Raw genomic sequence first — 72,089 nt, forward strand, 5'->3', positions numbered from 1 at the left:
GGAGGGAGGAGGAAGGGAGACCAAGAGCCAAAGATATGAGGGTAAGAGATGCCTAGTATGATGGAGCTAAAGATAAGGCAGGGAGGGCTAGGAAGACAAAAACAGGAAATATGGCAAGGAGTAACAGAACAGTGAGATAGAGAGGACAGAGAAATATAGATAAAAACAGCAGGGAGACAATAGTAAAATGGAAGACAGCAGGGAGACAATGGCAGAATAGAGGACAATAGCAGCATGGAAGACAATAGCAGCATGGAAGACAATAGCAGCATGGAAAACAATAGCAAAATGGAATACAATAGCAAAATGGAAGACAATAGCAAAGTTAGGGCGTGGAAGGCATGGAACAACAGGACAGAGAGATACTAAGGGCAATGAGACAGGTCAGAATAAAACAGGTACAAATAGTAAAAAATATATAGTAACAAAAATAAAATCGTACCAGGTAAGTGTAAAATCAGGAAAAAAAAATAGAAACAAAACAGAGTAAAGGAAAGTAAAATAATATAAAACAAAACAAAATAATGGCAGGTAAAATAAAATCAGGTAAAATAAAACAGATAAAGATTAAAATCCGGTAAAGTAATAACAGGTACCAATCAAGTCTGAGGTGCAGGCAAGGGTGCAGATCCAGGGGGAAAAGGTAAAGTCACGGTGAGGAGGTCAGTTAAGGACGAAGACAAGATTAGGCAGCAAGTGAACAGTCAGTTCTTGAAGTTCATGTATTGGAAGCAGGAAAATGGGCAAGCGTAAGGATTTGACAATGGCCAAATTGTGATGGCTAGCTGATTGGCTAAGAGCATCTCAAAAACGCCAGGGGGTATATTTATTAAACTGCGGGTTTGAAAAAGTGGAGATATTGCCTATAGCAACCAATCAGATTCTAGCTGTCATTTTGTAGAGTACACTAAATGACAGCTAGAATCTGATTGGTTGCTATAGGCAACATCTCTTTTTCAAACCCGCAGTTTAATAAATCTAGCCCCAGGTCTTCTGGGGTGTTCCTGGTATGCAGTGATTAGTACCTACCAAAAGTGTTCCAAGGATTGAGAACCGGTGAACCGGCCACAGGGTCATGGGCGCCCATGGCTCATTGATGTGTGTGAGGAGCGAAGCTAGCCCATCTGGTCCAATCCCACAGAAGAGCTACAGTAGTACAAATTGCTGAAAAAGTTAATGTTGACTATGATAGAAAGGTATCATTGCTGTTATGATTGCTGCGTATGGGGCTGTGTAGCTGTGGACCTTTCAGAGTACCCATGCTGACTCGTGTTCACCGCTGAAAGTGGCTACAAATGGGCATGTGAGTGCCAGAACTGGACCATGGACCAATGGATAAAGTTGGCCTGGTCTGATGAATCACGTTTTCTTTTACATAATGTGGATGGATGGATGCGCATGCATCGATTACTTCTGGAAGAGATGAATGCACTATGGGAAAAAGGCAAGCCGGGGAAGGAGGTGTGATGCTCTGGGCAATGTTCTGCTAGGAAACCTTGGGTCCTGGCATTCATGTGAATGCCTACCTAAACATTGTTGCAGATTAACTACATCCCTTCATTGCAACGGTATTCCTTGATGGCAATGTCTTCTTTCAGTAGGATAATACGCCCTGCCACACTGCAAAAATTGTTCATGAATGGTTTGAGGAACATTACAAAGAGATCAAGGTATTGACTTGGCCTCCAAATTCCTCAGATCTCCGTCCCATCGAGCATCTGTGGGATGTGCTGGAAAAACAACTCCGAGTCATGGAGGCCCCACCTTGCAACTTACAGGACGGTGGTTTTTATATTGTGGCTGCTTGGTGTATTTATCTTTCAATTAAAAGTAAATATAGAGGCCCTATGTCACACATCAAAGTATGACTGTTACTTTTCATACCTGCTGTCTGACACGCTTTCTCTACTTTTCTCTCTGCTCTACATGCAGATCCCTGTTCCACAATCCTACTCTGTACAACAGAAGGCGCATGGCCCTTTAAGAGCTCTGAACCTGTAGCCATGTGTGCTATATACATCAGCTAAGCTATTTAAACCTGCCATTCATCAGCTAAGCTAGTTAAACCTGCTCATCAGCTAAGCTATTTAAACCTGCTCATCAGCTAAGCTATTTAAACCTGCTCTAAACACAGGCATGTGCCAGAGTATTAGACTCCAAACCTTAATCAGCATTCCTATACATTTCGTGGCTGATTTCTATGAATTCTAACCTGGACCGTTCCTGACTTCTCTTATGCCTGTTGTTTGGTACTGTATATGCTCCTGGTTGTTGTTGTTGACCTGGCTTGTACTGACACTCTGAAGTGACATTTATGTTTTGACATTAACTGGATGCAATTGCGTTCACTGACATAAGGTCTTTTTCTGAGCCTACACAGAGAAATTTTACGCAAGATACGGCACGTAGTGGGACTTTCGTCTGAAGATGAATCAGGCCCACTATGTTGTACTTTATCAAGTGGTAGAGAGTATATATAAAAAAAAGCCTGTTTCAGAATTTAACCTACTTTGCCCAAAGCAGTTTAACCAAATGAAGCAGGGTCAGGGTGAGATACCATCAGAAGCTCTGAAAACTGTTGCCAATCTGGCCGAGGTAAATAATGCTCAGATTAACATAGAGCTTCTAGGTTTTGTGCATATTTATTCAGTGCTTAAAAATCCATATTCTTCTCATGAAGAAACAATGTCCAATGATATGAAAAATTAAAAAGCCTGTGAAAATTGCCTGACCTGTTTCCACTAGTTCCTATATGATCACAATCTACACTCAGTTGCATATACAAATCTGTTTGATATGTACAAAACTCTTCTTACATTAGCTTCTACCCAGGTATCTTGTGAAATAGATTAAAAGCTTAAACTAGTAAAAATTGATTGAGATCAATGATTGGCCAAGAACTGTTGCAATTGTTTTTGCTTCTTAATATTGAAATGGACATGGCTGGAAATTTCATATTTGATGAGGTAATTGATAAATTTGCATATTTTTCTTCTTTTCGCCCAAAAAAATGCTTCTCTAACGGCTTAGCTGCTGTCACCTATAATATTTCTGCAATACCTCGCAAGGAAATGGAGAAGGTACAATCATGGCCAAAAGTTTTGAGAATGACACAAGTATTGGTTTTCACAAAGTTTGCTGCTTCAGTGTTTTTAGACTTTTTTGTCAAATGTTGCTATAGTATACTGACGTAAGATTACAAGCATTTCATAAGTGTCAAAGGCTTTTATTGACAATTACATTAGGTTTATGCAAAGAATCAATATTTGCAGTGTTGACCCTTCTTTTTGAAGACGTCTGCAATTTGCCCTGGCATGCTGTCAATCAACTTCTGGGCCACATACTGACTGATGGCCCCCATTCTTACCTAATCATTGCTTGGAGTTTGTCAGAATTTGTGGGTTTTTGTTTGTCCAACCGCCTCTCGAGGATTGACCACAAGTTCTCAATGGGATTAAGGTCTGGGGAGTTTCTTGGCCATGGACCCAAAATTTCGATAAATTCTGACAAACTCCAAGCATTGATTAGGCAAGATTGGGCGGCCATCAGTCAGTTTGTGGCCCAGAAGTTGATAACATGCCAGGACAAATTGCAGAGGTCTTCAAAAAGAAGGGTCAACACTGCAAATATTGACTCTTTGCATTGTCAATATAAGCCTTTGACACTTATGAATTGCTTGTAATTTTTCTTCAGTATAACATAGTAACATCTGACAAAAAGGTGTAAAAACACTGAAGCAGTAAACTTTGTGAAAACCAATATTCGTGTCATTCTCAAAACTTTTGGCCATGACTGTAGTATATGTGTGTATTTTGCGAAGACTTTAATTAGCAGTTTATAAACACAATTTTAAGTTATTTTAAATTTATAGTTGTGTATGATGATGTTTGAATATTATGGAACTTAAATTTATATATTGTGTGTTTTCCATCCAACCTTCCTTTTAGTGTCTGTGTTGTCTTCCAGCTGGTGAGAAAGCAGAGATGTAGAAAGACTTCCTGTGGGACAGATTGTGGGCATTGTTATGCCTGTTCCATACTCTTGTTTGTGTTAAATCAAAATTGTGTTTGCTGTCCTAGAAGATCTCCTTGTTATTGTTTTCTTTCCTTGTGTGTTGTCTTTTCCCCAGTGTAACTGGCAGTTGCTGTGGGGTGAGGAGTGTGCTGCACCTCTATGTTTGCTGTCAGGTATGGTGCTTCTGATCTATATCATACTTACCTACTTTCTTCAGCTCCCTTCCGGGAGCCAGCCAGTGGAGGGGGGCGTGAAGGGGCGGGGTGGCCGAAATCGCGTCATTTCGGCCCCGCCCCCTGTGACGTCATGACGCAAATTGCGTCATTTGACAGCGGGGGCGGGGCCAAACGCCGCGATTCACGGGGAATCGCGGCGTTTGGGATCTAATTCTGCCCACTTCACTAGGAAGTGGGGCACTTCCTAGTGAAGTGGGCAGAATTCGGGAGATTGCCACACTCGCCCGGGAGTCCGGGAGACTCTCACAAAATGCGGGAGTCTCCCGGACATTCCGGGAGAGTTGGCAAGTATGATCTATATGTAGCAATTCAGTGATTCACTATCTGGGTGAGTTCAAAGTGTGCTGCAAGTGGCTGCAGTCAGCACATGGAATTCCTCCTAACATTAATGTATCGATGATCTTTAAACGCTGCTGACTAATGATTTTTCATAGTTGCACTGACTGCTTCACATTTGCACAGTTGGGGTAAAAAATGTGGGACAGAGGTGCAGAGGCAGGATTTGCAAGTGTGTCGGTGGCCATTTTCCTCTTCAGGACAGTCTTGCCTCATGTTTAGACAGTTGATTGGTGGCTGTCTCGTGCTATCCATTAGTCTGTGCTACAGGCTATCTTGTTTTTTTATATATTTTAGTTTTATTTTTGATCATTGATTATAGTAGGAATGCATGAAATTCAGGACACTACCTTTTACACTTGTATTTTAGTGAAAATCAGTGAGCTACTACACTTAGGTTTACAATTGGAGGAAATGAGGAATAAAAACTGTCCTTTAGATATTAACATACTTTAACAAGAGAAATATTATCTGCCCTTCAGTGGTTATGCTTATAGTTTGAATGTCACTGACCCTGTTTAGAACATGAAATTTAATGTGAAGCTGCTAAGCAACTAGTATGGGAAAGCAATAGTGAATTAATTTGAGTTGCCGAATGTGTAGATATTAGTACTGCAGTCCTAGTTTTGTAGCTATGACATTTTGAGAGACCTCGTTGTTTGAGAACAAGAGGAAGAGATAATGTCAACTATGAGCATGGGTTGGAAGTATGGGATCCAGAGTGATCGTATAAGAGGAAGGTGTAATCCCTTAAAAAATCCTATGATATATAAGATTATGGGTACTTCAGTGGGAATGGGAATTGTCTACTTTTCTGTCGTGTTCAATTTGTATTTTAACAAATGTTTTCTTTTTACATGGTGTATGCTCTCCGGATCAGCTGTTTGCTAATGAATTAAGGAGGAGAATGAGTGTCCCCTCTTCCTATAGGGTATATATGCAGAGCATGAGAGAAGAGTTCTATGGCTTTTATAAAATTTAAACTGTTATACAAAACGCGCCACTAAGAGGCTATCTGGAAAACCAATATGCAGCAGGAGCAGTAGGCAGACCATAACCTCTATAAGTACAGGGATCTTCTCTGCTTGAGGTTCAAGCTAGTAAAAACTACTTTTTACAAGTAGGAAAAATGATTACTTTTTACAAGTTTAATTCATGTTTCTGGATTTTGAAATTGGTGGGCACCAAGGATAATGTTATGGTTAGCGGCATGAGCTTCCAGAACAGTTGACAGAGGTCTTCGTCTAAAGCAGCTGCCTTTCCCATAAGGCTTGTTGCACTCACAGGAACTTGGATGCCCCTAGGTCTTAACTCTAGCCTAGTAGAAGCTTATATACAATACCACAGCAGGTGATAAGAGGCGGTAGGCAAAACGGGAGTGGAAGGTCAAGAGCAGTCCGCGGTCCGAATCAAGTAAAGTAATCAGGGACAGGCCAAAGGGTCAGGGCAGCAGCGATATCTAAATTATAAAGCCAAATATCAGGGAAATCAGAGTACAAGCAGGGTCCAGAAACCAGCCAGGGGTCACAACAGAGGTGAATCAGAAGTTCAGCAGAGTATCCAAAGAGAAGGGGAGCAATGCACAGTATGGAGGCTAGATAACTGGCAGGGAGGCTAAGCCCTCCCTGCCTTAAATACTGCAGATGGCCAATCAGCAAAGCAGACTAGTGTCTCCTCCTATTGCCCCAGGAGGCTGATAATTAATTTGTACAGTACACCTATTGCCCAGGAGTCAGGTAGCATACTTGTGCGGCACGCCTCATTGCTCAGGAGGCGGATAATTAATTAAGTGGCCTGTGCACACACCCAGCTGTCTCTATTTGCCGTGATGCGGCACTGATTAAGATGTGTCCCACGCTGTCATGGGAAAACCCCTTAGACTATAAACAGACCTTGTGCGTGTGCTAAACTCATTGTGTATCGGAGCTTGTATTAGATATAAGCTAAGTTTGCGGCGTCTGTAATCAGGGTTAATTTTTTTGACCAAGTATGTTCCGGAATTGGAATACAATAATGGGGGCCCTTCTGGTCTGAAGAAAAGAAGATATTTACAAGCATGGAATTTGGAATTACAAATTATTTGGGAGGCTCAAGCATGGACATGAATGAGGGTATTTAGTGTATTTTTGTGGGGGTTATTATTTTTAATAAAAGTTGTGGTTCTAAACAGGGAGTTGTGGTTTATTTTGTTTTGTGGAACTACAGGTCTCAGACAGCCATGGGTGTCAGGTCATGTTGGCACTTGTGGTTCTCCAAGTGCCAGCATGACCTGGCTGCCATGGATATGCTGGTGCTTGTAGTTATACAAGAATCAGCATGCGCACACTGTTTATGGCACCCTGGCATAGCTAGGACTTGTAGTTCCACAAAAGAAAATTGCGTCTTCCTACACCCGCCCAGGGGTGTAGGAAGAGCCCTAGTGTTTTCAGCACTGGGCTGATTATTCCTAGAGTGGGGGCCTTCTTGTTTTAGTCGGTGGACCCGATGACCTAGGGAATCCAACTCAGCGCTGACCAACCTGGGGTTGGTTTGTCATTATGGCAGGTGGACCCCTGTCTCCTGTCCCCCTGCTATAGTGCCACCCACCCCGGCTGGTTTGGCTAGTGTTGGTTATGTGAAAATCGGGGGAATTCCATGCAAATTTTTCCACAATTTTCACAACCAGCAGTATGCTGGCAGCACTAGGGTTAATAGTGCTGCAGGGGGGGCAGGGGGACCCCACGGCTGTATAAGCAAGGGCAGTGCAACAGTGATGTGTTTACTGATCACGCAACTAGGAAGCTTCATAGATTTGAGACTTGTATAGCTAGAGTGGCAAACTGTTGGAACTTTAATCTCTATCGATTTTGGAAATGGCGATTTTGACAGAAACACATCTATGGTGATTTTACATAAAATCTCACTTTAATACATTTGCAAGATGAAACACCCGCAAGAAAATCGCGGGATATTCAAAATCGGACCTTGATACATTTTGGCCCCTGGACTCTTTCTTTCTCTGATTGTACCTAAATGGCAGAACGATTTAAGACAGTAGGACATTATAAAGATCCCCAGTCTGGGTAATTATCCTCCTTATAGCTCTAACCATATATAGCTATAACCAATTTTTTTGACACCTAGGGGTATACTTGCTAAACTGAGTTTGAAAAAGTGAAGATGTTGCCTATAGCAACCAATCAGATTCTAGCTTTTATTTAGTGCATTCTGTAAAATGACAGCTAGAATCTGATTGGTTGCTATAGGCAACATCTCCACCTTTTCAAATCCGCAGTTTAGTAAATATACCACCTAGGCTCTTATGCTGCCCTCCTTTATTTGGTTGCAGCAAACTGTTGATTGAGCCACTGGCTATTAAACCGAGAAGCTGTGCTGATATTACAGGCTTGACTCTTGAGCCAGTTAACAGAGTTATTGGAGCCTTATGCCAATTATATGGTTTTATTTCTTCAAGACACTCACCAATCACTTGAATCAGTAGCTGAACTCATTCTAAAATTTGGCCTGTATGTAGGGCTGTGTATAATCTGGCAGCAGTCTACAATATTCCTCCAAGATTTAATCCATATGCAGCATATATTACAAAATTACCCGCTGCAGATAGTATCCTCTTTTAAGTAGGTTGGTAATGTGATATCCAAACTTCCTCACACTTTATAGCAGAGAAAATAAACCTGTTAATGGCTACTGTCAGAATATTTGAATTATGAGTAAAATTTCTTTATCAGCAGTGGAAGAGTTAATTTAACAAAACTGATTTTCTGTGAAAAACTTCAGTATGCCTTATACAGCCCATTACAGAGTAAATAATTGGATGTAATTGTTAAACAAAAATGCAAATTGAGAAGATAGGGCAGGCCAAGCACTACCAGTATATGTGTGTATGTGAGTGTGTGTGTTTATATATATTAGTGAAAAGCATGCAAACAGATGGCTCCTCAAACAGGTTTCTACCGAACCACTTTGACGTTTATTTACTTGTCAGGATGGGTAAACTGTCTTGACAATGTCTTCAGCGATCAAATCAAACATATTCACAGAAATATACACAGTCCCATAGGCCTATACACTGGCTATCACATTTAGGTCCCTAACTGGTCACTGGCCACTTGTTAGCACCAGTCTCCCACACATAGCTCAAACCCTTTTTAAGCTTCTCTTCAGGCATTGCTCTGGCTAACTCATTAATTGATTAGACCAGGCGCTCCATCTAGTGTGTATGTGTGTGTGTGTGTGTGTGTGTGTGTGTGTGTGTGTGTAAACTGCCCTCTTTGTCATACACCTGTCCCTTTTGGCTTCATCAACCCCAGTAAAGTGGATACTACGGCCCTCTCAGCAGGGTCTCCTCATGCCAGGTTTTTAGTATAGCGACATGTTTCACTTGTCGTTTTTGACTTTTATCCAACTTGTGGACTCTATATCTCTTCTTTCTATACAAGAATGGGGCCCTGTAGTCAGGTTTTGTAGAGGTATTTTTACACTCTGGGCAGTATAAGGATAGGATTTTTACAGCCCTATGTATTCCTGGCCAGTAACAATGTAGTAAAACTCTTTCCCGAGTCTAATCCTCTCCTAAATGACCCCCACAAAGATGTGTATGTGCGGTTTCCAGTATTAAAGGCACGGTTACCGGCGGTATTAACAGCTGTTCAACTTTCCTTCCCTGAACAAGCCCCGCCCTATACAACAAATCCCCTTTAATAAAGAAATACGGTACTCATCCTGCCGGCCTGGCAGCTTTCACCACATCATTAATTTTTACCACAGATCTAAATGTAGTTTTCATGTTAGCATCATTATGTTGATCCCTAGCAAAGTCCTGCAAGGAAATTAATCTTGGAACTGGGAACCAGTTCTCAGCTTCCTCTGCTGACCCCAAAGTCTCCATGGCACTGGTAAATGATTAGCTCATTTTCCCCTGTTGTTTCCTTGGGTGAGACTTGGGACGAGTAGCGATCGTGGACCTGTATTCAGCATCCATAGGCAACAGTTCTGTTGTCTCTTTTCCCAGGCCCAGTGCGATTTGGACAGGTTCCTTTAAGATTGGACTTTCGTTTGGTGTGTCACTTACCGATATGTCCAGCCGGATCCGGTCACTAAGAACTTCCTGGAACATGGGAAAGTCTCGCCCCAGGATAAGTGGGTATGGTAGTTTAGGGGCTAGTAGCCACTACCTCAACCGTTTGGCCTTTTAGGGTAATTGGAAGTAGAATCTGCTTGTATTCCACAGTAATTCCATAAATGCACATCACCTTCACTTTAGGTAACCTTGCAGACACCGCTTTTGGTACTAAAGAACTAGAGACTAATGTCAACCTGCTTCCCGAATCCACCAGAGCCGAAACAGCACTCCTATTCACCAAAATGATGAAGGACTCCCCATAAAGGGAGACATAACACAGCAATTAGGAAAGGCTGACCTCCGCCGAGCCATAGTACAGTCCATTGGTTCTTGTTGCTTTGGACATTCAACACGGAAGTGCCCAGGTTCATTACATTCAAGACAGACAGGTGGAGAAACTTTTCTTACTGACTCCGATGGCCGTAGTGTCCACTTTGGCTTGAGCAATAGCTTTGGATGCTCCTCTGGAGCCTTAGACATGCGTTGCAGTGCTGAGTAATGGTCTATCGCCATAGCAAGTTCCTCATAAGACTTTGGATCCGCTTGAATCACCCATCTCTGTAAGCTCCTTTCCAGCCCACGGACACAATGGTCAATTGCCAGTATTTCCACCATATGGCCAGGTGTATTGGTATTTGGACAACTCTTTGTCACTTTAGAGAGATCAGCCAACTGTGAGTGACCCGATTTTCCTGGGAGATAATGCCAGTCATGGTAGCACTGAGCTCTTCCCTTTCCAGTAACACCTATCCGGGCCATGATTTCAGCCTTTGCTTCCTGGTATACAGTAGCCTGCTCATCAGATAAATCAATGTAGGCAAGCTGAGCTTCACCGCTCAAATATGGTGCCAACTTCTCCACCCAGGTTCCTGGCGGCCATTTTAGTCTCGTGGGCGACTTTCTCAAAGGCCAAGAAATATGCCTCCACATCATCTGAGGCAGTCATTTTTTGGAAGACAGGCACCTCAGACACATAATGCACCTGCCTCACTTGTGCTAGCTCTTTGCGCAAGAGCTTGGTATTTTCTATCTGGGCATCTGTAACCTGCAGCATTTGGGTCTGCTGTGCTTGTTGGGTATCGGCTACAGCTAGTAATGCCCCCTGCTGTTCCTGCTGCCTAGTGGTCACATTCACCAGAGCCCGCAAGAGTTCCTCCATATTGCTATTTTGGTGTGAAGGAAAATGATACTTTGGTTCCCTAAGCATAAATTAAACAGACTTGTTTGTGGAAAAGGCTGTATGTCACTTGTAGTTCACAACAAACAACCATCAATCAATTTCATATACCTGCTTTGTGTTAAGGTTTGAATCACCTATAAACTCCACACATTTGCAGCAAAGATTTTGTAGTAAATAGTTTTACACATTTGCAAACAAACATTTGAAATAAGCAGGTTTTTGCAGTACTTGCAAGCAACAAAAAAAACAACAAAAAAAACCTATGCATTTGCCCTCTGTTTTCAGAGTTTGCGACACCTTTTGCATGCAGCAAACAAATATTGTAGTCAGGAGGTTTTGCATAACTCACCACTGGATTTGTTGGCTTGGGGGACAGCAATGATCTAGCTGTCTTTTGCACATCCCAGGATGACACCACTTGTGAAAAGCGTGCAAACAGATGGCTCCTCACACACATTTCTTCTGAACCACCTTAAAATTTATTTACTTGTCAGGATGGATAAACAGTCTTGGCAATGTCTTCAGCAATCAAATCAAACATATTCACAGAAATAAACACAGTCCCATAGCCCTAAATGCTGGCTATCACAGTTAGGTCCCTAACTGGTCACTGGCCACTTGTTGGCACCAGTCTCCCACACACAGCTCAAACCCTTTTTAAGCTTCTTTTCAGGCATTGCTCTGGCTAACTCCTTAATTGATTAGACCAGGCGCTCCACCTGGTCTCCTTCTGTGCAAAAGTTTTAGGCGGGTGTGGAAAAAATGCTGCAAAGTAAGAACGCTTTGAAAAATAGAAGTGTTAATAGTTTATTTTTTATCAATTAACAAAATGTGGAGCGCCATATCATCACTTCCAGTACTCCTTGCTCTTCTTTGCGATGAATATAGTTCTTAATGAGATTAGCCTCATTTTGGGGTTGTTGTCCTGCTGCAGAATAAAGTTGGAGCCAATCGGACGCCTCCATGATGATATTGCATGATGGATAACTACCTGCCTGTATTTCTCAGCATTGAGGACACCATTAGTCCTGACCAAATCCCCAACACCATTTGCTGAAATGCAGCCCCAAACTTGCAAGAAACATTCACCATGCTTCACTGTTGCCTGCAGACACTATTATTGTGCTCTGATATGGCACCCACAGAGCCTTGATCTCAACATTGTGGAGTCTGTCTGTGATTACATGAAGTGACATATGGATTTGAGCAAGCCTACATCCACAGAAGATCTGTGGTCAGTTCTCCAAGATGTTTCGAACATCCTCCCTGCCGAGTTCCTTCAAAAACTGTGTGCAAGAGTACCTTGAAGAATTTGTGCTGTTTTGAAGGCAAAGGGTCGTTACACCAAATATTGATTTCATTTAGATTCCTCCTCTGTTCATTCACTTTGCACTTTGTTAATTGATAAAAATAAACTATTAACACTTCTATTTTTTTAAAGCATTCTTACTTTGCAGCAGTTTTTCCACACCTGCCTAAAACTTTTCACAGTATTGTATATAAATCAGGCTTAGTAAGACCTTGTTGACATTCCTACAATTGAGGTCATGCTGGCCCAATATGTCAGTACTTGTAACACAGTTTAATATCTAGAATTGCCTGGAAGGACTGCTACAAGACACCTTTATGAGACAATCATAAATTTAAACAATTAGGGCCTGATTCAAATCCGAATGTAACTTACATGTAAGTTGCATTTTACAAAAGAGCACGAAACTTGAGCATAGTTCTACCCGTATACAGACTACAGTATATGAACAATTATATGTGCAATAGAAGGTCTCATCAGAGAGCATTAAAGAAAATTGATATTCTAAAATGAACTATTAATTATTACAATATGGATTTAAAAACATTTTTTTTAACATTAAATGCATAAAGATGTACGTACTGTACATATAGGGGGGTATTCAATTGTTAGCGTTAACGGAAAAAAACGAGCGCTCAAAAAATCTTAGCGTTAATATGGTAATTACTCGCGGAATTTCAACTACCGAGTAAACTACCGTATTAACGCTTTTCGCGCGCAATATTACCGTATAAACGTAATATTTTTTGAGCGCTGTTTTTTTTTCGTTAACGCTAACAATTGTATACCTCCCATAATGTCTTTTTATAGTCTATCTTACTTGCATACACATGTTCTGTGATAGCTAGAGGCATGCTTCCGTGTAGTTTTTAAAACAAAGACCATGCCGTTGTCAGTCATCACTATCACTTGGCACTTACACCTGCCTTCTAGTTGCTGCAAATGGTATGGCTGAAACAAAGTGTACTTACGAGAAACCCAGGACTTGAATAGGTCACATCTGTGTCAGAACGTCCTTGGCAGATCCTTACTGTACATGGCCTATGTTAGTCCACCTCTTCCCTCCCTCCCGCCTTTGAAATCGAGGGCAGTTGTAAGTGTATTTTGTGTTCTATTAAAGGTAAAATATTGGTGTTCCGAACAGCTCAATGTGGTTCCAAAGCACAAAAATATTTTTTGTATATTAAAGCAAATTTTAGTACCGCTGAAATAAATTGCGCATACAACTTCAGTAAGAAGTCAGTGCAGGTCAATTTATACACAGACTGCAAAGGGAGTTACATCACATCAAATAAGTAGAATATAGTAGAATAAGGTAAACTGGTCACTATAAAATAGGTCACAGGTGAAGACATTGCAATAACTTGATGTTCTATTGGTAAAGCTTCTTCCTTTCTTCTCCTGAGTTACAGTTGAGATAAAGGTCTTCTTGCTAGTCATCCTTGCTGTCGATGTTTGTTGATGTCCTCGGGCGACCACCACTCATAGGGCCTGAGTCATTAAGGAGGGCAAAGCATAAAAAAAGAAAAACTTTGCACCTGGTCAAAACCATGTTGCAAATGGAGGGGGAGGTAAATTTAAATTATGGGGACAGATTTATAGTTGGGATAGGGCATGTCATAGATCAACTTTAAATTTGAGTGTACAAATACAGCTATCAAGTATTTGTGTGCTACATGAAAAAACAGCCAGTATTTAACTTATGTGAAAAATAATAAACTAATTTCCACCCCTTGCATTGTAACATGGTTTGTTCCGGAGCAAACTTACTCCTTTTTTTTTTACTTTGCTCACTTTATTGCCTTAGGCCCATACTATACAAACAGGTTCTTATTTAGACCGTATGCATTTAACAAACAAACAGTAACTGTGGCTGGGTCCCTGGTAGTCTGCGGTGGCCATCTTTAAATGGACTCCAGCGCCATGACGGTTAATAGACGGCGCCCATTTTTCCTGAATATATAGAATGTGTAGGTGCTGCAGGCTACGGGAGTGTAACTATATATATTTGTAATGTATTTTAAAACTAAGAGTTTATATATTTAATACAAATGTGCTTATCTTCCATGATGATCCAGCGAGGCCTGCCAGCTTGCAGGGGTTTGCAGAACAACCTCTTGGATTTCAAGGAATCCAGGAGATGCAGCACCTCCTGAGGGTGCCAGCAGGCTGAGCCGCGCACTGGAGCTCAGAAAGCTCCAGGAGTGGCAGAACCTGGTGCAGAGTCCCTGGAAGTATTTTTAGGCGGGAGATTTAAAGAGAAATCTCATGCCGTAGACTCACTGGCAACAGGGGAGGAGAGGAGACTGAGCCTCCCTCATCCCTGGCAGCTCGTGGACAGGGAAGAAGTACACTCTCCCTTGCTACTAGCAACAATGTAAAAAAGTATTAATCTCTTTAGGCTGATTCACATACAGACTGCATGAATAAGCCTGGATTGGTTAAAGGGACAGGAGCCTGGATTACCTCCTGCCAGGTTGTGTGTGTAAGACTGTGTAGATAGAACCCTGTTTGACCATGTTTTGTATTATTTTATCTGTAACTTCATCTGGGTTAGTTAGATAGTAATGGTCAATTTAAGTATTTTTGTAATGTTACAGAAAGATTTTTATATACCGTGCAACAGCTTTTTCAGATATCTACATGTTTGGCATTTTGAAGGCAGCTTCTCATTTTTGAAAACCCACTTATAGGTTTGCTTTAAACCCAGGGCCATCCAAGCTATACACTAGTTTACAGGGTTAGAGGATGTCTCCCCAAAAAATAACAAAGCAAACAGACTGTCTTGCATACATACAATAATAGAAAAATGGGAGGACATATGGCAGTCATAGCTTCTAGCTAACCGTCAGCTAATGAAAAATTAATACAACTTTATATATTTTATCAAGCTTCTTTAATAACTGCAAGGTTGCAACCAGCCCTAATGGTATCAACTTCTAAATAGAAGATGCCACAAGTGAGATACTGACTTTTGGCAACTTAATCTGTACATGTTCCATAATTCTAATTTCTTGTCACAATGATAGAGGATTTATTGGATTCTCTGAAGGTGGCAGAGATCGGACTTTGGCCTATAGCTTTGTTGGGATGCCTTTGGCATCTTCCAAGTGCACTTTATATGGGAAAGCAAATTCTAAGGCATTTTCAATAAATGTAATGAAAAACAATTAAAAGTATTATGTACCTATGGCAACCAATCAGATTCTAGCTTTCATTTATTTAGTGCATTCTACAAAATGACATCTAGGGGTAAATGTATCATACTCCGGTTTCTTCAACTCACGGGAGTTGGGCGACATGACAGCTAAAATTTAAAGCGGCGCTGCCTTGTAAAGGGAAACTTGCCTTTACAAGGCAGCGCCGCTTTAAATTTTAGCTGTCATCTTGCCGAACTCCTGCGAGTTCAAGAAACCGAAGTATGATATATTTACCCCCTAGATTCTGATTGGTTGCTATAGGCAACATCTCCACTTTTTCAAACACGTAGTTTAGTAAATATACCTCTAAATGTTTAAATCAATGAAGATGGTGACAGTAGACTGATACTATAGTCTGTGGTGTATAGCTAGACTTGGCATAGGATAATACACTTGATTCCTGAGTTTGGAAATAACTGGCAGTATATCATATTATAAACCGCAAGAAAATAAACCTGTTTGTAACAATACATGTGACAGTATAATTCAGTTTCTGTCATTTGAGTTTTATGTTTACTTTGACTTGATGTAAGTTTTCATAGGATTCTCCTCCCATGCTGGCAATGTGGATAATTTTTTGCTGGTTGTTTCCTCAATGGGCCAGCCCCAGGCCTGGAAGAATGGAACCAGGTTCTTATTCACTGCATGAGAAAACTTCTCTGCCCAAAGATTCATCTTATCCTTATTGTTATTGCTGACATTTGACATTGTCTGGTACTCAGAGAATAGATGTTTGTAGGGATCCCAGCCAAAGCCCTCTTGTAGCTGAAATACATACAGTATATCAAGCATGAATAAATTGATAAAGACAATATACCTTTCACTATTTATGCAGTAGGTAAATAATATGAAAGCATAAGATTTGTGTTCTATACAACATGAGCAGTTTAATTGTTTTTTGTTTTTTTAATTTGCTATCAGCAATATAACAGAAGAATGGGATAAGCGGTATTGCCTTTACAAGAATGTCAGTTAAGAGGAAGTGGAGAGCGCGCACACTGCTTAAATATTTATATATTTATTACGTTTTTTATATAACGCCTACTTATTCCACAGCACTTTACAGAGAATAATTAATCATTCACATCGATCCCTTCCCCACAAACTTACATCTATATTCCCTACCATACGGACACACACACTAGGGTTAAGTTCGTCAAAAGCCAACCAATATACCAATATGTCTTTGGACATACTGGCACAGTATATCTCTGGCAGCAGGATGTGACACGACCCCACCCCTCCCAGCCATTCACCATCACTACCTCTCAGCTATGCACACAGGACTTTACCAGGTCCTGGGGAATTTCCTGTGCAAATACCTAGAAGTCTCTTTGGTCCACCTCCCAGACCCGCAACACTTCTCAACCCTAACAGAGAGCAGCAGCTAGACTCATGACAAGGTTCCCTACTGTAGTCATGTCCTGATTGCAGATTACTCTACCTTCATGTCCCTGCTGAACTGCCTCTCCTCCTATGTTGTCTCATGCAGGGCTTACCATCATTTATAGACTGCCTTAAAATAAGAGTTGTAGTATTTTTTTTAAAAAAATTGTAAACTGAATGGAGCATAAACAAATTACGCATTACACCATTTTTGGCTGTATTGCAAGATGTTGGCTCAAGTGTAAGAAATCACTACTTCTATCTAACATAGATTATAGTGTTACTTTACATCATATCTATTATATCTTTTAAAAACATGAAGGTTTATCTGTATAATACCTGTAGATAGGTCTCAAGAGCGGTCCACACACTCCACTCTGCCAGTTTGGCTCCATTCTTCAAATACTGTTTTATTCGTGTGTCCCTGTCTTTTGGCTTTAGGGCAGGGTGAGCTGGATCCCGTGGGATTCCCAGCACCATCTCATGTACATACACAGACCAGAGGTTACATGTGGCTTCTGTGGTGTGAGGGGGGAATTCCCATACACCCCTCTGCTCATTGTGACCAAGTTCATGTATAGGTCCCCAGAGTCCATTTTTCTTCATATTCTGATGGTCTAGTAAAGCCTTTGCTGACTCTAGATGACACATTATTGGGTATCCAGAATGCATCCAACCTGTAGCAATAGATTGAAGCATTTCACTGACTGCTATATATAGACACCAATTTAAATATGCAATTAGCACATGGAGTGAACCCAGAAAACCTGGGCTGGTGTTGAGAAAGATAAGTCAGGCCTTGAGATATCTAAACAAACAAACAAACGTGCAACGAATACATTGTGAAGTGGACTGAGATGCAGCACAGACCTAAAAGAACTTGCTACGTTAATTGAAGGTGTTATACAGTTCTAGTCTATAACCTGTCCCTTCTCTCTTCATCAGAACTGATCCTGAAAATGGCATAATAATACAAACTATATCAATGGAGTGTTGCTAGTGTGTGTGTAATTTTTGTCCAGGCTAAACTGGTTGGCGGTGGTAAGGTTGGACTTGCCACTTCGCCAGGGTGTGGGAGCCTATGTGCATGCATGAACCAGCTGGCAGGTTCACACATGTGCAGTGGAGGTGGAAGCCCGCACTTGGACTTCCAGTTCCACTTTACATGAAAATGTGCAAACAAAATGTAAAAAGAAACCTTAAAAAATATAAAAATATTTTCAAATATCTAATTTATGAAAAAAAAAATGTATTTAAATAAATAAAGCATTTTTGTCAAGCTATCACCTCCTATTGCCATCTTTGGATGACGGTAGATATAGCAGGGCAGTGGTACTTGTACTGTTGGTACCCATGGTAAAGAGGCTTCCCCATGCTTTAAATGGCGAAGCTTCACTGGAGGCCAATAGCGAAGGCTATTGCCAGCAATAGCTATTACCGACCCCTGGTGCATTGTTAAATAGGAAGAAGCCCTAAATCCAGGACAATGCACCACAGCAAAGGATTAAGCAATAATATTTAGCGACAGATCTGTGATTGGCTTACCTGTGTTTAGCTTTGGATATTCAAATTAGTGGCAAAAGTGTTCTGGACCGTAATGCTCTGCACAGTGCAAAATTCTGTTCCTTAAGTAACTTTTTAATCTCAATAGGTTGGGGGTGACAGAAACTGGGAAGTTGTTTGAATGAACACGTGTAAGCTTTGTGTGTTTATTAATATTTGGGATATAAACAGTGGGCCTACATGAAACCTGCTATGGGGTGTAGAATGTGAGTAATGTTTCTGTGGACATAAAGAGAAGTGCTTCCATCCCTCATCATGACAGGTGACAATCTACCTACCGCAGGAGATCTGCACATCAGTCACGATTCTTTCTGGACGTGGAAATTTCTTTGGAATTGCAGCAAGATCAGCTATTGCCATCATGATCTCATCCCACTGAGAAAGTAAAGCTTCAGGATCATCAAGTGAACGGACAGCATCAGAGGGAACAGTAAGGATTATGTTATCTGTAATCAGCTCAGCCCAAGGAGCTGGATAATTGCGACTGGTCTCCAACCAGGATGAGCGGCTAGTCTGGCCTGGGGGAAAAGTCAAAAGAATCTACTGACCAAAGTAAAAGAAATAAACTGCCCAGTTCGCACATTGTTATACTGGACCAACACAATCCACAGTGTCAGTGAAAAAAAAATCATAGCATTTGCATAACCAGCTTTATGTGGCAACAAACAAATCATAGTTGTGTGTTTTTTTTAATATGAAATAAGCATGTGCATTTTTATAAAATCCCATATTGAGGCCCACGTGTTACAATTGTCTTATTATCAATCTGAGAGTATTTAATCAATATCTATTAAACTGCGATTTTGAGAGTCCAAAATCCAATCTCCAGCAATGTGTATCGATTTTAAAACATCTATACTGCCAGCGGTTTAGTCAGACAAGCCGCAAAATCGCCAGATATTCCCAGAGAAATCGTTGCATTTTTTAGACCTGCTTCTGATTGGCTAGATAGCTCCAACAGCATGCCGTTAGAGCTATGCGATCATTCTTAACATAACAGGAGACACAATACAAGTTATAATTATGAGAGTAATCATGATTTCTTGTTTAGAGGCGCAAAAATTATTATTAATTATCTTGCGGTGGCAAAATTATTTTATTAATAAATTAGTGGCCAAAATTTCATGTATGTTTATATGTAAGGGTAAAAATGTTTGCCTTATTATGCATGCTGCCACTTGTAGTGCCACAAGTATGTACTTTAAATGATGTCCCCATCAGGAAATATTAAGTGTTGCCAAGGAATAACACACTTGTGCGGCTTGTAATTTACATGTATGTTCTGGCCGCAAAAGTATGTGTTACAAATTATTGTCAGATATGGAGTACCCCTAATTACCCAGAAATAAAGTGCAACTGTAATATAATGGAAGATGAAGGTGTGCATGGGATTGTGGAAGATGCAAATGGAGACAGAGTCCTAATAAGATTTGACCTTGCAAGTTTTCTTTAATGTTCGTTAAGGTCCTGTTTTTAATATTGTACTACTTTACTAATTCTACATTTTTTTAAAATGTGTTTACTAGTATAAGTGTTTAATTAATGTGTAACATTTACAGGGCTAGTTTTAAAAAGCAGAATGCATGAAGCAAACAAATAGATGCATTTGTGCAAATTGAAATGTGCTGCACTTCCATATATTGGGTGACCCTTAATATGTAACATTTGGCCTTAGTGGAGGATAAAAGAAGATGTTGAAAGAATGCACAGTATGGAACACGTGTTACAAACTATTTTCAGATATGAAGTACCCTTAATAACCCAGAGATACCAGAGGGGAGGTCCAAGGGGCAAGCATAGGGAAGGGGGGGGGGGGGGGAATGACACATATTTGCATCATCAGGCCCTATCTGCTGCTGCGCAATGTCTTAAAATCACATATATGTGCAGCAGTATTGGGGCCTGGATCACATCATTAACGCACTGACAACTTCACAAGGAAGTGAAGCGGGATCCGGAAGGGTGGCCTACTCTTCTGGAAGTCTGTGAGGATTCCCCAAAATTCAGGAGCGTCCTGGATGATTCGCAAGAACAGGCAAGTATGGTAGTAAGACGTGCTATTTGTGTGCCTTTAACAGATAACTGTACGGAATCTTTTCTGCATATATGTTGTGTGAGTATATGACCATAGTGTTTAAAAGTAACATGTGCTTCTAATGCAATTTATTCTATGTGTATATATATATATATATATATTTCCGGATTCCTAAATGCAACATGGATAATAATATAGTTCTTTACTCTAATAAAACATCACTTATATATACTATATAAAACATGCACACCTTCCAACATAAAGCAAGTGTAACTGTTAGCATTAGTCTTAAAAGGGAGGAAACTAGTAATAAAGCAGTTCTAACTCCCATGCTTACCTTTTATAAAGGTTGGAGCCGGTTCTGCTCCATACACTGAAACCTGAACCATCCCCAACTGGCTCTTTGCCTTCACAATAATATATAGCAGGCCTCCCCAGACATAGGATATCAAAACCTTCTCATCAAGAACACCCTTTTTGTGCACAACCACTGGGGCACGACAGAACTCCTTTGCGCCACTCAGATCATCTGAATGACAGCCAACCTGAACCTGTTAAATACCAAATGGATACTGTAAATGGAAATTGCACTGAAGGGGTCATTTATGACTCTTAAAATTTGCCAATACAGTTATTAATTTTATACATGATTGCACTGACCCTAATATACTGAACATAAATTGATTCAGAATATCGCTTCATATGCTGCGCAGAATAGGTTATTCTGAATTTACACTCTTTAACAACAGCAAAACAGTCTTTCTGTAGGTGGAATTAAGTCTCAGCATTAGCCCCTGTTATGCTTGAAAACCCAGTTGGTAAAGCACTAACTCAAACGCCTGCTACATAAGTTGTATTTCCCTGAATAGACAGGGCTTATTTGGCCTGAAAAATTAAACGGACTACCTGCTATTATCAAATTATCCAGGCTATGCCAACAACAAGTGGCACTACATCCACGTCATCATGTTACTCCCTGCTAGCTTACTGTAACCACATGACAGACAGAAAATGGGTAACACAGTCTATGGTCTTGGGAATAAAAGATTATAACTATATAAATAACATTTTAATTATTACCATAAATAAGGAGATAAGGAATTCCCAAGGATTACCTGGAGACCTTTTCCCACAGCTGAGGGTGGAAATAGAAGGGCTGCAGTTTTTCCGGGAGGGAGGTAGAGTCCAGTACTTCTCCAGGCATCACCACCTGGGGCAGATCACTGATATCATTACATGTATTACACCATAATTACTCTGGACAAACATAATGATTGTGAACTGGTGGAGACACACTGTAGGAAACAAAAAAACTTGTTTCTCGATCGTGAGGATATCAATTTGTTAGAGTAGGTGTGAATCCTTGGTTTCATACTAATATATATATCTATTCCTTTATGGGTCCTTTGTAAGGCTAGTATCAATTAGCCATATAACACTTCTGATACTTTGTGGTACACTGTTTTTGGTCACTTATGTCTCATTTAATATATATAACATATCATGAGTGCGATATCGCAATATATATACATATCATCAAGGGTCATTTGACCCCAGGCCAAGTTGTCATAGGCCAATAGATATATATTTGTATTTATAGTTTAAGTAATTTAATCTGTCTATATCTCTCTATGTCATGCATTATGATGGTGATTATTGTATGTGTTAAATTGTCCATCATTTGTTATTCATGGCATGTATTATTGCTGCATTGACACTTTATGTGATATCACTTTTTTATTGGTCATGTAAGATTATCACTTTTATTGTTACCGTATGGTTATATTACCATTGTGCTAACGAGTGGCACAAATTTTTTTATTAACTCCCGTGTGTGCAGATGTATTGCGCATGTGCCGGTACTTGCTACGTTGACGCACACGTCATCACGCATCACGTCGTGATAGACGCATTACGTCATTCAGTGCCGTTTATTGCAATGGCGGCAGTGCATATAAATTAGAGCTTTGGTACTATTTTCTTTTATCTATCCATGCCCCTCCTGATGAAGTCCACGTATTGAAAGGACGAAACGCGTTAAGGATTGTTTCAACCCATCTGGTGTATCTGGATCTCTATTTTGTGGATATTGGCCGTTGTCTGTTTTCCAGCTAAGTGGCTGTGGAGTTTAAGAAAGAACTACATGTTGCCATTCCACTGGATTCCATGAAGCCCAGATAATTACCGGTGAAAGAAACCTTTATGTGTATACTTCACATTGTTTTTATGTAAGTGAGATAATCACTGTTTTAAATAAATCTGTTATATACAGTATCACACTATTTTAGCTTTTTTTATTATGCCTATGATCTGAGGTTCCAGCTGTAATCGGTGTTATTCTGCTGAGGAGAAGTCAGTATTGGCCGTCTAAACAGACATAGAAATATCATCAGCATTCCAGTTGTGCCTTTCAAGCTTGGTATCTGGTACGCAGAATCTTTTACTAGTGGTGATCTCACTTGGGATATGAGTCACTTTACTCACATATGTGTTATTGACTTCACGGGTTATTAACTTGAAAGTCACGTGCTTTCCCTGTCTGGGAATTCATCATAGCATAGTGTTTGTTTCTATTTCATTTGGTAATACACTATGTGGCGCCCTGTTTTTTTTACTTTTTTTACTTTTTTTTATATATAATCTATAGATCTGTGTGTGTGTGTGTGTGTGAGAGAGAGAGAGAGCGAGCGAGCTTTGTGTTGTAAAATTTGTCAAACCATGACATGTCACATTGTGATTTCAAGTAGTTGTGAATTATATATTGTTTTCAAATTATTATTGTCTGTTTGTTCTAATGAGTTGTTGTATGTATATATTATAAGTACAATTCAAGAAAGATACTGTACCAAGGTTTGTAGCATCAATCTGTACTGTGACCGGGGGATTACCCAGCAAATCAACAGAGTCCAATCTATGGTCGTGCAGGACATCCAGACAGCTGACTTCTTGGGCCAGGCACATCATGAAAGCCTCCTTGGAGCTGCTTTTCACAGGACACTGTTTATTAACATTGGGTAGATTACACCCCTGTACTAGGTGTACCAGCTCTTGCTGTAGTGATGAAATAAGAGGACCAGCTGGTAGCTTCATAAAAGCTGTGGCATCCTGTCTGAGCTTAGACAACCAAGAACTCAGAGGTGGGGTCAGCTCTGCTCCTCTCCTCAGGTTACACAGAAGTTGGCCGATTGCTTTGGGGAAGTGGTACGTGTTAGCAGCTGACTGGGGATCCAAAGCCTTATAAATTCCTTGTCTAACTGTCCTCTCCAGAATGCTAATTCCAAACCTGTTGAGGATTTTGTTCCCTGGATATTGAGAGAGCACATTAGGATGGGAATAAGACCAGTACCAAGCATGGCCTGCAATGAGCAGGCCTCCTCCTTCTGTCACAAACTGATGGATTTTTTCTACCTCTCCATCACTGTAAGATGTGCAGCAATATACACTGAGCTCAGGAACCAGGTCTGATGCTACACAAGGTAGTCCTTCATTCTGCAACATACGTGTGAGGTTTGATAATGTCTTGTTAACACCGATCTTTCCCTGTCTCCCCATACCCAGCCATGAAATTGCATTTAAAATGAAGGTCTTAAGCTCTGGTTTAGTGAGGTAGCCTTCATGTGTCCCCACAACAACGCGCCCTCTGCCATAGTATGCAGCACCAAAAAAACATTGATTGTTGTCGCTCAGGCCAATTGGGAATGTCAGCGGTCCATGTAGCAGAAGTTCAGAGGGAACACTGCCCCCACTGATGTCCAGGTTGCTAACACCTTGCATGAGACACTTTAAATCCAGTGAAAAGTTCACACTGTAAAAAACAAAATGAGATACACATTATATGATCAGCACTGTAAGAAATGTTCAAGTTCAACATCATGGCAGCAAGTAGAATTGAAGTAGAAAGGAGATACACCAAATAAAGCTTTTACTATACACAACAGAACAAAACCTGACAAGAGTGTATTATATACTCAGACAATACAACGCAATGTTTGAAACAAAGATAAAATCTAAACTAGGAACACTGAAAATATCATTGAAAAAAGTCATTCTAAGAAAATTTACACTGATATAGTGTGTGTAGCAATAACTTCATTAGTTACTGTAGTGTTGAGGTAATTTACCATATTTTGATTTTATGTGTGAAGCAGTGGGGTGATGGCCAATGTGTACAGATATGTACAGAAGTGTTGTTATTAGCAGGTGTGGAATAGAGTTGTAAGGATTGTCAGAGAAGTGGAATCCAGGTTAAACACACTACTGGGGACTGGAGTACCACATCCATGGGATTGATAAACAATGTAACTAGCCCTTTATGTAAACTTTGTGTAGCATTCGCTGTGATTCTTGCACTTTGATTAGAACATGACCCTATAACAATATATAGAACCTAAATGACTGGCACCATTTTTTACATTATTATTATTATGTATTATCATCTAGAGTAACACACTTACTCTTTGTAGATTGGGCAACATTACATGTTTTTGCTCACACAGAAACGTCCCTTTTCTCCATACATGCCAGTGAAATAGATCCCAGCAACAGATGTTATTTTGTTCCCAGGAAAATTGCACAAAACGTTGTCTTCTTTGTGGGTTTGAGACCAGTGCCAGGCTTGTGCTCCAATAAGCAAGCCCCCGCCTCCTCTCAAAAATGCTACAATCTCTTGTGCTTGACTGTCATCATATCCAGTTGTACAGAGGACTCCAAGATCTTTCTTCAAACCAGAGATATTCACAACATTGTGCCCAGAGGAAGAGAGAGTCTGTTCCAGGTGACAGAGGTTGCCATTGATACCAATTACAGCTTTTGAGGATGGTTTTAGCCAGGATATTGCATTCTTCATGAATTCATTGAATTCTGGCTGGATCAAATATGACTCATGGCTCATGACCACAACCCTACCCTTACCATAGAAGCCAGCAGCAATAAGGACATCTTGTGAAGGACTCACAAGCACCGGGAATGCACGGTCACCAGCCAGGAGAAGTCTGCAAGGTACATTATCCCCAGAGAAATTCAGACTAGAGAGACCCTGGACCAGTGAGTGGTAATCTTCACTAGCTGTCATCATTTCTGTGAAAGGCAAAACACAATAAGACTATGAACAGAGGAAAACTAAAAACGGAGTACAAACTTGCTTGTCAAAAGGTCTGTGTGAGTCAGAGGCATGTGATTTTAAATGTCATGCAGTAAGTAGGGACAAACCCACATGTTATAGGACTGGAAACAAAGCTGGGCAGATGTCAGACTTTCACTTACACCCAAAGAACTAAACTACCAGAATTGACTTGCAAGGGGAATGGAGAATGATTGATAATGAGTAATAGTTGATAATATGGGAGCACAATCAGTTGATGGAGCAGGAAACAAGGGATGTAGGATTAGGGGGCACTGTAGTTAAAGTTGTTTTTATTAGTAAATGACGTCAATCTAACATACGATATAACTTGTATCAAGGATTGTACATTGTGCACCACATTAAATAAACTCTTTTACTTCCTAGTGTTATTAAACCTAGTTTAGCGGTCATATCCCATGTTAGGTACTTGAAGATTATTCTAGACAATTAAATATTGGGCGAAACCACTCCTACATGAATATATATAAATTGGTGTGACATAAAAACTCTCTCTCCACATTACAAAACTGAAAGAAAGTTGTCAGTGCTTATCCTTTAAACTGCATATCTGTGTGTGTCTAGCAAAATGAAAACATGAGGTATTAGTTCATATTTTGATCAAAAGACTTAAGCCTGCATCCCACATCAAGGGTACTTCATTATATGCAGGTCCTACGCTGATCTTTAAACACTATTAAATTGCAGTTAAAATCAGATACACTCACCTCCCAGGTATAGGGGTTTATGAACTAATACCTCATGTTTTCATTTTGCTAGACACACACAGATATGCAGTTTAAAGGATAAGCGCTGACAACTTTCTTTCTGTTTTTTATACATATATGGGCATTTATATTGCCACGCAGCTGGTACCACATACAATATGGGATATACAGAGCGCGGGCTTGTTGCCAAGCAGCTGGTACCATATATAATGTGGGATATACCGAGCGCAGGCTTATTTTTCTCTGGTTTTCTTTCCACATTACAAGCAAATGATCAGGAGTCTGCAATTTCATTAAATTTGCTTTAAGCACCACAGTCTCAGTGTATATAACAAAGTAATAAAAATATATAATGATATGGTACATTATAATAGAAAATATATACAATTGAGCATAGCTATATTACATTAAAAGGGAAAGTTTAATGTTCCTGCTAGCAGCTGATAATGTTTCAACTCTTTACTTCCTCCATGTGTCAGAATCGGACATTGAGGAATTTAAAAATATGGGAATTTTAACAAAGCAAAAAAAAACAAAAACGAAGAAAACAATAGATTTCTAAGTATGGTTCATTCACACATCGGACCATTGTCTGCTCATCATGTAGAGTTTTAAGCCCAGGTAATGATTGCATGAGAACTTTATTACTAATCCTGGTTTGTAATATAAAATTGGGTATTCAAATATCCACCTCATCCTTTAAAAGTGTTTGCAGTGGAGGGGAGGTTGCAGTATGCTATGTCTGGGGATTATATTCAAGAGCAGCTGACAACTAGCACCTATATACAAAAGTGGCCAAAATCTAGGTTCTAAATATTGTAAGTAATAATTTATAAAGTCACCCTATATTTTTCACATCATACATCCTTGCTTGCTGTGTTCCCTTGAAAATGTGACTTGTGGAATCAATCAAAGTACACACTACTACAGTGGTTACCTTGCAGGATAAGGCCAGTGCAAGAAATTTCTCCCAATGCGATAGTTTGACCAATTTTAACAATGACAAAAAAAAAAAAGGCCCAATCAGCATACGGATTCCTGTGTACACACTATAACGATTTTATAATGATATGTGCTCTTCATCTGTCATTTGATTTGACACTTGACGGCAAGTGAGCGGAGCTGTTCGAGGTACGTCAGTGTGTCTCAGTACTGGTGTGTCTGTGCTGTCAGGGTTCGGGTGACGGCTGTGTTGTCAGTGTACTGTCAGTGTACAGGGGGTCTGTGCTGTCAGGGTTCGGGTGACGGCTGTGTTGTCAGTGTACTGTCAGTGTACAGGGGGTCTGTGCTGTCAGGGTTCAGGTGATGGCTGTGTTGTCAGTGTACTGTCAGTGTACAGGGGGTCTGTGCTGTCAGGGTTCGGGTGACGGCTGTGTTGTCAGTGTACTGTCAGTGTACAGGAGGTCTGTGCTGTCAGTGTTCAGGTGACGGCTGTGTTGTCAGTGTACTGTCAGTGTACAGGGGGTCTGTGCTGTCAGGGTTCAGGTGATGGCTGTGTTGTCAGTGTACTGTCAGTGTACAGGGGTTCTGTGCTGTCAGTGTTCGGGTGACGGCTGTGTTGTTAGTGTACTGTCAGTGTACAGGAGGTCTGTGCTGTCAGTGTTTGGGTGACAGCTGTGTTGTCAGTGTATTAGATGATACAAAGCACTGCAAACAGAAGAATTCCTCTGTTAGGTGGTTTAAGTGCTTTGCTGTCATCCGTTTTTCTGCAAAGTAAGGACTATGAAGCACTAGGAAGTGCTATTGAGGGAAGCTCTGGAAGGGGTTAAGTCCTAACTCCGGTCCCTCAGGAAATCAGTTTGTAACATCAGTTTGTGAGTCTCTCTTGTGTAGGAACAGTGCAGACAGGGACATAACATCTGCAGGGAGATGAAAGCGGACACATATTGAAATAAGACCTGTCACACTGAGATCCACTATTGGCCGACAGTCATGTAAGTTCATACATACTGCAGGATCGGACGGTGATTGGTCGGAAAATATTAAACAGTACGACCAATCAAATGAACCGATGATTGGCACTTTGGGATGACTTTAGATCATCGTGTAGATATACACACTCACACGATATCTGACCAAAAGGTCGGACGTCGGCTGATTTGCCCGATTATTGGACGGAAATGCTCCAGTGTGTACCTAGCCTAAAGAAACAATGGGCATGGAATCTGACAATCTTCAGTGCAATCATTAAAATAATCAGCTTAATCTACTTAGCATCTACAGCATCTACTCTGCTGTTCTCCCCCTCTCCCCTGGTCCCTTTTTCTCCCTCCCATCACTGCCTCCCTTTCGTGTCTGTTTTTGTCCACCTCCCCTTAGGATGTAAGCTCGCATGAGCAGGGCCCCTCTCCCCTCCTGTCTCCATACCGACTCTTCTGCTCCGTATTTACTCCATATGTCTGCCTGGAGTTTCTGAAACATTGGTACTTTGTGTTTATTGTTCTGTAATGTTTCACCCTGTATGGTCTACTGTTTGTACTATGTAAAGAGCTGCGGAAACCTTGTGGCGCCTAACTAATAAATAATAATAATAATAATTATTAAGCTGATTATTATATTTACTTTTTAGTCTACATGTACAAGAACACAGATTGGTCTCAGCCTGTAAAATATTAAAGTATGTTCACATGGAAACTTTCATATTTACAGGCTGCAACAAAATGTAATTGACAGCTGATTGAATAATAACATTTTAAAGAAGAGATACACCTAGTCTGAGCCCAGTTTAGTTTAATCTGTTTTCCTAATGACTGTCAGTGACTGACTGAGTTTAAATGACGCCTTTATATATTAAACACATTCATTTACTTCATGTTAAGCTCTATTCTGTTGGCCTAGAAAAGGAAAAAAGAAAATCTAATTAAAGACATTTTACATTTTGCAACATTTGTTTATGAGAACTCCAAGTTAATAACCGGATTTCATCCTGGATAAACATTCTAAAATAACAAAGATTTAATTTATCCTAAGGCTTTATTTTACCTGTGGGTGTGGAACCAAATTATGTAGCTTTTAATCATTCAAGGTGAGTCACATTGATCAACATTTTGGCAACTAACAAATTATTAACCATGCTGTAATATTATAATTTTGTACAATGTCTGATTTCCTGTAGTATTTTATTATATTATTCTACAATAGTAAATTTTATTACATAATACTAAAGTAATTAATAGCAACCATGGATCAGACAGCTGATTAAAATACATGCCCTGATACATCGGTTCATCTACCATTCCTGGGGAATCCTGATTTTCAGGATGGTGCAGCAGCCTATCCCTTCTCTATCTGGAAGGTAGGGGGAGTCAGAATAATTGATTGCCTGATATACAAGACAGATAGATGCCCTCTTACATTTACTGAAGCAATATCCAAGTTTCCCAATGTTGAAGCTTTTCCGTTGGTATTCTTTCAGGCTCAGCATTGTATAAGATCTGAGCTTAGGACATTTTCTGAATTAGATTGGAACAATCTTGTGTACAGGCTTCTGAGCTCCCCAGATGCTGAGGCCAAAGATATTTCTCTACATTATGGTCATTTACGTGCTTCCATAGATCTTTCTTCATCCGCAGTGGGATTTGGTAAATGGCTATCTATTTTTCCCTGTCTTTCACTCAAAGAATTATTGTGGGCCCTTGAACAGTCTTGTAAACTTCACCCATTCATGGTTCTTACCTATCTCCTAAATGGAGACAACATATAGGACTTACTACCCATTCCCAATGCGATAGATGTGTTGTAGATGGTGCAGGTTTACTTCATTGCTTATGGTAATGCCATCTGGTCAGGAGTTTCTGGCTACAAGTTTGAACTATAGCGTTGAGAGATTTGGTTAATTATATCCCCTTTACCCCTGAGTGAGCTATATTTGGTATCATTCCCAAGAATCAGAAAATAACTATGTATAGTAGATAATTGTCATTAGCCATTAGTGCAGCAGTACGTAAAACCATAGTGCACACCTGTACGCACCGGGATTCTGCCCCTGTAAAATTGTTTAAAGAAAAGCTTTTTTTCCTCTTTAGAATTGAATGGGTGGAAGTCTCACTAGATAAGGGGGTGAAAGCAGAACACTTTTTCTCAACTTGGGAAAGTTATATTGATAACCTACCATTAACCACAAGGAAACAGCTTCATGAGTGTCTTAAGTTTACTTCCTGGTATAACCTAAGGGAGCTAGCTTATAATAGTTCCTTTGTTCAGAGGATCATGAATGTATGTAGAAATCTACCATTTGCCTCCAGCCAAGGGAGATGTAGGAATGCTAATGGGTAGATTGAGGAGTATTGTTTATTGGATTATTTTATGAACACATTGATATCTATGATAAGTTGTTTATTGGACTCACTTTGCCATGAAAGTTTGACTCAACTGTGTACTATCTATGTTAATAATTTTACTATGCTTCATCATCATCATCATCAACATTTATTTATATAGCGCCAGCAAATTCCGTAGCGCTTTATGCTTACAATATTAAGATTTTTCATTACTTTACACCATTGTAAAGCACAAAATTGATACTGTGAGTTTTGTATGTACTAAGTGCTTCTAATAAAAAAATATTGTTAAAAAAAAAAAATACATGCTCTGGATTCTTGTCAATTAACCACTTCCCTACATTAGGACAAAAGACTACTAAGGCAGACAACCCCCTCCTGAACTCGCCAGTCATTTTACACCTTCACTAGATTTTAAGCTACTTATGTGCTATTTGTTTATATATTTTACTTTATAATTAAATTTTGTGGTCTGTAAGCAAGAAAATTATATTTACTTTTAATCTGATTTAATTGCACACAGTAAGGAAATGTAAAAGCATCACATCAAAGTACTTACTATTAAAACATACCACATGTTGGCTGAGCCAAACATCAAGCCACATGATCACTGTTCACCTTGGCTAATCATAAAAGTGCCCAAAATGGATGAGAACTGATGCTTAAGGTGAGTTGCTGGATCACTTTTAGCTTCACCAGAACCTGATGGTGTGGCCAGAAGAAGACAGCACATAGGCCAATAGCGGTCATCTTTTGACGACTACATTTGCCCAATAATGATCCTGTTAAGATCAGATTATTAATGGGCATTGTGCTTGTTTCAGGGCCACATGCACTGAAAAATTGGGCCAGTTGCATGGTCAATTTAACAACTTAATTATTTTTAAGTTTGCTATTTTTCTCCATAAATACTGTTAGTTTCACCCTTAATTATGTATTATGTAATTTGAGACAGTAAGGAAAGGGTTGCCTTTTTTCAAGTGACATAATTTATACATCTCTGTTTTTAAATACATTGTATTACTTTGACATATTAACATACATGTCCCCCCCGTCCACCCTTCCAGTTGGGGTCCCTCAGGGCTCTGTTTTGGGACCCTTACTCTTCTCTCTATATTATTATTATTATTATTATTATCGTTTATTTGTAAGGCGCCACAAGGTTTCCGCAGCGCCGTACACGGTACGAACAGTAGGCTATACAGGGTAAAACAGTACAGAACAATAAACACAAAGTACCAGTACTCCAGAAACTCCAGGCAGGCAAATACAATAGAGACGGAGCGGAAGAACAGGTATGGAGACAGAAAGGAAGGGGGGCCCTGCTCATACGAGCTTACATCCTAAGGGAGGGTAAACAAATCAGGCACAGAAGGGAGCCAGTGAAGCAAAGGGGAGAGAAAAAAGGGGCCAGGGGAGAAACAGAAGAGATGAGAGGTTAAGTGGATAGTTGGTAGGCCTTGAGGAACAGGTGAGTTTTAAGTGCCCGCTTGAAGGAGCACAGATTGGGTGAGAGACGGATGGAGCGAGGGAGGTCGTTCCAGTGATGGGGGCAGCGCGGGAGAAGTCTTGGATTCTGGAGTGGGAAGAGGTGATCAGAGTGGAGGAGAGGCGACGATCATTGGCCGAGCGCAGGGAGCGGGCGGGAGTGTGAATGGAGAGGAGGTTAGAGATGTAAGGGGCAGTAGACTGGGAGAGAGCCTTGTAGGTGGTGGTAAGGAGTTTGAAAAGGATTCTGAAGGGGAAGGGGAGCCAGTGTAAGGCAAGACAGAGAGGGGAGGCAGAGGAGGAGCGGCGTGAGAGGAAGATGAGTCTCGCAGCCGCATTGAGTATAGAGCGGAGGGGCGAGAGGTGGGAGCAGGGGAGGCCAGTAAGGAGGAGGTTGCAGTAGTCGAGGTGGGAGATGATGAGAGCATAGATAATAGTTTTGGTGGCATCTTAAGAGAGGATGCGGAGTTGGAAGCGACAGGCTTGGGCAAGGGATTGAATGTGGGGGGGAAAAGAGAGAGAGAAGTCGAGAGTGACTCCCAGGCAGCGGAGTTGGGTGACAGAGGAGATAGTGGAGTTGTTAACAACGATAGACCCATCCGGCCCTTCCTCACCCAAGATGCCACTAAATGTCTTATTCACTCTCTGATCATCTCCCGCTTGGACTACTGCAACCTCCTCCTTACTGGTCTCCCCCACTCTTACCTCGCTCCCCCTTGATCCGTACTTAACACTGCCACTAGGCTTATCTTCCTTTCTCGCCGCTCCTCTTCTGTCTCCCCCCTCTACCAATCCCTTCACTGGCTTCCCCTACCCTACAGAATCCTGTTCAAGCTCCTCACTCTCACATACAAGGCCCTCGCCAACTCCACTGCACCCTACATCTCCTCCCTCCTCTCTATTCATGCTCCATTCCGCCCTCTCCGCTCGGCCAATGACCGTCGCCTCTCTTCCCCCCTGATCACCTCCTCCCACGCACGTATCCAAGACTTCACCCGCGCTGCCTCCCTCCACTGGAACAAGCTCCCTCCCTCCATCAGAACTTCCCCTAATCTGTCCAGTTTCAAACGGTGTTTAAAAACCCACCTTTTTCTTAAAGCTTTCCAGTATCCCACTTCAACTTCCTACCTTTTCTTCTGACTCTTTTTTCCCCTTCATTCCCCTTCCCCTATCCTTATCCTCCATTCCTCCGTCTCTCCCTCTCTCCCCTGTCTGTCTACCCCACCCCTTAGATTGTACTCTCCTTTGAGCAGGGCTTTCTCTCCTCCTGTCTTCACCACTTTTAAATCTGCTCGCCAGCTACCCTGCCTTCCTCCTTGAGGACCCTCTTCCCCCATTCCCTCTCGCTTCCTCTTCTTCCCCCTGGGGGTCTCTCTCTCACCAAAGTTTACTGATCCTGCAGTATAAGTCCATTGGTACTGCTATATAACAAAGTTCACTGATCCTGCAGTATAAGTTCATTGGTACTGCTACATAACAAAGTTCACTGATCCTGCAGTATAAGTCCATTGGTACTGCTATATAACAAAGTTCACTGATCCTGCAGTATAAGTCCATTAGTACTGCTATATAACAAAGTTCACTGATCCTGCAGTATAAGTCCAGTGGTACTGCTATATAACAAAGTTTACTGATCCTGCAGTATAAGTCAAGTGGTACTGCTATATAACTCCAGTCCAGTGGTACTGTCCTGTGCCGCATATAATTTTTAAAGCCTTTGCCGGGTGTGTGTGGTTTAGGGGTACGCTCTCTTGTGCTGCATATAATGGAGTACAAAAATTTGGAGGATAAAGTAGGGAAAGATCAAGAACCACTTCCTCCTAATGCTGAAGCTGCTGCCACTAGTCATGACATAGACGATGAAATGCCATCAAAGTCATCTGCCAAGGCTGATGCCCAATGTCATAGTAGAGGGCATGTAAAATCCAAAAAGCCAAAGGTCACTAAAGTGATGAAAAAAAAGAAATTAAAATCATCTGAGGAGAAACGTAAACTTGCCAATATGCCATTTACGACACGGAGTGGCAGGGAACGGCTTAGGCCCTGGCCCGTGTTCATGACTAGTGGTTCAGCTTCACACAACGATCTAAGCCCTCCTCCTCCCCCCCCTCTAAAAAATTTAAGAGAGTTAAGCTGTCATCAACAACACAGCAAACAACTCTGCCTTCTAAAGACATGGCATCACAAATCCCCAAGGCGAGTCCAAGGGTGTTGGTGGTTGCGAAGCCTGACCTTCCCATCACTGTACGGGAAGAGGTGGCTCCTTCCACCATTTGCAGCATGCCCTCTGCATATGCTGGAAGGATCACCCACAGTGCAGATCCAGATTTGGATAATGAAGGTGTCAATGTTGTACACCAGGAGGAGGATATTGATGTAGCTGGCGCTGTGGAGGAACTTGACGATGTGGTTTTCTTAAATGAGGCACCAGGGGGGGAAACAGTTGTTGTCCATTGGATGAAAAAGCCCATCGTCATGCCTGCCCAGAAGACCAATAAATCCACCTCTTCGGTCTGGAATTATTTCTATCTCTATCCGGACAACAAATGTATTGCCATATGTACCTTATGTAAAGCTGCAATAAGCAGGGGTAAGAATCTTGGCCACCTAGGGACATCCTCCCTTATACGTCACCTGAAGAACCTTCATAAATCTGTGTTTAGTTCAGGAACTGTGGCTAGGACCATCAGCAGTCCAGGGACACCTAAAGCCCTTAGTGCCGTTGTATCCACACCAGCAACACCCTCCTTGTCAATTTCCTCCTCGATCTGGATCGGAGATAGTCCTGCAGGCCATGTCACCGGCATGACTGAGTCTTCTTCAATCCGGGATTCTTCCGGAGGATCCTGCAGCAGTACGCCTACTACTGCCGCTGCTGCTGTTGCTGCTGGGAGTCGGTCATCTTCCAGAGGGGAAGTCGTAAGACCGCTACGTCTTTCACTAAGCAATTGACCGTACAACAGTCGTTTGCCATGAGCACGAAGTACGACAGCAGTCATCCTATAGCAAAGCGGATAACTGCAGCCTTGACAGCTATGTTGGTGTTAGACGTGCGTCCGGTGTCCGCCATCAGTGGAGTGGGATTAAGAAGGTTGATGGAGGTATTGTGTCCCCGGTACCAAATCCTGTCTAGATTCCACTTCACTAGGCAGGCGATACCCGGGATGTACAGAGAAGTACGAAAAAGTGTCCTCAGTGCTCTAAAAAATGCGGTTGTACCCACTGTCCACTTAACCACGGACATGTGGACAAGTGGTTCAGGGCAAACTAAGGACTATATGACTGTGATAGTCCACTGGGTAGATGCATCGCCTTCCGCAGCAACAGCAGCATCAGTAGCAGCATCTCCGAAACGCCTGCTCGTTCCAAGGCAGGCAACGTTGTGTATCACCGGTTTCAGTAAAAGGCACAACGCCGGCAACCTCTTAGAGAAACTGAGGGAAATCATCTTGCAGTGGCTTACCCCACTTACACTCTCCTGGGGATTTGTGGTGTCGGACAATGCCAGTAACATTGTGAGGGCATTACATATGGGCAATTTCCAGCACGTGCCATGTTTTGCCCACACAATAAATTTGGTGGTGCAGCATTATCTTAAAAGTGACAGGGGTGTGCAGGATATGCTTGTGGTGGCCCGCAAAATTGCGGGACACTTTCGCCATTCTGCCACTGCCTACCGAAGACTGAAGCACCATCAAAAAAGCCTGAACCTGCCCTGCCATCACCTCAAACAAGAGGTTGTGACGCGCTGGAACTCCACCCTCTATATGCTGCAGAGGATGGAGGAGCAGCAAAAGGCCATTTAAGCCTACACAGCCACCTACGACATAGGCAAAGGAGTGGGGATGCGCCTAAGTCAAGCCCAGTGGAGACTGATTTCCGCGTTGTGCAAGGTTCTCCAGCCGTTTGAACTTGCCACATGAGAAGACAGTTCAGACGCTGCCAGCTTGAATCAGGTGATTCCCCTGATCAGGCTGTTGCAGAAGCAGCTGGAAAAAGTGAGGGAGGAGCTGGTAAAGCATTGCAATTCCACAAAGCATGTAGCTCTTGTGGATGAAGCCCTTCGTACGCTTTGCCAGGATCTGAGGGTGGTCAGTGTTTTAAAGTCAGAGGAATACATTCTGGCCACCGTGCTCTATCCTCGGTTTAAAGCGTATGTTGTGTCTCTGTATCCGGCGGACACAAGTCTACAGCGGTGCAAAGACCTGCTTATCAGGAGATTGTCATCTGAAGAGGACCGTGACATGCCAACAGCTCCTCCTTCATTTTCTTCCACACCTGTGGCTGCGAGGAAACAGCTGAGATTTCCTAAACGACCCACTGGCGGGGATGCAGAGAACATCTGGTCCGGACTGAAGGACCTGCCAACGATTGCTGACATGTCTACTGTCGCTGCATTGGATGCTGTCACCATTGAAAAAAATGGTGGAGGATTACTTTGCTGACATCATCCAAGTAGACATGTCAGACAGTCCTTACTTCTACCGGCAGGAAAAAAAGGCAGTTTGGAAGCTCCTGTACAAACTGGCTCTATTTTACCTGAGTTTTCCCCCCTCCAGTGTGTACTCCGAAAGAGTTTTTAGTGCAGCGGGGAACCTGGTCAGTGAGCGGCAAAGGAGGTTGCTTCCGTAAAATGTGGAGAAGATGATGTTCATCAAAATGAACTATCAATTCTTCAATGAAGACCAGCAATGGCCTCCAGAGACTACAGAGGGACCTGTGATTGTGGAGTCCAGCGGGGACGAATTGATAATGTGTGAGGATGAGGAAGTACACACTGAAGGGGGCGAGGAATTAGAGGATGAGGATGAGGATGACATCTTGCCTCAGTAGAGCCAGTTTACTTTGTACAGGGAGAGATGAATAGCTTTTTTGTGTGGGGGCCCAAACAAACCAATCATTTTAGCCACAGTAGTTTGGTAGACCCTGTCGCTGAAATGATTGGTTTGTTAAAGTGTGCATGTCCTTTTTACGCAACATAAGGGTAGGTGGGAGGGCCCAAGGACAATTCCATCTTGCACCTCTTTTTTTTCTTTGCCAGCTCGTTTTGTGGGGGTCCAAACAAACCAATCATTTCAGCCAGAGTTTTGTAGGCCCTGTCGCTGAAATGATTGGTTTGTTAAAGTGCGCATGTCCTATTTCACCAACATAAGGGTTGGTGGGAGGGCACCAAGGACAATTCCATCTTGTACCTCTTTTTTTGGCATTATGTGCTCTTTGGGGCCTAGCTTTTCAAACTGTCATCCTGTCTGCCACTGCAGTGCCACTCCTAGATGGGCACATGTTTGTGCCACCCACTTGTGTCACTTAGCTTAGTCATCCAGCTACCTCGGTGCAACCTTTTGGCCTAAAAACAATATTGTGAGGTGTGAGGTGTTCAGAATAGACTGGAAATGAGTGGAAATGAATGTTATTGAGGTTAATAATAGCGTAGGAGTGAAAACAAACAAAAAAAACAGGATTTTAGTAGTTTTTATGCTTTTTTTAAAAAAAAAATCATAACCCAAAACCCAAAACCTTTAGGGGGGTGTTTTGGCAAAACCCATTAGAACCCAAGACCTTAAGGTAATCAGAACCCAAAACCCGAAAAGTGGCAGGTGCACATCCCTAGTATGCTCTGGCTTTGCTTACTTGCCATATGCTGACAGACAGAACAGACTGCAAGATACGCACATGCATAAAGTCCCATGAGAATGCATGCTAAAAAAAATAAATCTATGAAATTAATTAACAACTCTTAATAGTATAATCATTAACAGAGATTATTATCAGTCAGCATTTACACCTGCCTTGCAGCTTGTGCAAATGGTACAGTAACATTTATCTCTTGCTCCTGCGCTAACATTTCTAGTTACGGCTCTGGTCAAACCAGTAAAACCTGGAGGGACAGAGACTATAGATTACCTCATAAGTGGGAGATGATAGAAAGTAACCTGAGTTAAACAGGATTAGTCATACAGAGGTAAGTGGAGAAAAAGTAGAGAAAGACTATAAGATTACAACAGAGGAACATTTAGTCAGAAAAAGTGAAGTAACAGATACAGTAATTAACAAAGGGGAACACATCTGAGGTAAAGGGTCACATATGACAGGGAAACCTGAATGAGAGTGAAATCAGAGTAGAGATACACATCAGCAACAAAGGCAGCAGTCACCTAAACAGCAGCAACAGAAGCTGCTGCAGCAAAGAGCGAGACCAGGGTGCAACGCTGAAGGGGACTTAAAATTGAGGACTAGTGGTGCGGCAGTTTTCCCCAGGCGCTAAAATTATATGTTACGGCTCTGAGAGAGATCACAGAGAATAAAGAGGGACATCAAATACAGCTGCCAAAACACTGGAGGAGAGGAATCCTACATTGCCACCCTGTTCATCTGAGAAGGCAGAGCAGGTGCACCAGGAAGCTTAAGGCTATATGCAGAGTTTCCCTATATGAGGACTCGGAGGCAGAACTAGCGAGCCCTAATGCAGGTTAGCGGGGAGGAGGGAACTGGGCCCACAGCTCACCAGTTCCCTGTGCAGTGGGCCCTATTAGCTCCTTGGACCCCGGTGCACCGCATCTGTTGCATCAATTGTAGTTTTGCCACTGTGAGGACTTCAGGAAAACAGATAAGAAGTGCCACTTTAACACCAACATACTATATTTATCAGGGCTTAAGAAAAAAAAATATTCAACTCCTGGCCAGATGAACTATCCCACACATGTACCCACACCTAAACTGTTTTCCGTGAAGTGTAGTGAATAAGATGCTAAAGTTTAGTTACAAGTAGTAACTCTAACATTTGACACAGGAGCTCATATGTTAATTATGCAAAGTGAACTAAGAAGACTGACTCTATATCACTTCAATTAGATCCTGGACTATAAAAGACCTTAGGTCTCCTCTTATATTTGTTAGAGTAATTTATAAGAATGCAAGATGCATAGTGACCATCAAACTATTTACAGCTAAACCCAAGGGTCACTTCGCCCTTCTCATCCTCTTTGACCTCTCTGCTGTTTTCGATGACCTCCCTCTTCTCCTGGGCACCCTTATCTTCCTTGACCATCTAAACACTGTTTTCTCTTCGTTCAACTCCTATCTCTCTAAATGCTCCTTAATGTCTCGACTTCACATCCTCCCTTCCATTCCCTCTATTGACTATATTCTGTTCTCCTCCCTCTGCTTTTCTCTCTTTATACATCTTCTGTCAGTGAACTATTACACTCATTATGCCTCCACTATCACCTTTATGCGCACAACACTCAAATCTTCCTCTACTCCCCTGACCTCTTCCCTTCTATACAATATGCTGTGTGCTCAAACAGTGATCCTGATAGAGACATGCCTCCGGACAGAGGCATGAGCATCTTCCCCTGTTCTGTGTCTTCAATAGAAAGGTTGTAAGCTCAATATCATCATCATCATCTATTTATTTATATAGTGCCTCTAATTCCGCAGCGCTGCACAGAGAAATATGCGACTCAGACTCAGTAACCATAGCTAGTGGTTTGTGTGCATGCGCAGAAGTAAAAATCATATTATACACAGCATATCGCATTTTGCAACTTTACATGACCCCCTTAGTGAAAAAAAAATGACAGTTTATTGAACACTTATCACAGACAGTTACGCTTAAAATTCATGACATTAACATTAATGTGAGACTGCATGCAAGGATAGACCAATAGATGAATAAAACTCCCAAACTCAAATAATAGGAGTTAAATATTGGCCGTTTCAAAAGGACTAAGGGTTTTATTTATTAAGGGCCACCCACCCACCCCATTAATTATCTTCCTTATCGCAACAATAATGGATAATATAACGCAACCACTAATGAATAAATCATGCCGAAACAGCGCAGGCAAGATGCTGTCCCGGCAATGACTCCACCTTAGCAAGTCTGGAATCTGACCCAGAGTCTTTAATGCATATACGATACCTTAAATTGTGCATTTGTACAGTCATTTTCATAAACTGCGGACTGAAGAGTTCTTTACCACTGTCACCATACCCCTATAAACAATCTTAACCAAAACCGAACTTAACACTAAGAGTAACGACACTGGACAACTGTTAAATTTGACTATAATTTAAGTTGAAATTTATTAGATTTCATTTGGAATTTGCTTAATTTAAATCAGTGGTGGAGAAGGCAAGGATGGTGAGGCGACCCAACCTATGTTGAAATTACCAAACAGTGTATGGCCGTCCGGCACTAACCACTGGTCCCAGGCTCTAACACCAACAGGTTTTTAACCAAGCCACTCGCGATCCTGGACTCGGGCCAAGGAGCCGCACACCATGATTCCTGGAAATAAGCACCAAAACTCCACGACCCGGAAGCGTCCGTATGCAAGTCTAGTGAGACAGCAGAGGATACCGCTTCAGAAGGCCATATGCGCTCACCGTTAAATGTCCAGAGGAATTCTGACCAAATTGGCAAGTCTCCTCAGATGTCCTTTGACAGCGTTAGTCTACTATGTGGACTGGTTAGAACTGCCATTGCTAGTTGGAGCTTCTTGCAAAAAAACCCTGCCTATTGGTATAACCCTGCATGCGAAGTTGAATGAGCCCAGGAGAATTTGTTCTTGTCTCAACATAAGAGTGCGTGCCGCCTGAGCGGAGTCTATGTATCCCTGTAATTTCTCTATTTTGTCTCTGGGCAACCTGCAACACCCTTCTATAGTGTCAATCTCAATTCCTAGGAAAGAAATCAATGGGAGGGACCCTCTGTTTTATCATGTGCCACTGGGACGTTCTAAAGTAGTGCTTGCGCTGAGCTAAGTGTGTCTGCGCAGACTGCTTGATTGGCTGGGCCTATGAATAAGAAATCTAGGTAATGTGCGATGCCTCTGTGATTCATTCCCGCCTGAATGCACCAGTGCAGGAAGGAACTAAATTTTTCAAAGAAGGCTCCAGCTCCTTCAGTTTGATGGGGGAGCTGGCTTTAAGAAGTAGTGGAGGTGGATGCCCCTCATCCTTTACTGGCATTGGCGGAGGGACGCGGGCAATCTTTCGCTGAGTGTGGCCTCCTGCACATGTGGTTCTACGGGTGCACAACCCGTTGTTGAATGCAAAGCATCTATTGCGCGTTTCTTGATGCGTACCTTGCCTTCCTTGCTGTGGCCTAGCAGAAGGGACCGTCTCAGACGCGTTTGTACTGGGGCGCACCATGTCTTGCCAGACCTCTACATCTTTACAATCAAAAAAGGATTGAATGCTGTCCCGATACTCTTTTCCTGAAATTCTCGTCATACTTGCGCCAATGCGACCCCCTGTCTGTCAGGAATATATCTGTAATAAGATATCCATAACGCTACACATCTGTCACTGCCTCTGGCCGCGTCTCTATGTATGTGGCTGCGAAAGAACAGTAAGCTGACACCCATCATAGGAAGGTTTTGTGAGCATCCTCACCTATCCCCCCTTTCTCTCTGGCTGTCTCTAACTCCTACTTCGCTTCCTCCGTTTGCTCAAACAGGTCCACATAAAACCCTTTCTTTATCCTGTCTCTGATACACGGCCGAAGCCCAATCAGCAATGCTGTGTAAGAGCATTTAACCACGTCTGCGCTGCGCCCTACTGGCCTGCTGGGTATGTAACTTTCCTTGTGCTGCGTGCTGGCCCCTGTGAAATGAGCGTGTAGAATGTTCATTAATTTACGTGGCCCCTGGTCATCACTTGCTAACCTTTCGTCACTGGACGCTAACGGTGGACTATGTGTTTGTGAACATGCCACATCCATTCTTTCTTGCTCACCTGATGTCACCATTGCAAGAAAACAACTCAGCTAACAGGGAAAGGGAACATAAATAGAGTAAGCAAGACAGAGGAGGGGACAACAGTGAACACGAGGAATAATATAGCAGAGAGTAAGGAGGAAATAACAGCAGCGCAGGGGAACCGGGAAGGAAAGGAAGTGAGAAATTAATAAATACAGAGGAGACAGGCTACACAGCAGTTAAAACAAAGGGAACAATGTAAGGCAACAGCAACAAACAACCATGAAAACAATACAGTGATGTTACTCAGCCTGTCTAATGTTGTCCTGTTGTTTCCAGCCGAGTAAAAAGGAATGAACATGCCATTACCTTGTCCCGGGGTATATCCCATACTTGCCAACATTTTTCTTTTTCCGGGAGATGCCGGCTGGGAGGTGGGTGTGCAGGGGGCGGGGCGGCGAAATCGCGTCATTTTGGCCCCGCCCCGTTACGGAATGACGCAAATCGCGTCATTTTACAGCGGGGGCGGGGCTAAACGCCACGATTCCGGGTGAATCGCGGCGTTTAAACTGATTTTTTCCCACTTACAATCAGGGAGATTGCCACACTCGTCCGGGAGACTCTCGCAAAATGCGGGAGTCTCCCGGACATTACGGGAGAGTTGGCAAGTATGGTATATCCTCTCCAGGGAGTCAACACCCACCCCCATCCCATTTCCTGGAAACTGGAGAGGAGTTAAACCTGAAGCTGTTAGTATCGTTTGTTATCCCTATCATCTGAGTTTAGGGACGTTTTGCTTATGGCTGCACTTGTCATTATTTAAAGGAGAAGAGAGCATGTAGTCTGCTCTGATCCGAAGATCCCTCTCCTGCTATGCTCTCCCCATAGGGTAGAGTGTCTACAGCTAGGCTTTTCGGAGCTTGATAAATTGACTCAGACCGCAGTCCCTATTGAGATTTATGGGGACTGCGGTATTATGCGATACTTAACCTAATGCAGGAGATATCTATGATATAAATGATATATGAATCTGGAAATGAAAAGTATATAAAAATTCTTGTATTTGAAATGTAGACAGCGGTAATCCTTTCTGTTCAACTGTTGTAATAAAAATTGTAAACCCACAATGGGTTAAGCCAGTGTTTCCCAAATCCAATCCTCAGGGAGTCCTGCAGGACATGTTTTCCACATCTCATTGCTGGAGCACAGGTGTAATCATTACTGACTGACAAATGTAACAGATCCATAGATGGTATAATTATTACACTGGTGACCTGGAGAACTGCATTGTTAGGGTTCCCTGAGGACAGGATTTGGGAAACACTGGGTAAATCCTTGCTGTACATAAGGAGTAGTTAACGATGTTTTCAGAGTGAGCCAGAACTGTATGTTAAAAAGAAAGTCTATGTGATGTCAAAAAAGTATGATAGGAGTGATACCTTTATTGGCTAACCCCCAAAAAATATTATAATATGTGCTAGCTTTCATCAGGCAAGTTTACAAAGTTTACATTTGTAAACTTGCCCGATGAAGGGGCCGCTGTACTCTAAAAGCTAGCAAATATAATAAAAAAAAATTTGGTTAGCCAATAAAGGTATCACTCCTATAATACTTTTGTCTTTTTTGACACGAAAGTATTTAACATCACATAGATTTTTCTGGCTAACACGGTACTGCAATAATAATAAAAAAATATTTTTTGCAACACATTTTAAAAAGAAAGTGAAAGGAAAGTCCTATCAATTATGTTCTTTTTGAAATAGGAACCGGGTATTAGTTTGAAACATAATATCAAGTGAACGTAATTGGACCCTGCGGGGGTTGTTGTAAGCTGGTAGGCAGCCAGGCCCTGAGAAGTCTTTTGGTAGTCTATCTCTTCATCAGGGGGAATACAATAAATATTCATATGTTATTACTAATTTTAAACACACACACGACAGAGTTAAAGTTATGCAGAACAGATACATACATGTCACTTCAGGAGACGTGCAGAGAACAGGAAGACAAGGTTACACCCACTATGACAACAGGCTCAGGATTTATGTTTTGGAAGTGGCTATGTCATCTACAAGAGAGTATAAATGTAAGGGAGTGCCTGGACAGACAGAGGTCTGACCTATCATGAGCTGCAGAGTAAAGAAAACTTACGTGGAGACTTCAGTGAAAACAAGGAAGCCAGCTGATTTCCTATCTGTACAGTCTAGCACTGCAGCTTGTGAATTAATTGGCAGCTGTACAAATGAACTGTGTCTTTCTGTATTACTGCCACGTGTCCAGAGGGCTGTAAAGTGCAGTGTTCAGCTAAAGCTTACATCAGTTTTCAGCTCTAACATATATATATATATATATATATAAATATAAATATATAATTTCACCTAGGGAGCACATGCATAAGGGAGGATATGCCTACCCGCTAGCATCCAGCAGGAAAAAAACATTTTACTGAAATAAAAAAAATGCACAGACTGATATTGGTATAAATAACAGTCACAGTTTTATTTAAAATCAACAACAAATGCAGGGAAAGCAGTGCACAAGGTTTTTTTGCATCTACTAATTTCTCAAAATTTTGGGGCATGTTCTGCCCACCATGTGGGTCCAGCAAGCACGCCCCCTGGAGCCTGCATCTGGCGCCCACACGCCCTTGTTTTTCCTTGAAGCTGGAGCCGGGCAGACAGCCATCTTTCCGTGGTGATTATGCACTGCTGCTGGTCCCATCCCTTATAGCTATACCTTGTGCGCCGCTTGCCTATTAACTCCCTCTGCCTGTCTGCTGTCACTGGTTCCCGTGAGTCCAAGTTCCGGATTACATTCCTGGCCCAGACCCTCATTATTGTATGCACTAGGAATGCTTTGGTTATATCTGCTTCTTCCCTCAGCCTTAAGAAAAAGGCAATGCCGGCTAGTATGTTGATAACACTGGCCTTCAAAGCAGTGTGTAGCTCACCCAGGAATGCCAATAGTATCTGCATGGTTTCCTTACCCTCTGATGGTCTTGTGGTCTTAAACTGCCGCCATCTATCCGAAGCTGCGCTATAAGTTCTTCATGTCTTTTGCACAAAGGGCTTCGCCACCAGCTCACCTAGACTGGGTTGACAATCTGCCAAAGATGGGAAGGGCATGGTAAGCCTACTTACTTTGCATGGGTAGCAACCTCCCTGAAGACTTAAACTTTTGTCGCGAGAGAGCATTAGCTGTGGTATTATGCTCCACCTGGGCATGCTTTGCCCTGAATGTAATGTTCTGATGCAGGCACCTCGCAGCTAACCACATAAGCAGCCTAATAACTGGGGGGATGATGCTGACTGATTGTCAATGGCTTGCACCACCCCCAAGTTGCCGTACCAGAACCTGATGTGCATGTTCTCTTACCATTTTTCCCCAAATCTCTAACGCCACCAGTATTGAAAACAATTCCAGAGCAGCTAGGTTCTTGGTGAGAATGCTAGCGACCCACTCGTCTGGCCACGATTGAGCGCACCATTCACCCTGCATATATGCTCCAAAACCTATTGTCCCTGCTGCATCTGTGAACAGCTGTAGCTCACAGTTGGGCTGCTCTGTTGCGGGCCATAAACAAACCCCATTAAGCTCATGTAGGAAACGATCCCATACCAACAGGTCCTCCCTGGTCTCCCTCTTAATGCGATTCCTGTGGTGCTTCTTTTTACGCCTGCTGTAGCTCTCTCCAGCCCACTCTTAAACATGCAGCCCATCGATATCAGCTGACAAGTGAAGTACAGCATCCCCAGCAATGACTGCATCTGTTTAAGCGTGACCTTCCTAGCCTCTTTGCACCTGTCAACCATCTTGCTGAGTCTTGCTATCTTTTCCACTGGGAGCCTAACCTGTCAGTGTCAATTTCGATTCCTAGGTAACCTATGATTGGCTTTGAACCCCCAGTTTTTTCTTGAGTGGCAGGGATACCGAATTGCCTAAACATGTATTGTAGCTCTCCCAACAACTGGCTGTATTGCTTTCTTTGTCCAAGTAATGCACGCTATGGATTTTGACCCAGTACAGGTTTCAAAAGACCACTGCGGAAACGAACAAAAACCTCAAAGTACAAGCATGATATTGCGCACCCCATCAGTAAACATTTATCAATGACAAATTTGTTGTCAAAATAGAAACCCATCAACCTAAAACTGTCTGGGTGTAACATCAAGAGGCGGTAAGGGCACCCCTGCCATGTGCTTTAACCATTTAGATTGCACTGTCAAATGACTATTATTGGACCGAACAGTGCTCCCTGTTGAGCATATCGTTAACAGATGCTCGTTCTGGGAAGGACAAATAGTGAATGAGTCTGAACTTCTCTGTTGCCTTCTTAGGCACCAAGCCTAAGAGGGAGACAACCAAATCATTTATGGGCCCAACATATGGGCCAGCAATTTGGTCCAAGATCATTTCCTTGACAATTTTGTCCCTAACCACTGTTGGTTGCACACTGATGGACTTTAGGTTTTTAGTCCAGCCACACCTGCATCCTGTCCAGTCTTATTGGGCTAGTTGCCTTTGCTAGGCCCACTTGCACCGGATAAGGCAACCAGATGGCCTTCTTTTTCTTTACGCACTCTTTTGAGGAGTGGTTTTCTCCACAAGAAGTGCACGTGTGCCTGAACTTGCACTGAGCTTCATTGAATGCCCAACACTTATGTATTTCCTGCCTTTGTAAACTAGGCCTCTCCGCCCCTGGCATTGCTGATGCACCCCCCTTTCCATAACTACACTGCCTTGGGAGTTTAACAAGATATCTACGTCCATTGGCCCAAAATTAATTGGTTTCAGACCCTGCAATTTCAGCCAAAATGCCTCATCGTAATCCCTCCAGATGGTCCACTTGTACTTCCTATAGACTGGGTGAATGAAATTTGTGTATTTTACCATACTCATAGCCGAAAACCTCTAAGTAACCCCCTGTGTAAACGAACATCCCACTTAGCCAATTATCCATAGTTTTACACACATAAGCCTGCCCTAAAACTCTCTCACTAACCTTTTCTTTTACCTTTAGCCGTGTTTCTGTCAAGGTGTATAGAGCTATAAATGTCTGCAAAAGAAGAGAGCGGAAGAGGAAAATGTGCCTAATAGTGCAGTATTTTAGAATAGCTTTGTCACACCAAAATATAGTGCCATATATGCGTACCGAATGGATAAAGGCAAGGAGCATGTATCAGACAATCTAACAAATTTGATAGGAATTCTTCAGTAATTTCTTGTCATTTCATATACAAAAGTAAACAGAAACCAACAATAGTGTAGTATCATCAGATGTAAGTGGAGCCCCACAACACACACACCGGTTGTGTTTCTGTAAAGCAAGTGAAAGATAAAATGCGCTTATCTGAGTCTCTCAGTGTTGTTTGGTCATTCCATTGTTGTAGACACTTTTAAATAGAACAGAGAAGCCACATATGGTGTAGTATTTTCATATCAATGAAAAAGTTTTTATAAACATATAGTTAATGCACTCACAATATAATATAAAAAGTAGGCTTATCTGGGAACACAGTTGTAAACCAGAATTACATTCCCCAGGCAGTGCGTCCACAAAGCAAAATGGAAGATGTTCCCAAGTTTTCCACACCAAGGAATATACTGATTTCTCAAATAGTCCACAATATGTTCTAACGTGTTTCATCTTTGATAATATCCAACTTCATCAGGAAATAAACTTATATGTCATCTAGCGTTGTTTTATATTATACATCGCCATCTTGCGCATGTGCACTCAACCTGTGTATCCATGCGCATGCGTGGTCTCATGAGAGATGCGGGATCATTCCTGGTCATGATGACCTAGTGCCGGCTTATCACACATACAAGCTAAGCATCCACCAACGGCCATATTAGTAATGGGCAATATACTGATATATCTATACAGAGTAGAGATGCTCAGGCTTGGTTCTCCGAGAACCGAGCCCACCCTAACTTTGCAAATCCGAGTACCGAGCTGAGTCTCGGTACTTTTGTGTGCCCTCAGAAGTGAAAACAAGGCAAAACGACATTGTTGCTTCATCGGATCTTGCAAGTTTTGGATTCTATAAGTACCGCCCTCCACAGCGATCCAGTGCCATATCACAGAGAGACACAGAGGGGTAGCACGGTACTTGGCAGTTTCTAGGGCAGTTGGGCAGCATCATATCTAAAACAGAAAGAGGAGGGGGTGGCAGCTTTCTTAAAAGTTTCCAGTGACATTCTACTGAGTTATAGCTCACACAGAAACAGGAGAGCTCCACTGCTCCATAGCTAATTGTCATTTGCGATATATAAATAATAGGGCTGGCAATGTTGTTCAAAATCTGCAGTCACATTGTACTGTATTATCAAAATGGATTCACAGCAGTACACAGGAGACCAGGAGAACCAAGCAGCTGGTGGCACCAGTCATAATGATAGTAATCCCTCTACGTCATCTGCTAAAGCCTATGTTAAAGTGCATAGTGTTTTTAAGTCAGGGAAACAAAAATGTAAAAAACACCTTTTACCTAGAATAAAAGACCAGTAATCCAGGCAAAGTTATCTGCAGAAAAAATTAAAATTGCCAACATGCCATTCTACACACGCAGTGGCAAGAAAAGAATGAGGCCTTCAACTTTCTCTATGAGTGCTAGTTCTGCAAATGTCACTGAGGCATCTTCTTGTAAAGTCAGTCATGCCCAAGCAAGACCTCATTCTGACTCCAAAAGTGTTGCCCATATACTTTTATGTGTAAAAGCCAAGCTGGAAGATAACAGTAAGGCATTAGAGGAAAATGTATGCTCAGATTCAGAAATGACGCAAACCCCTGAGGAGGGTCTATCCACGAGTGCTATGTGTAAGCCTGATCTTTCTGATACTGTACCCATAAAGAAGCCTCCATTCAGCATTTCTGCAGATGTGTGCAAAAGCAGCCCAAGTGTAGCCGGTGATGCACAAATTGAGAATGCAACTTTGGAATTGCAACAGGATGAGGGGCATATTTGTATAGCTGACAACGGTGCTAATGCGGATGTGGATGAGGATGATGTTGTTTGTGTAAGTCCTGCACCGGTGGAAGCAGTTCTGGCACGTAACAAGAAAAAGGCCATTGTCATGCCTGGACATAAGACCAAAAAATCCACCTCTTATGTGTGGTATTATTTTTACCCAAATCCTGACAACAATTGTCTAGCCATTTGTAGCATTTGTAAAGCCACAGTCAGTAGAGGTAGGGACCTTAACCATCTAGGAACCTGATCCATGGTACACCATTTGAAGCGAGTTCATGGCAAGCTGTTGGGAAAATCTGAAACTTATGCTAAAAAAATAACAACAAGCAGTCCAGCATTAGCTAGGTCCCTTCTCTCAGCTAGATCCCGACACCTGAAATCTACACCCACAACACCTTCCTCATCAATATCCTCAGTAGCGATCAGAGTTAGTCCTGCATCCAAGTTGCTAAGGCTAGATGACTCCTCCACTATCCTGGATTAGTCCCACTGCTGCTTCTGCTGCTGGGGGTGGATTTTTATCCCAGAAGCAGACCAAGAAGAAGACTACTAGTAGTTTACAACAATTGACTGCTAAACAATCCTTTCCAAGACAAAGCAATTATGAAAGCTGTCACCCAGTCGCAAAGTGGATCACAGACGCCATGGCGACTATGCTAGTATTAAATCTGCGTCCAATATCCATTATTAATGCAGCTGGTTTTAGACAGTTACTTGAGGCCCAATACCAAATTCCATTACGACACCATTTTACTAGAAAAGCTATTCCTTACCTGTACAAGAAGGTTCGTAAAAATGTAATTATTGGGCTACAAAATGCCATTCTACCCACTGTACACTTAACCACAGATATGTGTACAAGCGGAACTGGGCAAACTAAAGATTATATGACTGTGACAGACCACTGGGTTGGTGATTCGCCTTCACCAGCAGGAACAGCAGCAGCATGTATCCAAGTACGTCACATTTATCAGAGGCAGGCTACTCTATGTATCATCGACTTCACAAAGAGGCATACAGCTGAAAATCTGTCACAACAATTAAGGGATGTCATTGCAACATGGCTTTTTCCGCTTTGACTCTACTCAGGATATATCATTTCTGATAACGCCACCAGTATTGTGAGAGCATTACAGCTCAGTAAATTCCATCACATTCCCTGTTTTTCTCACACAATAAACTTGGTGGTGCAGAGCTTTTTTAAAAATGACAGGGACGTGCAGGAGATGCTGTCTGTGGCCCGTAAAATATCTGGACATTTCTGTCATTCAGCAACAGCATGTAGGAAATTGCAGCAGCTACAAGAGCAATTTAATTTGCCCTGTCACCAACTAAAGCAAGAGGTGGTAACAAGGTAGAATTTCACCCTATACATGCTTCTGAGAATGGACTAACAGCGAAAAGCCATCCACGCTTACTCCACAAGCCATGACATTGGGAAAGGAGGGGGGATGTATTTTACTCAAGCGCAGTGAAGAATACTTTCCGTGTTGTGCAATGTGCTGAAACCATTCAAAGTAGTCACCTGTAAAGTGAGTTCAGACACTACTAGCTTGAGCCAAGTAATTCCCTTAATTAGACTTTTGAAAAAGCAGCTTGAGAAACTGAAGGAGGAGATGAAACAAAGCAATTATGCTAAGTATGTCAGACTTGTACATCAAGTACTTTATTCTCTTCGCCAGGATCCAAGAGTTATCAAAATCTTGAAATTGGATCACTACATTTTGACGACTGTGCTTGATTCTAGGTTTAAGAGCTATGTCTTCTTTTAGTTTCAAACTGACCCAGATCTGAAGAGATGCAAGGAGCTTCTGGTGAGCAAGATGACAGCTCAAGTGTTACATGACAGGACAGCCTCTCCTCCTTCAGTTTCTCACTCAACAGCTGCTAGGAAATAAAACTTAGTTTTCCCAAAATACCCAGGGATGATGCAGATGACTCAGCACAACATTTTGACATCTGGTCTGATCTAAAAGAATTGACCAAAAAACATGATACCTCTGCCGTAACTCCACCTGATTCTACTATCAACAACCAAAATATGGTGGAGGATTATTTTAACGACAGCATAGAAATAGACACATCAGACAGTCCCTGTCAGGTTAGCTCACGAATAGATGAGGGAGATCCTACTGTCTCGACTGGTATTAGCTAGAGGTGCGGAGTCTAACAAGGTGGAAGGTATTCACCGAAGACTCCCGCAAGGGAATTTGGGCTTCAGCAGCTTCCACCCTGCAGGTGGAAGCTGCTGAACATATTTATCGTCCTGCCTCAGGGCCGCCTCTGTATTTTTCTTAGGAAGCGCAGTGTATCTCTCGTGTACGAGCTCTCTTAAATCCAGGCTCTCATCCGGTGGGTCATGTTTTAACTTAAGCACGGTCTCCTCAACTGCGTCAATATATTGGTTTAAATCTCTGTTCAATGTAGCATATTCAACATGACAGATTCCATGCTGCCCACATGTTCTGTGTCACAGTCTGTCTGAAGCAGATCTAATGCCACTCCAGTTGTAATATCCATTCCTGTGTCTACATAAGTTTGGCAGTTCTTCAGGAATGAGAGGAAGGTCTCCTCAGAGGAAAAGGAGATTAAAGATGCAGCACGAGCTGACATGGTTTAATAATGTAGAGTTCATTGACAGCACTGTTAGGCTTAAGGCAGCTAAGCTATTGGTATCTTTTTTTGTGGGGGCCCAAAGAAACCAAGCACTTCAACCACAAAAGTGGCACTGCTTGTCGCTGGAGTACTTGCTTTGTTAAACTGTACATGTCCTTTTCAATATCTTACATAAGGGTGGGTGGGAAGGCCCAAGGACAATTCCATCTTGCACCACTTTTCTTTTCTGCCACTGCTGTGTGGCAATGTTTCCCAGATGTGCTATGAACTGCCGTGTGTTTGTGTCGTTGCTCTGTCATTTAGCATCCAGCCAGATCTCTGCAGTCTTTGTCCAAATGTGCATCAAAATAACTTTGTGACCTGTGAGCTGGTCAAAATTGACTGCAAATGACTGGAAATTAGTGTTATTTAAGTTAATAATAATAATGTAGGAACAACAAAAAAAGAGCTAAATGATGTGATTTTAGCATATTTTAGCTATTTTTCTTAAAAATACAGATCCAAAACCAAAACCAAAGCACGCACGGGCACATTTGGCCAAAACCAAACCAAAACCAAAACCAAAATACAAAGTTGATCCAGATCCAAAAACAAAGCCAAAACACTGGGGACAGAGAACATCTCTAATACAGAGTGGATTGGGTACAAATAAATACCACATATGTACTTTCCAGCCGGAAAGGAAAAATATATACTAGTATGGATGCAATCATATACAATGTATAAACATGTAAACATCAATCAGAGCCGAATTTTATAGAATGGATCAGTCCGTCCATATTGGCGTATCACTGAATGATATGGTGTTACACTTGGTTCATATAGACTTTTTTGGACATTTACCACGGGCTACACTTTGCCTTTATTTTTTACTCTGTTTGGGCAGTTGTGCCTTTGCAGTGAGCCCATCATTGCACCAGGACTTTGTATGGGACATTTGTTTTTGGCAATACAGCAGTATATTACTTGTTTTCCATCTGTTGTTTGGACATTGCTACCTGGATATTGCAATATCGTTTGCATATTTATATTTTTATATATCTTTATTTTTATTCTTCATATTTCATTTTTTTCATTTTTTCTTTATTTTGCACAGTGCACCCACCATATCATTCAGTGATACGCCAATATGGACGGACTGATCCATTCTATAAAATTCGGCTCTGATTGATGTTTACATATTTATACATTGTATATGATTGCATCCATACTAGTATATATTTTTCCTTTCCAGCTGGAAAGTACATTGTGCTCATTATGGTCCATTAAATGCAATTAATCTTACCCTGTAACACATATTATATTTACCAGCGCCTTGAACCTGACATATTTCTACAACCAGTTCCCCTTTCGGGAGGGTAGGGATTCCCTCCTATACACCTTCAGGTTCGTTTATTGGCTGCTTCAAACGTCAACAGATAGCGCAACCCACCCTCTCTGTTTTTCAAATACCACATATAGCTACAGACAATTTGGATGTATTAAAATATAATATCTTACTATAAATATAATTTAGAGTTATATAAAAATATAATGATAAACATTAATAATAAAAATATATACATAATTAATTCACATATCCTTATAATACATCTATAACATGTCACTCATAATATATAAGAAGTATATAAAAAAATGTATATATAAAACAGTTTCCAAACCAATCAATACTAATTAGAAGTCCAAGGAACAGAGCTATTTCATAGCTTTCATTTAAACCCCTAGGAGACAGAGTACCAAGATCAGAGATCCAATACATTTCCCTCTGTGCAAGCTTCTTTTGAAGGTCACTACCCCTTGGTCCCAGAGTTACATGGTCAATAGCCTTAAAGGTAATCTGTTGAGGATCTGAGTTATGTTTCTGTAAAAAATGTTTAGATATTGTGTTACTCTCTAACATGTTTCTAAAGTGCATAATGTGTTCCTGAATCCAAAGTTTCAGTACCCGTTTTGGTTTTATCTACGGGTACCACAGGTACACTATAACAAATACACTACCGAGGTGGTCATACAATTCATAAGATCTTTTACTTAAATTTTTTTCACTATTGTAAAAAATCTTCTTAAATAAGCTCACATATTTGTAGATATTGCAATGGCCACACTTGATAAATCCCTTGGTATCCAAGAAAGTGATATTGTTTACATTCTTTTCTTCGGTAAGTAGACTAGGGGCCAAGGTGTCCTTTAAATGGCAATTTTTTTGGAAGATTACCAATGATGTTTCCTACATTTTTATTTTTATTTTTTAGAATATGTTAATAGATCCATCCTATCCGCTCCCTCTATTTTCTTTATTCCCCCTTTAATTAGTCCCTTGGAGTACCCTCTGGTTCTAAACCTGTCCAAATATAATGATAATTGTTCCTGACAATGCTCACTTTCACTACAGTTTCTCTTAATACTGTAGAACTGTGAGAATGGGATATTGGTTTTCCACTTCTTCACATGACCGCTGTTGAAGTGAAGGTACCTATATGCAGCTACTGCCTAGATATTGTTCCTAGTCACCACTACATCATCTGTGCCCACCAATATTAGATCTAAATATTCAACCTGTCTGTCATTATTTGTTGCATGAATTTGAGATTAAACTCATTATTGTCTATATACAATAAGAATTGGTCCAATGATTCACCATCACCTTTCCATTCCATCAGAATATCATCTATATATATTTTATACAAGATGATATACTCAAAAACTTGATTTTGATCAAATTTATATTTTTGCTCCCAACTTCCCATTAACAAGTTTACAAACCTGGTTGCAAATATTGTACCCATAGACATCCCGCAAATTTATAAATAGAAATCATCCAAATATGTAAAATAATTAGGGGTCAATATAAAACGCATAAGGTCACAAATAAAGATTATATGTTCCTCTGTGAGGGAAGGGTCAGGATCAAGGTATTGTTTACATGCTTATATGCCTTTATCATGTTTAATAGAAATATAGAGTGACTGAACGTCTATGGTGACCCACATATATTCTGATTCCTATCTGAAGTCTTTAAATGTCTGTAATACACGTGTAGTATCTTTAAAATATGAGGTCAAACCTACCACATACTTCCTTAAAAACACATCTATATATTTTTAGAGATGCGAAGTAAGAGACTCGATTCCAGCTATAATTGGTCTACCTGGAGGGTCTACTAGGCTTTTATGTATTTTTGGTAGAAAGTAAAAAGTGGGGATAATTGGATTAGTTACCATAAAATATGGATATTCCTCTTTTGTAGTAATCGTTTTGCAAAGTCCTTTTAACAACACCTCTCTCAACATTGAAACATATTCATTTGTCGGATCCCCAGGTAATGGGATATAGGAGGATTGGTCCTCTAAGAGTCTTCTAGCTTCTTTAACTTTAACTTCAACTTTTTTCAGGAGTACCACTTCACCCAGTTTATCTATCTGTTTTCTAATTACATTCTTATTATCTCTAAGATTCCTTTTTTTTAAAAAAAAAAAAAATTCAAGGTCAAATGATAAAAAGTTTACAACTGACAGTATTAGCTCACATAAATCAGTAACAGAAAAAGCAAACAGTGTCAACAACCGGTGTAAGGGTAGAACTCAAAGCATCAGCAACAGGATTATAAATAAGAAGAGAGAGTGACCGAGATATTTCTTATAGAATACAGAGGAGCGGAGAAAATAAGAAAAGTAAAGAAGAGATAGTGTCACACTATCGGGTACCGGCGCCTTTACCTTCTTCCTGCAGGCAAGTGATCCCGGTGTCTCGGCCGCATCCGTCCGATGTCGGGCACCATCTTACCGGCGGGTCTGCGTGTGCACAGATCCGCTCGTCCTCCTTCAGATCTCGCTCTCGCTCCTCATTGACCACAGAATCATGGAGGGTATTTAAACCACCTGATTTCTCCTGTCAGATGCCTGTTCTTTGTGCTCATTCCCTGCAGCAGTAAGGACCTGGCTTTTGCACTCTCTGTGACTATATTGAACTACCGCTGTTCCAGTGACTTCATTGCTACTATCCTGAGGTACCACCATTGTGTCAGCTACAGTTCTACATCTTCACTCCGCTGCCTATATTGAACTACCTCTGTTCCAGTGACTCCATTGCTACTAACCTGAGTTACCACCATTGTGTCAGTTACAGTTCTACATCTTCACTCCGCTGCCTATATTGAACTACCTCTGTTCCAGTGACTCCATTGCTACTAACCTTAATTACCACCATTGTGTCAGCTACAGTGCTATATCTTCACTCCGCTGCCTATATTGAACTACCGCTGTTCCAGTGACTTCATTTCTACTATCCTGAGTTACCACCATTGTGTCAGCTACAGTTCTACATCTCCACTCCACTGATTATATTGAACTACCTCTGTTCCAGTGACTCCATTGCTACTAACCTTAATTACCACCATTGTGTCAGCTACAGTTCTACATCTTCACTCCGCTGCCTATATTGAACTACCACTGTTCCAGTGACTTCATTTCTACTATCCTGAGTTACCACCATTGTGTCAGCTACAGTTCTACATCTCCACTCCGCTGATTATATTGAACTACCTCTGTTCCAGTGTCTCCATTGCTACTATCCTGTGTTACCTCCTTGTGTCCAGCTCTCGCCTGTTTCCTCTGTTCCTGGCTCCTCCAAACCACTCTGCCTGGTACTCTCTCAAGGGACCCCGACCTGCAGGATAGGGGCTGCTAAAACCATACCTCCTTGTGGCAGGGCCAGCTTAACAACATTATGGGCACCCGGGCAAAGCAGTGCACCGGGGCCTCTATATTATATATATATATATATATATATATATATATATATATTGCAATAGAAAAACAAGCAGGGCGCCTCTCAGTGATATATCAAATATGCAACGTGGGATAGAGCAATAACATGCGTACCGTGAGGTAAACAGCGATGGGTCTTTTAGGAAATAGTGGAGTAGTCTTTGCTGTACTTGTAGTCCTCCAGAACTCCACCGATCAGTACAAAAATGCAGAAAGAGCAAACATAGTATAACTCTGTAGTATTTTTGGTGAGGGCAATATCACCAATAACCCCACAATCCTATGGGGTGTGTGGGATTGGTATCCCAAGATTACCAATTATATGACACCCATATAAGTGCAACAGAGACTTATATATTTTTGTACTGATCGGTGGAGTTCTGGAGGACTACAAGTACAGCAAAGACTACTCCACTATTTCCTAAAAGACCCATCGCTGTTTACCTCACGGTACGCATGTTATTGCTCTATCCCACGTTGCATATTTGATATATCACTGAGAGGCGCCCTGCTTGTTTTTCTGTTGCAGTAATCCAATCCGTCCGGATTAACCATCTGGCGTCAGGCTATCGAGGCTGCCACTCTTATAAGAGTCAAGTGATTTTCATATACTGTGGATACAGGACTTAACTGTTATACATTGTGTATATATATACATATTCCATCATACCATTTTGAAGTGGTCACGCTGTGGTGATCAGCGCCAGATATATCTTTTATTTGCTTTTAATATATCTATATATCTATATATATATATATATATATATATATATATATATATGTGTGTGTAAAAAAAAGTGATTTTATATATATATGTGTGTATATATATAAATATATGTATATATCCATATAAAATCACTTTTTTTTTACACACACACACACATATATATATATATATAGGGGCCCCCTTAACTTACCTTTCAATCGCCTAAGTCCGATCCCCTTCTCTTCTTTTTTCTTTAGTCCTCCATGCTGCGCTCCTCTGTGCTGTGCAAGCTGCAAGCACAGCACGGAAAAGGGGACCAGGGAGGGAGCCGGATAAGGTAAGTTTTTTATTGTTTGTTTTTTTTCTTCTACAGGATTTTTTATTTTCATTGCCTTCGGCGACCTTCCCCCCTGGGCCCCTGGGCACCTGCCCATCGTGCCCAGTCAGAAAGATGGCACTGCCTTGTGGGGGTTCCTGATGAACACCATCTACCCATTAGACTCCACAAACTTGAGTGAGCCATGTTAAATCTGGCAGATTCAGGGGATCCCTAGAACATCCTTGGAAATTGTGACAGATAGAGAGAGAAAAGAGAAAGGGTGGAGATAAAGAGGAGGAGGGGCTAGATCCAAATTAAGAAATGCAACAGGCTACCAAAAATAAGAAATCAGAAGAAAAAGGAGACAAAAAGATAAGGGAGGAGGAGTAGGTAGCAGTACTAAGTTATGTGAATGGTGAGCGAACTTGAAAAAAAGAAAACCACGGGTCCCAAACCTTGGCGAAGGCTCTCAATGAGTTGCGAATGATGCTGGTCATAGATGCTGCGTCTGCCAGACTCTATTAATTATAGTCTGGAGGGAAGGGGATGTTTGCTGCTATCTCTAAGATTCTTTCGAGTTTCTGTTTCCATTTTCGTCAGATTCAGATCGAAATCGACTTTATAATCATGATAACAAAGATCCTGAGTTATCAAGTCTTGAAAAATATCAATGCAGCTACTTTTAGATTCAAGGGGATAAAATTTAGAGGTTAATTTTAAACCTGAAATGTTTTCATAATTCGTTATCAAGGCCTGATCTTTCCTCGCAAAATGCCGTTTAAGAGTACGTTTTCTCACATATTTATTAATATCAATATAAAGTTAAAGTTGAAATTCATTTTTGTCGGTGTAAATTTTTTTTCCCGTGTTGTAAAACCCAGGGGGCAAAAAAATCTTCATTATCACTACAATCAGTCCCTTCCAGTATTGAAAAACTATTTCTAGTCACTGGTTCAAAATGTACTTGTCTCTCACGTGTACAACTGAATCATGTCTCCTTTTTGGAACAGTTTCCCATGAATTAGTAGGCCTAGTGTCCCTTTCAGGGATAAAGTTGCGTTTGTAGCTTTTATGAGTGGTAAATCTTATCCATGTCTTAACATTTTTCTGTTCATAATCTCACTTATCACTAATATATTTCCTTTCTTTCACCTTAGTCACAGCATTTTCAATTTGGTGTAATTTCTTATTCAACACTATTTCATTAACCTTAAAGTTCTCTTTATCCTTAAGTGGTTCCAGGAGAACGTCCTTTATTTGTTACTCATTCTCAATAGAATTGAATTATAATATATATGATATATATATATGATATAATATATATGATGTTTATAGATATAATGAGTTATATCTATAAACAGGGTCAGACTGGGCCACTGGGGAATCGGGCTATCCCCCAGTAGGCCCCGACCCTGATCGCTGCCCTCTTCGTTGGTGGGGGGGAGCGGAAAACTTAAAAAATGTTAGAAAACTTTAATGTTGGGACTGGAGGATGGCCTAAGTATTAATTGTGGGTCCTATTGATTTAACGCCGGGGCTGGTTTGAATTTTCTAAATGTACCCATTATTTTTTCCAAATAGGGCCCCCAACATTCCAGGATCCAAGAACAGGTAGGACAGTCTGTCAAATGTTCTGTTGGCTAACCTGTGACACTCCAGGTGTTGTGAAAGTCCCAGCATACCCTTCCAGTAATAAGCTGCTATATATTGGCAAAGCATGCTGGGGTGCTGGAGTGCCACAGGTTAGTCAAGCTTGGTCTAATGGGACAATCCCTATTTTTGGTGACTCTTCTGCCCAACACACACTGCATTCTTTATATAGTACACTATGGAGCTAGCTGTCTTTCGTGGGCTGACCACTCCCCCTCTAGTGTCTGGTCTCACCTCTATGATGGCTGTCCACACCCCCTCTGGTGGGCCCCTAGCATTGCAGTCCCCCGGTGGGCCCTTCATGCCCCAGTCTGACACTGTCTATAAATGTGCTTTTCTCAATGTCCCTCCTTGTTTGTATTGTAAATGAGCCCAGATCGCTTCCTAAGGATACCCGGCGTGCTAAAATGTTGTTGATTTTTATGCAGAAGCCTGTCCCATTGACTCCTAACTGCATCTATCCTAGGACCTGTTTGCCTTCCCTTCTTTCTTGCCATCCTCAGCACGTGCCGTGCCGCTGCTCCTTAAAAGCCTTGTACGCTGATTCGAGCTCAGATTCAGTAGAACTATTAACCCTGAGCAGTCCTCTACTCCCACATGTACGTTAAAATGATCATGCCTTATCACATTATTAACATTATTAACATTAGTATCATTACTAGAGTTCTTACCAGTCTCCACTGATACACTGGCCCTGGCGACGACTGCTGACCGGGCTGGATGTGGCACCTGGTGAGTGATGTTGAGCTGTTGGGTCCCGCTGGTATTGGCGGGGACTTGACTATGTTCTTCTCTTGCTGTGGTGCTGGACCCGACACCAGCATTCACCCTGTGTGAGCTCCTATCTCGATGCGATGTGTGCCGATGACTGGTCTGATGTGGTCTTCTTTCTTGATGCCTATATGATGCCTGTGCTTTACTTCCCTGGTGGTGAGGCGAGGTGTGCTGACTGTGCTTCCTTTCCGATCTGCGACTACCATGCCGCTGATGTCTCTGCTCTGGATTTCTATGCCTGTTTTCTTGGCAATCTTGGCTGCACCCTCTCTCTTGCTGGTATCTGCACTGCGGGGGTGAGAGGAACCGTGGGGAATGATAGTAGTGGTATGGAGCAGGCTGATAACCTAAACCAGCATAGGGCCCCCATCCTTGCTGTCCTAGAACTGGTGGTGGTGGGTAATGACCTGCTATGCCCTCTGTCATTTGTGGTGGACCATAGCTGGGTGGCTGTCCGTGTAATTGCGTTGGGGCAATGAGATTGTGCCTATTCACTCCCCATGCCTGCGAAATATGTTCCCTGTTAACTGGTGAAGCTGTGGCCATGTTATCCCGAGATGAATGCTGTGATGAGGGTGTATTGTCCAGCCCTTCAGACTGTTGCTCCATTAAGCTGCCTTCTTTCCCTGACTCCTCATCATCTTCAGCACCATGACCCTGTTCAGTAGGTTGGGGGAGGGCAGGCAGTTCACTTACCATGTGCTGCAGCTCTGTGACCCCCTTTTCTGCTTGCTGGGTTTGTCCTGCAGCTGCCTCCATCCTGATAGCTAGGATTTTCTTGCTGCTTTGCTTCTTCTTGGCTGCTTTGTGTCCCTTTGACAGTCTGTGGTGCACTCCTTCTCTTATTCACATGTGACTCAGAGTCATTGCTGTGTAATCTTTGTGCCTGGCTGGATTCCTGCAACTCAGCTGCCTCAATCAATCGCCTTGATGGGTTCCTCAGCCTTGCTGGACGGCAGCCTGAAGTGTTTTCATGGATATCTGGAGGCATGTCTGCTGTTTCAATTCGAGTAATTGTGATTTTTCTGGTCAGCAATGGTGATGGCTGGTGCTTTTGTAAATCTCCACTCGATATTAGCCATCCTCTTCCTCTCCCTGCCCCCTACAAGTTCTTAACCCCCCACTTGATCTTCATAGCCGAACTCTCACTGGATCTAATTAATCCCCAGGTGTGAAAAGGGATGAGCCTCCCTGCCCATTCCCCCTCCTGCTGCCTGTATACGTATGTCAATCCTCCTTATCTAGCTCCGGTGCCAGTGAGTCCCCTCCACCCCATTAAATCTTATGTGCAGTGGTATATAATATTAATATGCACATGCACTGGTATGTATAAAAGAAAAAGTTGGGGTCTTAAATTAAAGATTGCTACATATAACATGTATTGCAAAATGTCCATTTTGCCTGATACATAGATTCCACTTGTGACCCTATGCCACCCTGTCTGCTGTTGACTTTGCCATCATTCCCTTTCGTTATCCCAAATGCGCCCTCTTGCCGAAGTAGGAGGGGCTTACAAATGCTGCCACTACTGGACTCCTTACCGGCATCCAATACCAGGTTTCTTCTGGGGACCTGACTCTGAGAGTGTACCCCATTACTGGTGAACCTGGGCTGGTACTCCTGACCTATTACTATGGATCAGGGTTGCTGTGGATGGATCCCTCTGGCCTATCACACTTGCCAGAGCTGCAAGGTAGCAGGCAGATCGGTGGTACCGGAAAAGTTGGGTCCATACCTCAGAAACAGCCAGGAATGGATTAGATTTTGGGTCTAATATGTGGGTCACAGGATTTTCAGCTTGGAAGATATTTTCAAGCAGGTCTTTGAAGCAAGTGATGTTTATTTGCAGTCACACTGATTGGAAGTACCAGTGCTCAGGTCAGATGAAATCAGAAGAACAACTTTTAATACAAAACAGTGCTGTTTTTATACACATTTGAGTGCAGCCTAACTGGATAAGCCAGCCCCCTTGAGGTCTGAGTTATTTTTAGAATCAGGATGCAATTTTTTTGTCCAGACATGGATTTACATGTAATACAAAGCTAACAATATTTACACTTATCTGTGATACCCTATAACTTGCTGTGATTTCCTGCATCACATGCTGTTTACAATGTTCAGAAAGGTTTGAACACTCTGGACAAAAGGCCACACAGTAATGACCCACTGCTGGGCCTTTGGCCAGAGCAGGCATTTGACACTTCATCAAAAAACTTAGTTAGCATTTCCTGCTATCAGACTTGCTCCCCATATATGCCTAATTGGAGATTTCCTCTAGCAACCTTACAAACCCAAGCAATGACACTTCCATACAAAACACATCCCAATGTAACACGATAAGTGCATTTCAAATTATACATTGGTGCCTGCACGTCTGATTGAAATACATGTCTACAATAAATTATTTCCACATGATGCAGCCACAAATAAGTTATATATCAGTGATCCAGTCACACAGTGTTTTTTTTTTGTTTTTTTTTCAGACTTTTGCTTATTTGGTACATATGCAGCGGACAAACTGTACTGCTTTCATTTCCTTACTAAGTGAATACACTACAGCTTTACAAATATCTGAATTAAGGATCTTGGGGGTTTTGCTTCTGCCTACTATTATTCATGTCTTTTACTTAAGAGTTAAATGACAAAATCCATCATACTACTTAGGCATAAAAACAATTTTAACTGTATGATCCATGTGTTAGAACTAGCTCTCATCAATATTCTGTGATAAACTGGACAGCTAATTGGCCATTACGGTTATTAAAATGCTTAATGGCTGATACCTTTCCTTACATTATTCTCTTATCGTTTTAACCATAACCATAATAAAGACACGACAACTTAAATGTGGGGAAAGTAACACGGGATTTATTGCAGGTATGGTGGTGGAGAAAGGAGCAGTCCGAGTCGACATCCGCCAGGCCAACCAGGATGCCCCAAGCCTTCCAGGGGGCATCCACAAACGGGGGACAACCACACACCCCAAGGCGCACATATCTACCTAAACGGGGCTACCGCCCCGGGCACTACAGAACCCTCCCCTTTTCTAGGCTAACGGAAGCAACCACAAGTCAACCCGGTCGGGAAGTACTTGGACCGAGACTAATAGCCTATTCCATTTGAAAACAGGTGGGTTAAGCGTGCCCGATACCATCATGTGCCCTTACCACTGGCCGTCGACTGTACTGCGATTTCCGGCCACGCCCGGGTCCTCAAGACCCGCGGCCCGCCACCACACCTAAAGAATTCCCGCTAAGCCTCTATAAATCTCCTCAACAAACAAACGCATGCCTTCCTCATTCAGATGAACACCATCAGACCGATATAGCCCAGGACTCTGGAAACGTATAAGAGGATGTTGTATATGGACTCCACCAATAGAGCGAATAAATCGAGCAATCACTGAGTTCACTTTTTTCCGTACCTCGTCAGCCACTCTGCCTTCCTTAAAATATCTCCAAGACAACCTAGGCACTATATCCGACCAGCATATTAACAGGTCAGGCCAGGAGGCACGGACCCAAGCCAACTCCGACTGAATTACGAACTCCAAATCTACGGTCCTACCTATACCCAGGTCATTTCCTCCCAGATGAATAACCAAAACATGAGGCACACCCCTTTTAGCAATCTCATTTACTAACAACCTACGAAAACCCATCCATCTTAAACCCCTCTGACCAATCCACTGAACCACAACCGACCCCGGAATAGCTGAAGTATCACCTATAGCCCTATGCAAAGCAGCCCAATGCACAAACGAATGTCCCAAAACCCAGACCAGCCGCGGGGTCCTGTGCTCTGTAAAGAAGGCAGTGAAAAACAATATACATGTTAACGACAAATACCAGCAAAACTTTCGAGCAGCTGGAAATTGAAAAATAATAATAAGAAAAGCAAAGACCAGCATGGCCTTAGGATTCTATCCTGCACACCCATAACAGGCAACTCAGCAGACCACCACACAAGAGGTACACATTCACACAAGTAGCAAAAGGAAACAAAGAGGGGAGCTGAAACACAAGCGAGGGTAAAACCATTAAAACCTCATGGAGCCAACAAGCCAATCATGGCCCCACTTTAGAGGGAAAAAACGGACAAAACCCTCGCGCCCTGCTTAAAAAGCATGAGCAGCCGAAGCCCTGTGAATCCGCCCGCAGCTTCAGATCAGGAGAGCAGAAATTCAGGAAAGAAGAGAGGGTCGCACATAACGTTTGTAGACATTACTTTTCCACCTGCCCAGTTCCTTCAAGGCAGGCTCTGATGCCCCTGCAACCGCAGCAGATGTAGCTGCACCAATACGGAAAGAATGTGTGCCAAACTGCTTACAATCCACACCCACAGCCGTCAATGTGCGTTTAAAAACCACTGAAAATTGGTACCTGGTGAGAGGTGAACCATCACCATGCACCAACCAAGGTAATGCACCACTCGGTCTAAGGGAGGCAAATTGGCTGATTAACACAATAGGGCATACAGAACAACCAACCCTTGGGACCAATGTTACCCAGCGCCCTCTCCCTAACTGGTCAGATTTAGACTTCCTCACCTTACAACACACAGAGCTGCTAGATATTATTACGTGCTGGCCTAGCATGCCTGACAAGGGGGAAGTACGAGAGGAAGCAACTAGCTCGCTCACCCGCAAAGCGCCAAAGTATAACATAACAAAAGCAGCGCGAAACAAAGCAACCTCGTAGCTATCCCTAGCAATTGTCGAGATTGCGGCCACCATATTCCCTAGCAACGAGTCACTGATAGGCCTTCTTTGATCCGAATGAACCGGTCTTTCTCTCGCCCAACCCCTCAGGGCCTTTGAAATCAAAAAACTTTTTGTAAAGTCTCTCTCTCCTTTCATCCTAGCAAAGAATGATATCCATGCCAATGCGGCCACCATGGAGGCCTTAGACTTGCCTGCCTGATACCCGGCCCAGACAAACGCCAGCATCCGCTTATCCCCACCTTCCTTACCGCCAAGGCCTTGGCTGTGGAAAGTGCACCATTCCGTCCATGCAGCCCGATATTTTCTCCTCGTCGAGGGAGCCAGGGAGGCTTCGGCCAGCCCTTCTATGCTGGCTTGACAATCTGCCATACGTAAGAGGGACAGGGCACACCCGTTAGGGATGCCCCAGGAGCCAAGACCCTAAATCTCTCCATCTGACCCCTGGATAACGCATCCGCCAACTCATTCTCGACTCCAGGCACATGCCGAGCTTGAAAGGATATATCGCAGGCCAGACAGCGCCAGACTAACCTACGCAGAAGTGTAATTACTGGGGGGGACTTGGACCTTTGTCCATTTATTGCCTGCACAACACCGAGGTTGTCACACCAAAAAACTACCTGTTTTCCAGCTAACCTGCTTGACCATAGCTCCAGTGCCACGATCACGGGGAAAATCTCGAGTAGCGTCATGTTAGCTGTCCAGCCGGACGCCACCCACTCCTCGGGCCATGAAGCAGTACACCACTCGCCGGCAAAGTATGCCCCAAACCCTACCGACCCAGCTGCATCTGTAAATAGCTCCAGCTCCGGACTGGACACCGGGCCATACCCGTACTCCATTGAAATCCTGCAAGAACAGGTCCCACACTGCCAAATCCTCCCGGATTTCCTCCGAGAGTGAGATTCGACAATGCGGTCGCCTATTCCCCGCCGTTGCCCTCTCCAGCTTCCTACAAAATACCCTGCCCCTGGGTATCACCCGGCAAGCAAAATTGAAACGTCCCAATAACTCCTGCGCTTGTCTCAACGACACTCCCCCTTGGCCTATCACTTCGCCTATAGCTCCCCTTAGCTTACTCACTTTGTCGTTTGGCAAGCAGCAGATACCCCGGACATTATCTATCTCAATACCCAGGTATGATAACTTGGTGGTGGGGCCTTCAGTTTTTTCCCCAGCCACTGGTACCCCCAGGGAATGGAAAAGAGCCTTCACCGCAAACAACATGTCTCTACAAGTCTCATCCTCCCCGGGCCCTAGCACCAAGAAGTCGTCCAAGTAGTGGGCGACTGCGTGGTGGCCTGTGCTCGCGCAGATACACCAGTGCAAGAACGAACTGAAACATTCGAAGAATGCACAGGACACCGCGCACCCCATGGGAAGACACCTGTCTACATAATAGCCCTCCTCTAGCTTAAAACCCATAAAGGGGAAGGAATCCGGATGAAGCGGCAGCAGACGAAAAACCGACTCCACGTCAACTTTCCCCATCAATGCCCCTTCCCCGAATCCCCGAACCATGTCCAGAGCCGATTCAAAGGACTGGTACGTGACCCTACAGTACTCATCTGGGATCGCATCGTTCACCCACGCCCCATGTGGAAATGAGAGATGCTGAATGAGTCGAAATTTCCCTGCCACCTTTTTAGGAACCACCCCTACCGGGGACACCACCAAGTCCCGATATGGGGGGTCCCGAAAAGGTCCACTCATGCGCCCCAACCTCACCTCCTTCTGAACTTTCTCCAATAGAACCCCTGGTTGCAAACTAGCCGATTTCAAATTTCCATCTTTTCCCGACTGAACCGCTCCCTCGATAGGAACTCGAAACCCCTCTCTAAAGCCTTCCCTCAAAAACTCTGCCTCCATCCTATGAGGATAGCGGCTAAGCCACCTGCCCAGGCTCGCCAAATTAATCGGCGACCCTGCCTTCCCCAACGCCAGTGCTGGGCTGACCACCTGAGCCACCTCTTCTATCCTGCTTGTCACATGCCTTTGCTGAATGCCCTCCCCCGCACTTAATGCATGCATGGGTGAATCTGCACCCTTGTCCGTGAGGGCAGCTTGATCGGTTGAACAGGAAACAGCGGCCCTTGCTGAGAAAGGGCGCGTTACCCTTCATCCGCCCTGTCTGTCTCCGCCACGTGACGCTTGTGGCGGCGGCCCCCCACCCCTCTTGGGACACCTTCAACCAAGTCTCAACATCTTTGTAACCTAACATCAGGCTGGCGTGTCCCTTATATTTTTCCCTGAAAACCTCATCGTAGGCCAGCCAAACCCCGGGACGGGAGGACACGTACATCTCGTGTATCATATGCAGATATTTTAGCATATCCATCCATTCGCTAGGGCGAGACTCCAGATAACAGGCCGCAAAGAGGTAAGCGCCCGACAGCCAGTTCTTATAGGTCTTGTAACTGGCTTCCCCGCCCCCTCCCCTGGCCATGGCCTCTGTCACCAATTTCTTGCCCTGCTTGGAAACTTCAAACATATCAACGAAACGCCCCCTGTGAATTCTACTGCGTATTGTCTTCCTGACACCTTGAAATATACCTGTGCTTGCGCAGCGCATAGTGTCATCACCCGTGAGCCTGGAGCCCCTGAAATGTCTATGCCTATCCGCAGAGCGCTCTGACTGTCTAGTAACAAAATGCTTCCGCAAGCGCTTCACTAACCGCTGCGGACTACCTTGTGAATCCGAAGAAGACATGCTAGAGCTACAGCTATAGCTACCAGACCCCCCAGATTGCTCGTCATACATATCAAAGACATTCATCTCACCTTGCTCGGCGGACCCTCCTTCCAAGCCCGTCCACTGACCTTCCATCTCCGCCTCAGCCGAGGCCTGCCGCTCTCGAGTCACGGACCTATCCCTTCGACCATCACTGAAAGCGACGCCATCTGCTGGGAGAGACACGTTACTACATGACGCCAGAGACACAGCACCAATCAACAAAGAGCGCCTTCCTTGACTACCAGACCTGTGATTCTCCTGCACCACCCGTCTAGCCCGCTCCCCCTGCCCTTCCGGGGCAACACTGCTGGGACCTGATCCACTCCTAGATCTACCCCTGCGGGACCCGGAAGCCACCTGTCTGCTGCCCCCTGCTGCCCGGTCTGACTGCTGACTACGATGGGATCGGGCTCTATTCTCTCTGGCCCGGCTATGCCCATGTGAAACATCCTGTACTTGCCCCTGGTAACTACCCCTTGGAGAGGAAGAAGGAGGCAGACCCCTGTCTATCCCACGCGGGCCATTCTGCACATCCCTGCCCTCCCCTAGAACAGGACTACCCCTACCAGGTAAGCTACCATGTACACTGAGTGACCGTGACAGGGATTGGGACTGACTAATTACAGGCACCCTAGGGCTACTCCCCGTATTAACAGTGGAACTGCTGGGCCTGCTAACACTAGTGGGGGGGGGGACACCACCCCCCTGTACTGACCGTGAGCCAGCGCTATCCTCATGCTGGCCCACGGACCTATGATGCTGCCTACCGGCGGGGGGGTGCCCTGCCCCCTCCGCCGCTGAATGCTGGCCACTTACCCTCCCCCTAGCTGGAGCTAGACGAGCGGATCCTCCGCTCGTGGAGTTGCCATGGCGACGGACCCGGGACCGGAAGTGACGTCCGACGTCACTTCCGGCCGGGCGGCGGCCATGGAGGCCTGAATCATACCCCTCCGCCGCATCTCGTGACGGGGGGAAGGCCCGGCGACTGCTAGCTCTCACATGAGAGCGGGATGACTGGTCAGCTAAAGGTAAGGAACCGGGCGGGGGAGGGGAGCGGGAGGAAGCGGGGGAGAGTGGATCCATATCGTGGCTGGGGTTAAATAATGAGCACACACCAAAACACAACAAAGGAGGGGGGGGAGAGCGTGAGAGGGGACAAGGAGAGATAGGTGGAGGGAGATGTAGCGGGAGATGGGACCAGGGATAAACAACCACTAAAATACAAGTACTATACAATCAAGGGTAAAAGAAAAGAAATAAAGAGCACAGACAAAGAGAAGAAGAAACAAGCAGATATACACAAGTGTTGAGAAACAGAGACAGCGGACTAAGAGATATACTTATCTGTGTCAAGCAGCCTCTAACGTCCAGCAGTGTAACGTCCAGCAGGGTAACGTCCAGCAGTGTAAGAGATGGATTCTTCTCCGCCTATCCCATATATAACCTCCGTAACTCCTCCCCATGACTCATCCAGACCAGACCAGCCCCTTTAACCCCCAGAGTCCAATACAGTTCAACACAGCCTTAGCTTTTATTATCCCTCGAGCTTATATCCAGCCCTCTGTTCTTATTATGAACCACAAAAAGTGCAAAATGCTTTATGTGTGTAAGTGCGCTTACTTTACAAGCTGCACGCCCGTTTCACAGTCCTTGGAACTGCGGACTTTTCGTGGAAGAAGTTTTGTGTATACACATGAAAATGTGAATGGTGGAAGGAGTAAAGTGTCACCACCATGTTATTCATTTTAACTTTTCAGTTTATTAAACTGCTGCTTGGTTTAGTGTCATTTATGTCTAAATTATTAGTAAGTGAGGTGACAATAGGGCTTTATTACATTTGTGACTTTTCCTTGAGATTGGGAAAGGACACAAATAGACAATGATCATATATTGTAGTAAAACAATGACATATTTTAATAGAAACAGAATATGTATATAAAGTATAAAGAATTTTACTTTATTCTGTTTCTATTTAAGTATTTCTCAAGAATTTGTCATCAATCCATAAAGACATTGAGGACCTAAAGAAATAATACACATATGCCTGATCTATATTTTTCCTTTGGTGAAAGTCACTTTGCACCTCTTAATTAATATAGTACTTATTTTTCTGATTTTTACACTAGTAGACATCTGTACCTTCGTATCTTTTCCAGATTCACAACACGTGGAATACAACAGGTGTACATGAGAACAGCTGCCAACTTATTACAATAAGGGAGTTTTTGCTATACTGTACCTGACATTCAGTATGTTACAATGATATCATCATCAACACCATTTATTTATATAGCGTCACCAATTCCGCAGCGCTGTATAGAGATTATTTGACATTCACATCAGTCCCTGCCCCATTAGAACTGACAGTCTAAATTCCCTAACATACACACAGACTAGGGTTAATTTTGTCAGCAGCTAATTAACCTACTAGCATGTTTTTGGAGTGTATTTTGTTTTTTTGCACATGTTTTATTCTTAATTAGCCCACTGCACCATTTTGTGTTGTTTTTTTTATTTTATTATTATACTGTTATTCAGAAGCAATGCAAGTAAAGGTTTCAATAATAAAAATAGCAAATTATGATTCAACAGTCGATCCATTTTGTAACCAGAAACAAAGTATGGAAAGAAAAACTAGTGATGCAAATTTTATCAAATAATATGTGTGGGGGTGGGGGGGGGGGGGAGTATAAACATAGGGAAAGGATGGTGGGGTGAAGGGAAGTTCCACGCGATTAAGGATTAAGAGGGGAATCACTGTGTTGGGAAATAGGGCATCGCAACAGGACAAAGACCAATTACTGGTTTAGTGGTTGAGTAAAGACTGACCATGAAAGGAGGACCAAGGAGACCATACTTTGTTGAAAGATGCAGAGGAGTTCCTCAGTGTGCTTCTTATGTGTTCCGTTTGATAGGTGTACCACACTCGATTGCAGATCGAGACGATGGTAGGGGGGAGAGGCTTTTACCACAGGGCTGCTATTTGGCATGTTGCGGCACTCATAATGTCTCTAAGCAGTTTGCGGAAGTGTTTGGGAAAGTCTGGAATAGGCAGAGGGAGTAGGATATGCTTGGGGTCATGTGGGATCTGCAAATTAATGATGCTTTTGGCTAAGGAGACAACTTTTCAGAATGGTTGGAGTTTAGTGCAACTCCATCAGATGTGCAGAAAAGACCCCAAATGACCACTGTTCCTCCAGCAGACATCAGAAGCAACAGGATAAATGGCACAAAGCCTAATTGGGACATAATACCACCGGTAGAGTTGTTTGTAGGATTTCTCTTTGATAGAGACACATATGCAGCTTTTAGCAACTCCTTTATGAATATCTTCCCCCTCCTCCAGGTCTAGGGGATCAGTAAAATCAGTTTCCCACTTTTTTTGGCAGGGGTCCTTCTCTCGCCATTTGAAATGGGGAGAAGAGCATTGTAAAGCATCGAGTTTGGAGGAGTGACCAGAAACACAAAGGTTCACTACCATAGAGGTTGGTCTGATCAAAAGGCGGGTCTTAACATAGTGGAAGAAATGCCTAATCTGTAGACACTGGTGGAACTGCCCTTTAAAGAAGCTAAGTAAATCTTCTAAGTCTGAGAACTGAGGGAAGAGCTTTGTCTTGGGAGGATGTTTAACAATAGAATTCTTGTTTTGGACCAAAGAGAGCACATGGTAAAGAATGCCATTGTATGCATTGTGCCAACCTTGCTGCATAGTAGTACTTGCGAAAATTTGAGATGCTGAGGCCACCCACTACATTGGATCTTTAGAGAACGTGGGCATACATCCATGTTTTTTTGCCAGCCCAAATGAATCGCATCACTAACTTTTGTGAAGAGGAGAGGAAGGAGGAGGAACTCTAATGGGTAAATTATAGAGAAGATACAAAAGTCAAGAAAGAAAGTTCATCTCTACCGAGGTGATACGCTCAACCCAGGAAATAAAGAGACCATTCCATGAGACAAGGAAAAGTCCTGCAATGCACTAAACGATCCCATATGCTCCTCCCGCCAGCACCAATTGGGAGAGAGCAGGCCAGGCAGTGGAGCGGAGTCAGAAGCTGCAAAGCAGTCAAGGAGGCTGAGCAGCAAGCATCAATATTCAGTAAGCACCATCATTGTGTGTGTGTGGCTCGCTGTGACACATTGTTTTTACTTGTTTTAAGGGCAGATATTGTATGTGGTCAACGATTTGTGACACTCAATAGTCAAATCAATAGGTGGTTGGCAGCAGGTGTGGACAACATTATACTTGTTTTAGCGTCAATATTATGTGTGGCTCTCAGTCAATCAATAAGCGGTCTTATGTTGGCAGCAGCTGTGGGCAGCTGAACAGTGGCACTGACATTAGAGTGATTGTGAAGAGGAGCTCAGCATAAGCACGCAGTAGGAGCATCAGCAGCAGTAAAACTGGCAGCACCAGCAGCAGAGAAAAATGGCAGAGGGTGAGCTGAGTAGCAACCATTCCCAGAAGAACCCCAGGGTGAGGGATAATAACTAAGTCAGTAACTGTAGTGGCGGACGGTCTGTGACATGGTAGTGATAGGAGACTGCTGTTTTTTTATTACTGGGCTTGCTAACCATCAACTGCAGTTTCTTGACATGTTAATTTAATTAATTAATGCAGATGATTAATACCTAAGTTTAGTTAAAGATAAAGTACAATTTTTGTGAATTGAAAGGTAAGCAGTGGTGGAAGTGGGGTGTATATGGTAGTAGGCCATACCGCTACTTCTCGTACTGCCTTCATTGTAAAATAATAAAATTCCATTCACTTGTTTACATTCTCATTACATTTTTCATACCGCCACTTCTAAACTTCCACTTCGACCACTGAGCTTAATATTCATCGTATGGAGTATATGACCAACATAATTCAAAATTCTGGTAGATCCTATGACAAAATATGGGGTCCATGGACATTATTCTTTAACTGCTGGGACCACAGTGTGATGCAGTGTAATGATAAAGGAGGGTACAGTGTGATGAGAGGGACAATAATGAGGGGCCGCATGGTGATGCAGGAGGAGCAGCGTGATGTGCGGCGGCACATAGTTTACCCTTCTACTTAACTATAGGAGTATATGCTATGCTAAAAAAAATATAATGCTATGGATTGTTTCAGGGGGG

At 42.6% G+C, this 72,089-nt stretch overlaps 1 pseudogene; it reads right to left on the reverse strand.

Moving 5' to 3' along the window:
- Positions 1-13,429: 13,429 nt before the first annotated feature.
- Positions 13,430-60,504, reverse strand: LOC142152135 (TRPM8 channel-associated factor homolog; annotated as a pseudogene).
- Between the last annotated feature and the right edge of the window lie 11,585 nt (positions 60,505-72,089).

This window comes from Mixophyes fleayi, chromosome 4, assembly GCF_038048845.1.
Source record: "Mixophyes fleayi isolate aMixFle1 chromosome 4, aMixFle1.hap1, whole genome shotgun sequence".
In the NCBI taxonomy this organism is placed as follows: Eukaryota; Metazoa; Chordata; class Amphibia; order Anura; family Limnodynastidae; genus Mixophyes; species Mixophyes fleayi.